Source organism: Erpetoichthys calabaricus, chromosome 1, assembly GCF_900747795.2.
Source record: "Erpetoichthys calabaricus chromosome 1, fErpCal1.3, whole genome shotgun sequence".
Taxonomy (NCBI): Eukaryota; Metazoa; Chordata; class Cladistia; order Polypteriformes; family Polypteridae; genus Erpetoichthys; species Erpetoichthys calabaricus.
This window is the reverse complement of record NC_041394.2, coordinates 354,122,655-354,176,076: the sequence shown is the minus strand read 5'-3', so window position 1 is coordinate 354,176,076 and position 53,422 is coordinate 354,122,655. Positions and strand designations below refer to the sequence as shown.

Below are 53,422 nucleotides of genomic sequence, written 5' to 3'. Positions count from 1 at the left end.
TATATATATATATATATATATATATATATATATATAGATAGATAGATAGATAGATAGATAGATAGATAGATAGATAGATAGATAGATAGATGTGTATGTATGTAGATATGTATATATGTGTATACAGTATATATGTAGATATGTAAATATGTATATGTATATATATGTGGCTGTATGTGTATATATATATATATATATATATATATATATATATATATATATATATATATATATATATATATGTGTGTGTGTATGTATGTATGTGTGTATATATATGTGTATATATATGTTGATATATGTATATATATGTGGATGTGTATATGTATATATATATGTATATATATGTGGATGTGTATATGTATATATATATGTATATATGTAGATATGTGTATATGTAGATATGTATATATAAGTATATATGTTTATGTATATATATATGTTTACATAACCTCTTTAACACACTACTTCTCCGCTGCGAAGCGCGGGTATTTTGCTAGTTTGTAATAAAATGCATTACATTTGTCATTCCAACAGATGGTGGATTGCAAACATTTGTTGTAATTGTAATTGCTCCAGTTTCTTCCCACAGTCCAAAGACATGCGGGTTAGGCGCATTGGCGATCCTAAATTGTCCCTGTTGTGTGCTTGGTGTGTGGGTGTGTGTGTGCCCTGTGGTCAGGATTTGTTCCTGCCTTGCGCCCTGTGTTGGCTGGGATTGGCTCCAACAGGCCTCCATGACCCTGTGTTAGGATATAGCAGGTTGGAAGATGACTGACTGACTGACTTGTCATTCCAATAGATGGTGCATCACAAACAATTATTGTAATGAAATGCATTGCATTTGTCATTCCAATAGATGTTGCATCACAAACATTTGTTATAATAAAATACACTTCAGATGGCTCATCACAAACATTTGTTGTAATAAAATGCATTGCATTTCTCATTCCAACAGATGGTACATAACAAACATTTGTAATTGGCTCAAAAATCATCATTATCCAAAGCCAATAATCTATCACTTGCTATTGATAACTCTGTTGTTTCCCCATCACCTCAAGTCAAGAGTCTGGGTGTCATCCTTGATAGTCCTTGATCTTTCTAATCTCACATTAATAACATCACACAGTCTGCTTACTTCCACCTACGTAATATTAATAATCTCCGCCCCTCCCTCACTCCCCATACCACTGCCATTCTTGTTCACAGTTTTGTTACTTCTCATCTGGACTCCTCTCTAATAAATCTCTCCATAAGCTTCAACTGGTCCAGAATTCTGCTGCCCTCATCATTACTCAAACCTCATCTATTCACCATATCACTCCGGTCTTGCAGCAGCTTCATTGGCTCCTGAATTAAGTTTCGAAATGATTTTAAAATTCTGCTATTAGCATTGAAGACCATTCATAACCTCGCCCCTCCATATCTGTCTGACCTTCTTCATGTTGCCATTCCCTCCCGTAATCTTAGATCCTCTTCCTCCATCCACCTGACCGTCCCTCCCGCCCGTCTAACCACCATGGGGTGCGGAGCTTTCAGCCGTTCTGGAACTCACTACCATCTGAGCTTAGGAATATCAAATCATTTCCAACCTTCAAATGCAAACTTAAAACCCATCGGTTTAAAATGGCTTTTTCTTTATGATTACAGTGGCTTTGTTTGGTTTTAATTTTTATATTTTCTGTATTTTCTGATGTTTTAAGTTGTTTATAATGTGCTTTTTGTTACTTATTTATTGTTTGTTCGGTGTCCTTGAGTTCTTAGAAAGGCGCCTTGTATAAATAAAATGTATTATTATTATTATTATTTTACTTGCTTATACATTTTCCAGCAAGTCTTTCTTACTTCTTACACAGACCAAACTATTTTAAATTCACTACAGAAACGTGTTGCGTGTGTTGTCAACTGACATTATAGTTCAGTGGTGCTCAGACGCTGCCAATAGAATGGTGTACATAAATATAAAAGCACCATAGAACGCCTTTCTCTGTTCATTTGTTTCCTTGTTTCCCGCTTGCAATTAAGACCTGGAAGCTCAATGTGCTTGTTCCTCACGCTCCCATTTGAACACCTTGTTCAAGTCTGTGACATGCAAAGGTGACGCATATATAATGCGGTGTCTTTTCTGCTTGACAGCACCCAAAGAAATCTCTGCCTTCAAGAATTTGCCTTCAGGATTTTATAAAGCATGTTGAGGTTTATGTTTGAGAAAATTCTGGTATTTGGTGTGCATTTAAGAAGAAGCTAACTGAGGACCTGTAAGACATTTGTTTCTCACACTTCACACTCAGATGTTCTCTTGCTTTTATGCAGTTGCCCCTCCTAACCTTCCTCTTCTTTTTCTGTCTTTTGACTCTTAGTTCTTGTTAACTGAATCTCCTGGCTCATGTGTCTTCTTTTCCTCTACCTGTAAAGAAGTCACTATAATAATAATAATAATAATAATAATTTAAAGCTAGCAATAGGTCACTAAATAAATAAATTAGAAAACAAATACGGGGTGGCACGATGGCGCAGTGGGTAGCGCTGCTGCCTCATAGTTAGGAGACTCCCTGAGTGGAGTTTGCATGTTCTCCCCGTGTCTGCGTGGGTTTCCTCCCACAGTCCAAAGACAGGCAGGTTAGGTACTTTGTCGATCCTAAATTGTCCCTAGTGTGTGCTTGGTGTGTGTATGTGTGTGTGTGTGTGTGCCCTGCGGTGGGCTGGCACCCTGCCTGGGGTTTGTTTCCTACCTTGCACCCTGTGTTGTCTGGGATTGGCTCCAGCAGACCCCCGTGACCCTGTAGTTAGGATATAGAGGTTTGGATAATGGATAGATGGATGGAAAACAAAAACATAAATGCACACATATTTGAAGTTGTTTGCAATCACATCAGCACTGTGTGAAATGACAGAGGCACTGTCGACCCCTTGAACCCTCAGACCAGACGTCAGACACCAGATAAAAGTCCAATATGACTTTATTTTATAATAATAATGTGCACCAAGCACTCTACACTCCACTATACTCATATAATAAACAAATCAATAATCAATCCTCCACTCCCAGACATGTTGCCACCCTTCCACCCAGCTCAGCTCAGCGTCTGGGCTTTCCCACAGTCCTTTTATATTCCCTGACCCGGAAGTGTTTCCCAACCTACAGGCCATGTGATTTCTTATCACTTCCGGGTCAGATAAAAAGTCCTTCTCTTCAACCCGGAAACACGTCGTTCCTTCTGGTCATATGATCATGACGTGCTTCCGGGTTATAGGGCGCGTATGAGTCCTTGAGCCTCCCTGCAGCGTCCTCTGGTGGGCCCCACGGTGTCCAGCAGGGTTGGGAATAAAAACTCCATTGTCCATAATTCCCTGCTGGTCTTCGGGGCACTTCCATGCTACAGGGAGGACTCCATCTAGCGGCCTGAGGGTATTGGCCGGGATGAACAGCCGGCCATCTCCCACAACTGGCATAGACCATTTAAATTGTACTGTACTGTATTGTGTTGCATTTGAGTTATGATACATTTCCACATGAAAGAATAAGAATATTGTTTCAAGCAACATTTAATTATGTATTTCGTGACACATTGCTTTTTTGTATTATAATTATTATTATTATTATTGACTGTTCTGTATGTTGAAGATGTGTCACATTGTTTTCTGTGCGTTTTTTAGAGAAAACTGAACATATTACATAGTGATTTATTATTCATTGTGGCTCATACCGTCACAGCTTCTTGCAGGTTTAATAACAAAAATGTTACAAATAATACACCACGTACATTAGATAATTGACTCTACATATCCTGTCGTGTTAACAATTTTAACATAACAATTGTGAAAATCGGGTGAGACAAAATAAAGTGATTTTAACATCAGAGCTCAGCAGCTCTTTATACCTGCCTATGAGTTTATAAGCGGATCTGACCGCTCCATCATGGCGGGCGCACAGACTTATCGCCTGTGATGGTGCGTCAGCTGGGAGTGGCTATATATGTTCACGTGGGCGTGTAGCTTTTTCAAGTGACGTCATTAAAAGCGACGGACACTAAAGCCCCACTTCAAGCCGTCACTAGGCAGTGAATGAGCGGAGAGGCAGTGGGAGAGTTTCGAAAGGATTATCGACATAAAGAAAGCAAGAAAGACTGACGGTAAGAGTTTGGGGACGACAGTTTATTGATGTAATTTTCTTTCGCTTCACTCACACCCGAACTTTAATAAAAGCAGAGCAGCGCGTTCGTGTTCATGAGCCCACCACCGGACTCCTCGCGTGAATTCTCTTGTGACTTTTTACTGGTTGTTGTTTGCGGTTCAATTCTCGTTATCGAGTCCCATTTCTATTTCACATTATCCAGGCGTCTCCTATTTTTCATTCCTTTCCGTGTATTCATTTGTGACCCCAAACCGCTGAACTCGAGGAGTCGCCTCCTCCGCACACACCGCATTTAGTCCGCGGTGTCCAGTTAGACCAGAACGGAGTCGATGACCGTACGAAATAAAAAAAACGGCAAGGAGTCGGTCGGGCCATTCACGTCAGAGTAGTAATAAGAAAAACGAACTGGAGAAGAGCCGGGAGCGGATAATGCAAATAAAAGTGTCGTGCCGCAGTGTTAATCATCTGTAAGCGGGTAGAGCTTTAAACTAAATGATAACAAACATGTTTGCTATTATGTGTACAAAGGTGCTTGAAAGTTCGTGAACCCTTCAGGATTTTCCATATTCCTGCCTAAATGTGACTTAAAACATCAGATTTTCACACAAGTCCTAAAAAGCAGATATGGAGAACATAGTAAATAAATGAGACAAAAGAATCATACTTGGTCATTTATTTATTGTGGAAAAAATATGTGAAGCTTACAGGTAATTTGAAGGTGAGGTGTGAATGGGCACCCTGTTTAGGGTTCGTTGAAGGGCTTCATCTTCAAACACCTCTGTGCAGTATCGGCATATCATGCCACAGATAAAAGACATTTCTGAGGATGGCAGAAAAAGAATTGTTGATACTCATCCTGCTGGGAAAGGCTACAAAATTGTCTCTAAAGAGTCTGGTCTGCACCAATCCACAGTCGGGCAGACTGTGTACAAATGGAGGAAGTTTAAGACTGTTGGTCAACCACTCATGGGGAGAAAAACAATAAAGTCCACTCCTAGGGCACACAATAATCAAGGGTAACTTGCAAGCAACTAAAAGCCTCTTTCACATTTAATGTTCATGAGTCCACCATCGGGATAAGACTGAACAACTGTGGTGTGCGTGTCAGGGTTGTGAGTAGAAAACCACTGCTTTCCACAAAAAACATGGCTTCCCATCTACAGTTTGTCGAAGAGCATGTGGACAAACCTGAAAGCCATTGGAGTAACATTTTATGGACAGATGAGACTAAACCAGAACATTTTGGTTCAAGTAAGAAAAACAAATGCTGCATGTGAGCCTCATCCCATCTGTGAAACATGCTGGGTGTAGTATCAAGCTTTGGGTCTGTTTGTACTGCGTCTGGGCCAGGACAGCTTGCCATTATGTGCCATTGTGGAAGGGAATGTGAATTTTAAATTATATCAGCAGATTCTAAAGGAATATGTCAAGACATCTGCCCATGGACTACATCTCAAGGCATGCAGCAACACCATGACCCCAAGCACACAAGTGCTTTTACCAAAGAGTGGTTGAAGAAAAACAGGTTTTGGAATGGCCAAGTCAAAGTGCTGACTTCAACCCAATAGAAATGTCATGGAAGGACCAGAAGTGTGCCATTCATTTGAGAAAACCCAGCAACATCCCTGAGTTGAGGGATAAAATCCCTCCAAACCGATGTGCAGGACTGATCAAGATCTGCAGGAAGCGTTTAGTTGCAGTTATTGCTGCAAAAAGGGGGTCACACCAAATGTTAAAAGGTTCACATTTTTGCCACTCCCAGATTTGTGACATTGGATCATTTCCCTCAAATAAATGACCCAAGTATGATATTTTTGTCTCATTTGTTCAATTGTGTTCCCTCCCTTCACCTACTTTTAAGTGTGTAAGTCTGATGATGTTCTAGGTCTCATTTATGAAGGAATATGGGAAATTCTCAAGGCTTCACTAGCTTTTAAGCACCACTGTATATTTGTGAAGTTCCACTGTCTAACGCAGTGGTTTCTTCAGGGGCCTCTTATCTCGAATCCCTCAGATTCGATTTAATCTCCGTGTAGGACTGGTGGCATAACATTTGTGGGGGGGGGGGGGGGGGTCGGTGGTTGTCTTAACTAAACACATTATCTGCTTAAGCTAACAACGCCCCTGGCCTAACATTCTTATACCTGCTTTTTCCAATGTAGACCGCATACACGTACATGCATTGTTTGAATGGAAAGTTTTTATTCTTTTAATCTGTGTCACATGGGGTCAATCTTAGATTTTAGTGCTAAAGTCCAAGCCGGTCATGCCTGTTGTGTATTAGAGAAGGGAGTAGAGTTTTGTGGTTAGTGTGACTGCCTCTGTGCTCCAGCAGACAGAACTTCAACCCCTACATCTCTATGGTCTGTGTGTTTGTTGTCATTCTCTCCTGGGTTGTGTTTCTCCTTTTTCTTAAGATGCACAGTTTTCGTGAACTGGCAAATGGAACTTGGCTTGCTGCTGTTGTGGACAAAAATGCGAGTGGCCCCTAGTTGGATCCTGCCCTGTACAGATACTCCGGTTTCTTTCAACGTCCCAATGAGTTGTGGTTGTGTTTTGTTTTGTCGTGGAGGTAGAAGCTTAGTCCTTTTATGGTGTTCTGTAATGGCCTGTGTGCCACTCTCAGATGAACACCACTTCCAGGCCTGGCACCCCCTCCTCTGTACAGACTCCTCTCTGATTTAATTAGGATGTTCCCGAGGGTCAGTTAGGGGATTTGTTTGTCTGGCCCCTCCCCTTAGGATTACCCACAGCAGATTGGTTAGTCAGGAGCACAAATCTCCAGACGGGGTTGGCTCTCAGAATAACTGAAGCACATAAGACCTCCACCATGCTGAGGTCACAATGCTGGCAGGAGCTGCCAGTTTTTATAGGAGCTTATTACTTGGGTTAAATATCAAATTATTTATGAGCCTGCGTGCAATGTTTCCTTCCAAAAGATTAAATAGTAAAGCTTTGTTTTTTGAGTTGTTGATAATGGCTGGAGTTCTGTTGTAGATATTGTAAAGTAGTCTACTAACGTTCATTAAGGCTTATCATTTAGCTGCTGTTCTTCATCACTTGGTGCCTTTGCTTATATTAGAAAAGAATTGGGTTAGTGGAGTCGGAGAGCGTTATGTTGGTAAGAGCCAAGTCCTTTACCTTAATGGAAAACCTTCTTTCATCTTCTAAGCTTTAATATAAAATGGCATATTTGATCACTCTTCATATATAATATACATACATACATACATTATAATATATATATAGTGTGTATGTGATAAGTCAACCACTCCTAAAGGTTTCGGGGTAGCCACCCGTATATTATAACCCGGCTGCAAAACTTTAAATATTTGAACAAAGGTGTTCACAAGATCGAGTCCAAATCAAAAATGTCAGACCAGAGGTAACTTGGTGGCTTTAATGGCCCGTAGAGGAAGTGACCTCATCGGGGCAGGAACTGGAAGTGATATCATCTCTGGTGCCGGAAGTAGGTGGGATATATATACAGTGGTGTGAAAAACTATTTGCCCCCTTCCTGATTTCTTATTCTTTTGCATGTTTGTCACACAAAATGTTTGATCATCAAACACATTTAACCATTAGTCAAATATAACACAAGTAAACACAAAATGCAGTTTGTAAATGGTGTTTTTTATTATTTAGGGAGAAAAAAAAATCCAAACCTACATGGCCCTGTGTGAAAAAGTAATTGCCCCCCTGAACCTAATAACTGGTTGGGCCACCCTTAGCAGCAATAACTGCAATCAAGCGTTTGCAATAACTTGCAATGAGTCTTTTACAGCGCTCTGGAGGAATTTTGGCCCACTCATCTTTGCAAAATTGTTGTAATTCAGCTTTATTTGAGGGTTTTCTAGCATGAACCGCCTTTTTAAGGTCATGCCATAGCATCTCAATTGGATTCAGGTCAGGACTTTGACTAGGCCACTGCAAAGTCTTCATTTTGTTTTTCTTCAGCCATTCAGAGGTGGATTTGCTGGTGTGTTTTGGGTCATTGTCCTGTTGCAGCACCCAAGATCGCTTCAGCTTGAGTTGACGAACAGATGGCCGGACATTCTCCTTCAGGATTTTTTGGTAGACAGTAGAATTCATGGTTCCATCTATCACAGCAAGCCTTCCAGGTCCTGAAGCAGCAAAACAACCCCAGACCATCACACTACCACCACCATATTTTACTGTTGGTATGATGTTCTTTTTCTGAAATGCTGTGTTCCTTTTACGCCAGATGTAACAGGACATTTGCCTTCCAAAAAGTTCAACTTTTGTCTCATCAGTCCACAAGGTATTTTCCCAAAAGTCTTGGCAATCATTGAGATGTTTCTTAGCAAAATTGAGACGAGCCCTAATGTTCTTTTTGCTTAACAGTGGTTTGCGTCTTGGAAATCTGCCATGCAGGCCGTTTTTGCCCAGTCTCTTTCTTATGGTGGAGTCGTGAACACTGACCTTAATTGAGGCAAGTGAGGCCTGCAGTTCTTTAGACGTTGTCCTGGGGTCTTTTGTGACCTCTCGGATGAGTCGTCTCTGCGCTCTTGGGGTAATTTTGGTCGGCCGGCCACTCCTGGGGTGGTTCACCACTGTTCCATGTTTTTGCCATTTGTGGATAATGGCTCTCACTGTGGTTCACTGGAGTCCCAAAGCTTTAGAAATGGCTTTATAACCTTTACCAGACTGATAGATCTCAATTACTTCTGTTCTCATTTGTTCCTGAATTTCTTTGGATCTTGGCATGATGTCTAGCTTTTGAGGTGCTTTTGGTCTACTTCTGTGTCAGGCAGCTCCTATTTAAGTGATTTCTTGATTGAAACAGGTGTGGCAGTAATCAGGCCTGGGGGTGGCTACGGAAATTGAACTCAGGTGTGATACACCACAGTTAGGTTATTTTTTAACAAGGGGGCAATTACTTTTTCACACAGGGCCATGTAGGTTTGGATTTTTTTTTCTCCCTAAATAATAAACACCATCATTTAAAAACTGCATTTTGTGTTTACTTGTGTTATATTTGACTAGTGGTTAAATGTGTTTGATGATCAGAAACATTTTGTGTGACAAACATGCAAAAGAATAAGAAATCAGGAAGGGGGCAAATAGTTTTTGACACCACTGTAGATGGATCTCTCTCTCTCGATAATGGGAGACTCGGTGTAACCCTCCTGTAAGTTATACAAAATGGAATGTTTATAATCTTAAGTGTGTGTGACCGCAGAAGAGCCCACAGATTGACCGCTCCTGTGTCTTTCTAGCTGTCTAACTTCAGATACACTGTATATTAAATGCACAGTTGTCTGATCATCTGCTTCATGGAACAATGCATAAAAATGTAACATAGATATTCAACAACAACAATGCCAACATTTATTTTTATAATATATTTTCATACAAGTGATGTAGCTCAAAGTGCTTTTACAAGATGAAGAGCAAATTTAAAAATTTAATATATGAGAACACTAATTAACATAGAATAAAAGTAAGGTCCGATGGCCAGGGAGGACAAAAAAAAAAAACTCCAGACGGCTGGAGAGAAAAAAAATAAAATCTGCAGGGGTTCAGAGGCCACGAGACCACCCAGCATCCTCTAGGCATTGAACCCTCATTATATTCAGGGTTCACATGGAAGAACTCGATGATGATGGTCATGTGGACATCTGGCCTTGATCAGGTGGTGATCGGAAGAGAGAGTAGGGGTTATAGTACGTACGGATTACGGAGTCATGATAAAAATAATTCAATGCATATACAGAGCATCAGGATTAACTAAGATGAAGCTCTGAGAAGGCCATGTTAAAGTAATGTGTTTTCAGCAGTTTTTTAATGTGCTCCACCATATCAGCCTGGCGAATTCCTATTGGCAGGCTATTCCAGATTTGAGGTGCATAACAGCAGAAGGCCGCCCGCCTCACCACTTCTTTTAAGTTTAACTCCTGGAATAATTAGACACTCATTTGAAGATACAAACCGAATGTCATAAGTTCCTCTGTTTTTTTCATTTTATTTTTTTCCGTGAACTGTTTGCTGTAAGTTTCACTAACATCTTTAAAAACAAAGACACTTGGACTGTGGAGTATTATTTTATTTATTTTTGAACAATGAGTCATACTAGTGGTAGAATTCCTGTCTGGTAGCTGCATTTGAACTGTTTTTGAACCATTTGGAAGCCTTTGTTAAATGCAGCTACACTATAACTAATTATGATTAATTAAAAGTGCACCCTGGGGATTTTACTACACGTTTTTTTGAGGTTGTGCCTTTTAGCTCCGTTTTACAATAGAGAGGGGAATCCATCCATCCATTATCCAACCCACTGAATTTGAACACAGGGTCACAGGGGGGTCTGCTGGAGCCAATCCCAGCCAACACAGGGCACAAGGCAGGAACCAATCCCGGGCAGGGTGCCAACCCACTACAGGAGAGGGGAATATTCCGAGATATATAGTTTGCATTATTATGAAGCAGTTTTAAAAATGGTTGCAGGTGGGCTGTGCAGTGAGGCCGGACCCCCACAGCCTTAACGTTTGTGCTGAACAGCTCCGTTAAGTGCAGGCTGCTGTTCGCTCACTGAAGCACATGTCTGATTACTCGTGGGGGGACATGGGGATCCATCACATCGACATCAAACCCCCGTGTAAATCCTAGGTGAGCAGCCATGCAAGTTGCTTATCGGCTTAAAGGAGTGCAAACCCTCGAGCAGTCAAGTTGCCCCCTGCTTATTTGATGTGTAAAACTCTTTGATGCCTCTTGTTTTAAGTCTGTGAGGTAGGATTCCAACTGCTACTGATGTCTGGCATTACTATTTTCTTTTTGCTGCTTTGATTGTATTATCGGTTTGTAGCAAATCCTGGCTTTTGAGAGTGTGCACTGCCACACAGACCTGACACAGACAGACGTGGGACACAAGTTCAGGGCCACACGCTTTTATTTATTTATTTATTTTTTCCTTTTTCCCCACACAGTCAAAGCACAAGTCGAAGACACAAAGCACACTTCCTTTCCTTTTTTTTCCTTCTCTTTTTCTTCACCTTCGTCTGGCAAGCTTCATCCTCTTCCACCCGATTCTGGCTTTCGGAGTAGTGGCTGCTGGCTCCTTTTTTACCAGTCATTTCTTGATCCTCACAGTCTACACCGCCCATCACACTATTGTAGTCGACCAGCGTATGAGGCTTCGTAACCTGCTTGTTGCCTTTTGCCTGTCCAGTGACTGTGGCTCCATTATGTACAGTGCTAAGCAGACCAACCTCTTTCTTGTCTTTCCATTTCAGCGTAAGCACTTTACCCTTTTTGAGAGAGAGTGAGCACCATGGGGGCAGTGTAGTAAAATCTGTTATTGCAATCAAACCTTATGATGGGCTCAGTGGGTAAAAGGGCAACTGGGTGGCATTTTTATGATTGTTTTACTGCGTTACCAGGCAGACCTAATGTTAAAAATTTGAACGCAAGCATCATCAGTTTAACCCGTCGGCCTAAGACCGCAAACCCAGTGCTTCACCTGCTTCTCGTCTTTGTCTCACCAGCTATGCAGTTCCTTTATCGTCTCCTCTTTGACGTGCATTTATTTCTTTAACACAATCGTGATGCTCTGCTTGTTTAATACATTCCACAACATAACTGAAAACACGATTTTGGGACCCCCCCAACAAACAAGGGACCTTCAAAAAGATTCCACACTTTTTTTTTTTTTAATATCGATTACTTTTACATCACTTTTCTACATAGTCTCCTTCCTTCGTGATGCAATTTTCCCAGCGTCATACCACCATGAAAGTACGGAAGTTTTGAATGTCCCTTGTATATGAGATGGTCTTCTGCCAGTCTCATGCACCTTCACTCCATTCCCAGGTTTGTTCTTCCATCTGATAATTTGGTACGAAGAGTAGTAAGTTGCAGTTATCCCCCTATGGCTTGACGTAAACCTAAGCAGGTGTTGTAAAATGCAACTGAAGTGTCTTTTGATCTAATGAAATCCTGTTCTTCCCCCCCAAACAGAGCTTCCATTTACTCTGTCTAGATGGATGTGAAAGAGGAGACGTGTGAGGCTGACATAGATTTCATAGAGCAGAGGATCATCAATATTAAGGAGGAGGACTGCGAATGGGAGCTTGTCCACCCTATGCAAGAGACTCCCTGCATTAAGGATGAGGAATGTGAACAGGGGTCAATGGACATTAAAGAGGAGGAGTCTGCCAGCATTGAGACTCTCATCTATAAAGATATGGAGAGTGTCAAGGAAGAAGACGACCTTCATTATGGGTGCCAAGATGGCATGATGACTGGGCTTGTCTCGTCTCAAAGCAGAAACCATTCATCTACGAAGCTTTCTGTCAATGTGAAGTCTGAATTGTTACAGTTGGACACAAGGAGGACCGAGGAAATTTTATCTGCTACAACTCTGGAAGATCAGCCACCACCTTTAAATACATCTGGAGAAAGTAAGTGTAAAATAAAAATGGGATGAGGTTTATGTCCTATATCATTTTGAGCATCTTGTGAGAAGCTTAGAAATGGGGCAAAATGGTGTGTACTTAATGTAGCTTGAGAGTTCATTTTTGTTTAATATATTGTAAGGTTTTTGGTTTGATCTTGCATTATACTCTTAATTCAGTCCTCGGTAAAGAATGTTGTACAAAAGTGTGTTGCAAGAAAAGGATTGTGAACCCTTCTGCAGATTTCTATATTGAGAATGTGGTCTGATCTTCAACTGTCAAAAACGGTCCAACACAAATGTTTTTTTAAACAGTAACAAGGAAAGAAATGACTTGTTGTCAGTCCTGAACACATCACTTGAACGTTCACAGTCTGCTCTGTGACCACCTGTTATTTTTTTTTCCTAACTGACTGACCCTCCTTCACCAAACGTTTCCTCCTGCTGCTGCTTTTTCTTCTCCTCCTCCAATGTAAACGGAGCATTACTGCCACCTGCTGAGCTGGAGTGTAAAACGGTTTGACCTTCACCAAACATTTCCTGTAGCTGCTTATCTGCCATGAATTTTAGCCTGTTTTCTTTCCGAAACCTGTCAATTTTCTTTACCTCTGTTTCCTTTGGTCAGCTGTCTGCATGTCAGGCCACAGCATTTTTTGTTGAGCTCTGACTCCGAGTGGCCATTCTGAAGCATTGCTTTCCTTCTGTTTAAGCCATTTCTGTTGTTGATTTGCCTCTTGTGTTTGTCACGCTTCATCACTCAAGTTCTGTTAACCTTCCGCTATATCCTGATGTTCTCCTGTCAAATTTCTTGATTCCCTTGATGGGTAGCCCTGAAGAAGCAGGGTGCACCCCTCACCATAAGGTTTTGGTACGGCCGTGCAAGCCTTCAAATACAGAGTTGCACACTCCTGGCAAAGAGTTCAACGTTTGCTTCATTTGTCCACGAAACGTTCTCCATTGCGGAGCGACCAGGTGGTCTATTTTTGCAAGATTGCGATGTGCAGTTTGTTTTTGTTGCCTTCCTTGAACACCATTCTTGTTCATTGGTCACTAGGAAGACAACACAAGTTCTAGAGACTTCTTCAAGAGTCCCTCCTCACCTCTGCACTGGGGCTGTGATCTTGGCAGGACACCCTCTGCAGCACTGAATTTCCTCCATTTGTAGACAGTTTGTCGCTTGCTGAATTGATTAACACCCCAGCATATTCAAAATACTTTGGTCACCTTTGCAACTCTCCGTATCTACACAGTCTGAGAACCTGGGATTATTTCATTGTCCATATGAATAATGACTTAGTCAGTACCCCAATCTTTTGTGCACTTCTTGCGGAGCAAGTGGCACTTAGTCTCAATCATTGGTTGGTACTCTAGACCAGGGGTAGGCAACGTCGGTCCTGGAGTGCCACAGTATGTGCAGGTTTTTGTTCCAACCCAGTTCCTTAACGAGAACTCAATTATTGCTGATGAAGCACATATTGCTTAAGTGACATTTTAATGCTTCACTTTAGTGGTTTCGCTTGTTAAGGTTCTCCAACCTTAATTGCTTATTTCAATCTTAAACTGCTGCATTCAGTGTTTTAATTGCTCCTTATTAGCAATAAGATGTAAAACAGGGGTAGGCAATGTCGGTCCTGGTGAGCCGCAGTGGCTACAGGTTTTCATTCAACCCAATTGCTTAATTAGAAACCAATCATTGCCAATCTCAGACCTTATTTAATTTCATGGCTTGTTAGTCTGTGCAATGTAAGGCTTTTATATCGTAGATTTTTTTCCTTTCCAAGGATATCATCCAAATGATTTGAAGCCTAAAACGGATCATTTTCAGTCTGTCACATTTTTCTATTAAGTGTTTTATTAAATCAAACAGTGCATGATGAACACACACAGATGTAATTGGAAAAAAGCTAGCTGGAGAACTGCTGGCTGCTTTGTCTTTTACATCTTATTGCTAATAAGGAGCAATTAAAACACTGAATGCAGCAGTTTAAGATTGAAATAAGCAATTAAGGTTGGAGAACCTTAACAAGCGAGACCACTAAAATGAAGCATTAAAATGTCACTTAAGCAATATGTACTTCATCAGCAATAATTGAGTTCTCGTTAAGGAACTGGGTTGGAACAAAAACCTGCACATACTGTGGCACTCCAGGGCCGACGTTGCCTACCCCTGCTCTAGACTACAATGATCTGTTGGCCAGACGGTGACTTTTGCAAAGATGTGTTCAACATTGACACTCCGTTTGTTTGTTATTGTGACTTAGTTGAAGATGAGGCCACATTGTCACCTCAGGAACTCGAACAAAGGGTTTTTTTTTTTTTTTTTTTTTTTTATTATTTTTTTATACATTAAACCTCCAAGGCGAAATTGTGTTTTCACATGACCTTTTGGGGTCACAGTGCTTCAGATTCTAATATATTCAAGTGTCCATCATTATTAATACACTAGTCATTTAGCCCGTTATAATAACAATATAACAGTATTGCATAAACATTAGCAGGAGCAGTCTATATTAAATGGCAAGGGACTTTGACCTCATTCTTTGTTGTTCATATTTTTCATTCTTTCAGCCTTTCTTTTCTTGATGTTTACTTGCTGAGCTGACCGTTCTTCGTGGGCTGCCGGCGTGTATTGTGTGTCTTTAATTTTCTGTGACAGTAATACTGTCTTGTACGGCTCTATTCAATAAGGGTGCGCACAAAAAGGCGAGCTTCAAAAGGGCGACCTCAATTGAGCGCGGCGAATAAAGGCGTTCATAGATAATTTAGTTCAAATTGCTCTGGAATAGGTGAAAAGCAACAAAGGTGCAGATCTTTATTTACGCACGCCTTTATTCGCTGCGCCCAATTGAGGTCGCCCTTTTGAAGCTCGCCTTTTTGTGCGCGCCCTTATTGAAGGATGCCTGTGCAAGCTCTTATTGAAGGATACCGTCTTGTACATCCGCTGGCTTGTACGTCCGTAATATACCTTTAATTTTCTCTAGTGGTAATACAGGCGTGCGCGTCGGTAATATGCCTTTAATCTCCTCTGACAGTAATACTGGCTTGTATGTGGCTGTAATATCCATCCATTTTCCAACCCGCTGAATCCGAACACAGGGTCACGGGGGGGGGGGGGGGGGGTCTGCTGGAGCCAATCCCAGCCAACAAAGGGCACAAGGCAGGAATCCATCCTGGGCAGGGTGCCAACCCACCACAGGACACACACAAACACACCCACACACCAAGCACACACTAGGGCCAATTTAGAATCGCCCATCGACCTAAACTGCATGTCTTTGGTCTGTGGGAGGAAACCGGAGCGCCCGGAGGAAACCCACGCAGACACGGGGAGAACATGCAAACTCCACGCAGGGTGGACCCAGGAAGCGAACCCGGGTCTCCTTACTGCGAGGCAGCAGTGCTACCACTGTGCCACCGTGCCGCCCGTAGCTGTAATATGAGTCACTGTATTGTGTACCTTTAATTTCCTCTCGCAGTAATACTGCTTTGTATTTCCGTAAAACGCCTCTAACTTTCTCTGACAGTAATATCACACCGTGCCCCGCGCATGCACACTTCACCAGAAGACACCCACACACAGACACCTGGACGCACACAGGGATTTTATTAAAGAGGATGCCACTTTAGGTAATAAAATCACAATGTTCTTCATAAGCTGGAGTATTTTAAATGTATAAAGTTGCACCTGCCACATTTAGCTGGAAGGTGGTGGCAGAGCAGAAAATCAACCTGATGTCCTGTCAGTGAAGGAATCAACACCACCAAGACCAGGAGATGAGATAAAACATGAAGACTTAAATAGGTCTGCGGTGGGCTGGCGCCCTGCCCGGGGATTTGTTCCTGCCTTGCGCCCGGTGTTGGCTGGGATTGGATCTAGCAGACCCCCGTGACCCTGTAGTTAGGATATAGCGGGCTGGGTACTGACTGACTTAAATAGGTCAGAGTCGGAACCAGAAGAACAAACTCAACCGGTTACCAGGGCCCAATATGCAAAGAAAGTGAATTGAAGAAAAATGCTGCAGAGTCCCCAATGAGAGTTGAAATAGTGAAAGCACATGCAGCTTTGATTTGTATCCAGAAACTTTGGCATCCCCATCTTGTATATGTTTGGTGTGACAACATCAAACTTCTCAGGCCTTTACCTGCAACAATACACTGGGAATGGCAATGCTTGTCATCTGAAACAATACAGCAATATGGTGGAAAATATGAAAGTAAGATTAGAAGAAAAAAAAAAAAAATTGTTTCTGACAGTGTTTACCATGAAAATGTGTGCTCACCTACCTAAATCTCAACATCAAAGCAGATGCTGTCGGTCAGGTTCAGTTCTGGGGGTCCACTGTGGCTGGCTGCAGGTGTTCATCCCACCTAACTCCTGAATTTTATTTTTGTTTAAACACGACTCCTGCCTTCATTAAGCTGGCTGATATTTTGTTCATTTTGGTTTCAATCCAGAAATTGCACAACTGGGTTTGTATTTTTTTTTTTCTTCTAATACTGGACTGTAGCCCTCATTTATGTATTTTACATGGGGGTTTATCCTCCTGATTTTAATTTACACTTCTTGTTTTCTGGTTGTTTAATCTATTCTTTACTAGTGGAATCGGCTGCACTCTTGGTATTTTTCAGTAGAGTCTGCCTCTCATGCCTCCTTCGCTTGTTAATTGTCATCGTTAGGATACAATTAAAGGAGTGAAGCCTACAAACGGTGAGTTATTAGGAAGACGACAAGATGGTTAAGTACCTGAAGCTAGGGCACAATACAGATACTGTATTACTAACTAATGTAAATTTTACACTGCAGTTACTCCTCCGGTTACCACAGTCACAACTTCTGGCTGTTCTGCAGATACAAAAGAGCACATAATGCCACAAAATCCTTCTTTATCAACTACATTTTGATTCACTGTTCATCTAGTGACTTTGTTTTAAAAGAAGCAAACTCATTTTGACACTGATGTATATGTACAGTAGCAACCGTACTGGGTACTAGTTGTTTTGTCTTGGTAGAGTGATATATTGCTCTACTTTCCCTTTTTTGTATTATTAATATGTAGCCTTTGTCAGAATGCCTTAAATCTCTCAGACCTACCACTACTGTACTGTACCATATAATGTCTCCCACCTTCCTTTCTACATTTATAACCTCAGGCAATTGGGTGTAGTAAACGACAAGCAGGAGTTTAGTTACACTTTAAACAATGTATAATTGATAATATTCATAAATAATACCAATATGCAAAGTACAAGTGAATACTGGCAACCATACAACCTGAGAAATGCTGATGTGTAGTTTCAGGCGGCACACAGACTTGTTAGTTACTTAAAATGTCTCTTATTCATTTGTGGTCCGCTTTCTATAGAACAGTCCGCATGCCTGTCTCAATATGGCTGCCGAGCTGTGCTCTTCATTGTGTTGTCCTTCTCCGTTCATGGTGCGTGAGATGTTCTTTCATCAGATATTTGTAAGAAAGAAGGGTTGGTGAGGTAAAGCAAGCAAATTTATTGGTTTTCTGTCCAACCCCTAGAGCCAATAGGACGTCGTGGTACTTAAAGGCTTCTGATACAAACAGCCATACTTCAGACCAATGGAGGGGGACAGAACATCTTCACACCTGCCCCCTAGTGCCGGGCGGTATACCGGTTCATACCAAAAACCATTTTTGTTATGATATGGATTTTTCTTACACCGCAGCACTGGTTTAAATTGCCTAAATAACATTCAGAATGTGGCACAGCAGGAAACTGTTTAAAGGGGGGACCTTTTCACGGTTGCACCGCTAAACATGCATACAACAGAGCACATGCATTAGTGGAGGTATTGAGCGGTGAAAATGGACAGAGAACATTCTGAAACTGAAGCTGTAGCAGATGATAAAGTTGAACATGATAACACAGAAGAACGTTTTGCCGAAAAAAGGTGCCGTGTCTGTTTGGAGATACTTTGGTTTTAAAAGGTCAGATGTGGACCATTATGTTCAAATGTGTGAATACTGATTCTATACTACTGGATAATACTGCAAGTCAAGTTGTACTTGTTTTTAATTATTTTTTTTTCTTGATACTGTGTCCCTGGGTACTGTGTAATAGTGTGACGACATGTTGAATTTATTCTCGACATTTCCACTTTAATCTTGACACTTATGACGAGAATAAGGTCGACATGTTGACTTTATTCACGTAATTTGTCATTAAAGTAGAACATTGTAAACTAAACTTCATCTTAAAATGAATTTAATTTCCTAGATTTTCTCAAACTCCGTCATAAGTTATGTAGCACATTTTAAATGCTTTGTGTTAAGTGTTCCCAGAGCCATGTTAAATCACTGCATGCTTCTTAAACTGACTTCCTCTGCACTAAGAGGAGGCGCAGGCAGCGATCACCACACAGAATACATTCACTTCATGGTGTTCCTGTTCTCTGAACATTTAGAATGCTAAGATAAATACTTGATATCATTTTCATGTTGAAATGCATTAATGCGGGTATTAAACATGTGGGGGCACAGTGGCGTGGAGGTTGTACTGCTGCCTCGCAGCAAGGGGGTCCCAGGTGTTCCCTGCCTTGAATTTGCATGTTTTTCTGGTGGGTTTACTCGCGTGCTTCAGTTTCCTTTCAAAGTCATGTAGGATGTGAGGTTTTGTTCTGCTATATTGACCCTGCTAGTGTATGTTTTGCTCGTATTCACCCTGCGATGTGCTGGCGCCACGTTCAGGATTTGCTCCTGCCTCACACACACTGCTTGCTGGGATGGGCGCAACCCTGAATGGATGGCATAATTAAACATGTATAATGAAGATTTTTTTTTTAAAGTTCTGAACACTCCATGGTCTGAGTTTATAACTAGTTTTAATTTCACAGAGATGTTTATCGTGTGGTGATTGATGTGGAGAAAGAAAAAAGGAAGGATAGGAACTGGGGTTATGGTACATCAGATAGAGACAGCATGTGTGCAATAAAGAAAGCCCGCTCAGAAGAATATCCATTGAATTCTGTGTTCGTGTCTCTGACCACCAGATCACAAACCCAACATTTACACAATATTTAAGTTAAACCTGTGCGATACCCAGTCATACATCCAGTTTTTTGGAGCCTCGTCACACCTGCCATAAAGTTCTCTACACTGAACATACACCTGGGGACCCCTTACTGCGAGGGAGCAGCACTACTGCCTCACTACAGTGCATGTGTAATACCTGCTTTAATGCATTTCATCATGAAAAATTATCTTGGCATTCTACATTTTCAGAAAGCAGGAATATCATGAAGTGAATGTATTCTGTGCAGATCGCTGCCTGCGCCTCCTCTTAGTGCGGAGGAAGTCAGTTTAAGAAGCGGGTAGCGATTAACAACTGGGTCGGGGAACACTTAACACAAAGCATTTAATGTGCTACATTAGTTATGATGGGGTTTGAGAAAATCTAGTAAATTAAACTGATTTTAGGATGAAGTTTAGTTTACAACATTCTACTTTAATTACAAATAAACTATGAGAATAAAGTGGAATGTAGATTTTAATCTCGACATGTTTTTTTTTTTTTTTTTTTTTCTTCACCGTGGCCCTAATGCACTTCCATAGGGCTATACCACAAATAGCATTATAAATGGAAGTTGCAGTTTTATTATTTATGCATATGGCTTAGTTAGCAAGGTCCATATTAATGCAGTTTGCCTTAATGATGGTTCAGTTGGTAAAGATGCCATCACCAAGTTGCACTTGTTTTATTTTAATTTGGTGAATACTGTGTAATGCACCTGGGCTTGAACACTTGGAAGTAATAGTGCAACTTCCAGTAATACTATTTATTTTATTATTTATTAATTTACCATCATTAAACTGCATAATATTTAAAGTTGTTTAAAAAGTCACTTTAACTTGTCAGTGGACAGAGATTCTTAACATTAACAGAAAGTGTAGTTGGTTTACAAAAAGTATTTACTATTTATTCCTTTACTAAGACATGTTCAGTGCAATACAACTTTTGACAAACACCTCTGGATGTTTTACTAAGTCTAAATGCCTCTTTGTTCTTTATTTCGTCTTTAACAAATTTCTAATACGAGAAATCGTATGTTTTCGCATACCCCAGGGTCAGCCATTGTACAGCGCCCCTGGAGCAATTACAGGTTAAGGGTCTTGCTCAAGGGCCCAGCAGAGTAGGATCTCTTTTGGCAGTGACGGGGATTCGAACCGGCAACCTTCAGGATACCAGCGCAGATCCTTAGCTTCAGAGCCACCACTCCACCCTTTGGATGATTGAATATATGTTCGTTAAAATTATAGTTTAAGTTGTTTGCAAACTTTGTTCAATAAAAAGGTTCTTTTATTTTATTTTGACTGCAACTGTCATGCAATGCAATTCCTTCTCTTCGTTACTGCCACCCCCCTTGAAAACTATCAATTTATGGGTCCATGCAAACCTGTATTAATACTTGTGTGCATTGTACAAAAAAAACATTTTAATGTGCACAATTCTCATGACAGTGGAATAGGTTATTCTTAGCCAGTAATTGCAGAGGTTAACATCCACTCATGCATGGGAGGAAAAAATATACCGTCCAATACCGTGAAACTGGTATAATTTTGAAAAGTACCGTGATATAGAATTTTGGTCATACCGCCCAGCACACCTGCCCCCCAAAACATATGTTAAGGTAAAGTTAGGCAGCCTGGCTTTGTGTGGGGGTTGACTGAGAGACTTAAGCAGAGAAGCATTTACCAAACTTGTTTTCGGCACTTCCCTCAACCCTGTCGTAAAATGACCCTAAAAGAGGGGAAGGGGTCCTTAAACCATTGCTGTTTTTATCAATAATGTAACACTAATATTGCATTGCTTTGTCTAAGTTACAAATAAAGACACACAAAATATTTATCAACTTGTATGCAAAGTTTCACAAAACTAGTAATACATTGTATTGCTATAGTGCCTTCCCCATGTTCAATGTGGTTACAGACCTGGCCACCATTTTCAATCATTTTGTGCTTCCCATTCGGCGACACATGCATCAGAAGCTTCCAGATCGTAAGCCCAGTCCCGGATGACAGCTGGCAGGTTTCTCTGGAACAGCAGAGCCAACTGCTTGTAATCCTCAGCGTCCTAAGTATGCATATTTGCTGCGGGGGGGGGGGGGAGGGGTGATGCTGTGTAATCCCTCCACAAAGACCCTCTCACATTAATGAATGCTCACAGATAAATAGCCCCGTGAGCAGCTGGTGGTTTTGCTGGACTGCTAGGATACTGTGAAATAAAAGCCGCGGGTTCCAAGTATGCCTCAGCTGTGCCATCTTAGGGAGTAAAACTGTGTGAGGCCACAATCTGTGATGGCACAAGTTAAAGAATGCAACAGTCAGTCATTGCCTAACCCGCAATATCCTGTCACAGGGGTCTGCTGGAGCCAATCCCAGCCAGCACAGTGTGCAAGGCAGGAACAAACCATCGCAGAGCACACGCACCAAGCACACACATTAGGGACAGTTTAGGACTGCCAATGCACCTAACCTGCATGTCCTTGGACTGTGGGAGGAAACCCACACAGACACGGGGAGAACATGCAAACTTCACGCAGGTAGAACCCGGGAAGGGAACCCAGGTCTCCTTCTGCTAGGCAACAGCGCTACCACTGCGCCACCATGCCACCCTTGAATGTAACTGGCAACTCGCAAAGTAAATGCTCAGAGTCACGGGTAAGCAGCTGGAGTGCTGAATCCTGCTGTTTGTTTGTAATCCCCTTCGTTTCCAAGTACACAGTCGGGCTGTGTCTGTGAGTAGGAGGTGACACTCAAAGACCGCTCAGCAGTGGCAGTCACTGATTGTAACCAGCAGCACACACACCATAAGCTCTGTCACAGGTAAGCCGCTCGTCTGGCGGGTGTCCATTCAATTAACAGGAAGAACCTGCTGCTTGTTTGTAATCCCAATCAGTACGCGTCCCAGCCATGCCATCTCAATGAGTGTTTCCCCACTGAGTAGGGACGGTGACTCTCTGTGGTCCCTCATCAAAGATGACCCACCTCTGCAGATCAAGGGGTCGGCCATCAAGTAGTGGTGGACTTTCATGGCAGTAGATTTGCCTTTTACAACTCTGAGGTTCTGTGTGACTATGGAAAACTGTAGAGTGTTTAAGCACTCGTTCAGCTTATTGTACACAGTTACATAATTTCTAGTAAAGTAATAGTTCATACATTTGAAACAATTTTCAATAAAATTAGTACATGTGTAAGCATTTTTTTGCCACTTATTTCCAATTATGGACATGTTCATTGCAAATTCCAGAGTTGCATACACAAACAGATTACAGACATCGTCAGTGAAAATCACTCGTTTGTAAATGGGAGGCTGGCTGTACCGTAACCCACCAAGTGCAGAAAAAGACTTGAGGACGAGCTGATTTAAAGAATGGGATCGGATCATTTGGGGTTAAACGCTTGTGAAACTTGAAGTAAAAACCGGCAGGCACAGTGGGCCACCATGACTGAACTTTGAGGATCACTGGTGTAGGGTGACGCATGATAAACATGGGGGACCGAATTGTTCAAGGTTCGAAAATGGGAACCCTGCTGTAAAATGAAAAATCTTAAAGTGAGTCCGGCCGGTCGAAGGACTATCTTGTCGGAGATTTTGGAGGATCACGGTGTCCCCTTCCATACAATGTAGTATAATACTACAAAACTGGAACTTGGCCAGCAGCCGTGTGCTTGTAGTGATGCCACATTTTCATTATTATTTTGTGTAGATTGTAATGTCTACTTATTATACAGAGTCCTCCATATTAAAGACCTTTCTCCCCCCCCCCCCCCCCCTCTGCTCCACAGTTTCAAACTTACACGTCACACAGTTCAGACATTGTGATTGAAGTGCACGTTCCAGACTTTCATTTAAGGGGATTTGCAGACATTTCAGTCACACTTTTTATACACGGCAATGGCAGGTCTATTAAAGCCGTTGTCATAATTGGTGCTTTGTTGCAAAGCCCCTCGCATGCAATGGCTGCTTGACGTCTGTGATTCATTGACATCACCAATATTTCTGCATAGAAAACTAAACCGATAAACACAGGAGATGCAATGTATTCAATCAAATAGTAGACAATAAATACTAAATTTAACACTAAAAGAAAGCCTAGCAAATAAAACACAATTTATGATATCACACAGACAAATTTATCCTGCGCATCTGGACAGAGAGGAAAACTGACAGATGGGTCAGAATGTCAGGTTAAGTTAGACGCCTTCCTGATCAGAGGAGTTTTCAGTTGTCTTTAAGAATGAATGGAGTCGGCTGATGTCATTCATTTCAGGAGGTCATTCCAAAGTCTGAGTGCTATATACAGCTGAAAGCCCTGCCGTCACCCATAGTGTGTAGGTTAGGGTGGAGCACAAGAAGATGGCCAGAAACAGAGGACCTTAGTGGGCAAAGAGGAGCAGAGTAAAGGAAAAGGTCACTGATGTAGTCCACTGTGAGGACATTTTAAGCTTTGTAGGTTAATAATAGATTATATTTAATTGTGTGAGACACAGCGAGCCAGTGGAGACCAAGCAGGATGGGTGTGATGTGCTCGCTGCTACTGGTTTGTGTCAGGACTCTTGCAGCAGAGTTTTGAATCAACTGGAGCTGTGATAGAAAACCTGAATGGGGCACCTGCCAGTAGGGAGTTACAATAATCTGTGCAGGATGTGATAAAAGCAAGAGAGAAGTTTCTCAGCATTAGAAAAGGAGAGGAACGAGCGAACATGGGATACATGATGGAGGTGAAAGTTGAAAAGTTTCTTAATGTGGTTTATGTGGGTGGAATAAGAAAGGGAGGAATCAAAGATGACCCCAAGATTCCTTACATTAGAAGGAGATCACCGTCCATAGCAGGGGTCGCCAACTCCAGTCCTGAAGGCCCACCGTGGCTACAGGTTTTCATTCTAACCCCTTTATTAATTAGTGACCTGTTTTTGCTGCTAATTAACATCTTTTGAATTCATTTTAACACTAGAATTACCAGAGCCAACGAAAAAGCTCGTAAATCCGGCCCACCTTAAATCCCTTCGCACCTCTCCGTCAGCATCTTTTGTGTTGTAAATGTGTCGATAAACAGCAAGCAGCCTGCTATTCCATCCACCCCACCGCCTCAGAACGGGTAAGAAGTTCTCCCAGTTCCTGCCTTGATTGATTATCTGGGAGTGAGCTACCCAGGATTTTAAGGGGAAATAATTTTGATATGTGTTTTGTGTCTACAACAATCTATGTAAACACATCGTTAAAACAAACGTTTTTCATCTTTTAGTAATAAATGACAAAGTGTAGACATGAACTGTACAATGTGTGAAGTCTGACGGCCAAATATCAAACACTTTCTCAAAAGGTGCAAGTACAATACGACAGCTTCTGTGGTGCTGCGGTTAGAACTGCTGACTTATAATCTGGAGGTCATGAGTTCGAAACCAGCTCCTTGGCAAATTCACCATTTTGAGTAGTGAGCTGCTCTTATTGTGTCCGTGTCTTCTGGTGAAGTGAGCATGCGTGGGGCACAGAGCGATGTTTCAAAGCAGATGTTTCAAAGGCCGCCTGACACATCGCACAAGACAGAGAGGGCGGGACCTATAAAATATCGTGCGGCAGATCCAATCAAATTTCGGTAAATGAGGTAAGACCTAAAACAAAAAACACGAAAAATCCAATTGGGTACTGAGACGCGGAGACCAGCTTCCCCATTGTTGTGCAAGTGTTCACTCTGAGGATGTCAGATTTGCGATTAACACTAGAATTACCAGAGTCTACGAAAAAACTCGTAGATCTGGCCCACCTTAAAACCGTTCTCACCTCTCTTTTGTCTTCTAAATGTGCCGATTAAGATGAGCAGCAAGCAGCCGGCTATTTCATCCCCCACTGTCACAGAACATTCACTAAGTTTTCACTAAGTTGTTTATCTGGCAGTGACTGAACTGCTGGAGTTTTAGAATGGAAATAATAGATCGCTATTTGGAATACATGCATTTCATGCGTGTTCCGTTTCTACAGTAATCTGTGTAAACACATTGCTAAAACAGAAACTTTTTCATATTTTAGTAATAAATGTTACGAAATGTAGGCATAAACTATAGAATCTGTGAAGCCTGAAGTCCAAACATCAAATAAACACTTTTACAAAAGGTTCAAGGATGATACAACAGCTTCCGTGGCTTAACGCTACGGTTTGCTGACTTGGAGCACCACTGCCTTACTGTGCCACAGAGACGCGAGTTCGATTCCCAGCTTTGAAGAAAGTGTTCTTTTTTTTCCTCAAACGGACATTGAATTTATAAATTGGTATGCACTGTAAATCGTTAACTTTAAAATGTCAATCGCGGTTATTTCTGTTGATTAATTCATGCTTTTTTACTTAGAGTCAGAACAGGAGCTTTTTCAGCTTATTCAGCTTCTGATCTGACTCAAACAGTGCCAGTATAACTTCACACCCGATGTGACGCTGTTCGTTTTCAAATAATATTGCATTACTTCAACGATGTCTTCTGATTGGTACTATTCGCGTCATAAAATGATTTCTTCAAAACGTCACATATATTTGTCTCTTTCTTTTTTTTAAATGTGCGTTGTAGCACTCAGCAACTGGCCACCTGCATGTTCTTGCACACACTGAATAAGACAGCGCTATATGCAATCATCAGATTCAAATGTTAAGTTATATAGCACGGGATGGAAATCAGCAGTTCTTAGCATTCCACCACGCAAGCTGTCATATCAACCGCCTACTGTAACTTGCTTTCTTTTTTCTTCGGTTATAGTCTTGAATAAAAATGCACTTGTTTTGTTATACTTTTACATCAACATATGTTCCTGTGTTTGAGCTACATGGGCATGCTCAAAAAATACACGTGTAATGCCACGAAAAGTGCATGCAGACGCTTCAGTTCGCAAGCATTGGTACGACAATGCAGTCACAAGTACACTGCAGAGCTTTAGCGCGTCTTTATGTGAAAACAGCAGTATCAGATGGGGAGTGTCTGATGATTGCATATAGCGCTGAAGTTACTGCTCTTTACTATGCTTTCCTCTGCATGTCCTGGAGTACAAAAGAAACAGCATACAGCAACACGTGGGGACTGGCAATATTGGGGGAAAATAACACGCGGTCGTATGTATCGTGATACACTGCAGAACTATAGCGCGTCTTTATGTGAAAACAGCAGTGTCAGGTGGGGTGGGGGTGGTAGGGATGGATCCTGAACGCGACTGAGACAATGAAAAGTGAATTTAAAAAAAAAAAAAATAAAGCTAACCTTTACAAATATCATAAATTACACCGGCTGTTACAGAATGAAATCAAATGTATCTTTTTATTCTAAAATAGTGAAAATAAGAACACTTCTCAAATGGGAGTTGTGCAGGATCGAACTCATGACCTTCTGATTCCCAGTTAGCGACTGATACTGTTGCGCCACAGAAACAGTGCTAGTTCATCAGTGTCAATGTCACACACTAAGGCGGGCTTTTTTGGCGGTGGCTTTTTTTTTTTTTTTTTTGTACCTTTTGTGAAAGTGTTTCTTTGATATTTGGACTTCAGGCTTCATACATTATATAGTTTATACCTACATTTTGTCATTTGCTACTAGAATATATAAAACGTTTCTGTTTTAACAATGTGTTTACACAGATTACTGTAGAAATGCAACACATGAAATGCGTGTGTTTCAAGTAACAATCTTATTATTTCTACTCTAAAACTCCACTTCACTCCCAGATAATCAATCAAGGCATGAGCTGGGAAAAGCCTGTTTACGTTCTAAGTCGTTGGCGGGGATGGAATAGCCGGCTGCTGGCAGCTTGTCTTTATCAGTACATTTAGATGACAAAAGACGCTGGCGGAGAGGTGAGAACGGTTTTAAGAAGCGATTTAAGGTGGGCCGGATCTACAAGTTTTTTCATAGGCTCTGGTAATTCTAGTATTAAGAAAGCTTGGCCCGGTAAAGTGTAAAGTAAAAGTAGATTTATTTTCACGCACATTACATCAGTTGCTGGGTAGAATCTGCTGATTGCCCACTGTTGTGACAGAAAATTAAACGCATATTACGGACAGCAAAGCCAGTATTACTGTCAGAGAAAATTGCAGGCATTTTATGGAAAAAATTTAATGAGGTAAAAGGTCCCTTGCCATTTAATACAGACTGTTTGTACTAATGTTTATGGACTATTGTTCTAGCGCCCGTTATTGTAATGGGCTTAATGTCTAGTTATACAATAAAAACATACATTTGATTTGTGTCTAACAGCCGGTGTACATTTATAGTTCTTGTAAAAGTTAGTGTTTTTCACTTTTCTCTCAGTCACAATTACGATACATACTACCACCCCCCACCCCCCAGGGATCTGATGCTATTACTTTTTATTTGAAACTGGGAATAACTGTAGGTGTGAGTGGTGTTTTGAGACAATCAAACTGGAGGGATAAAAGCTGACATAAAAGGTGACACACAAACACTGGTGAATCAGCCTGCTTCGTGTCTCACCGTCACTTAATTTTTTTTTTTTTTATTCAGTTTTATTGAGTGTTCCTGCTCACGCAGAATTTAGTATGCACCTTATAGTCCATGATGTCAAAGCCACACTGACAAAAAAAAGAGAGACATAGGTATGTATATTTGGAATTATTCATTTTATGAGCTGTATGGTACATTTTGGAAAACATTGTGGCACTGATGCAACATTATTCATATTCATTCGCACACCTTCTTGCGCTTGTAATCAGTTACCACATTTTTTTTTTTTTTTTCCTCCCCCAATCTTGTCAGTCTCCATGTTTCCGTTTCTATTGTACTCCAGGACCTGCAGAGGAAAGAATAGTACAGAGAGGTCAGTTCAGTGCTATATGCAATCATCAAATTCAAATGTTAACAGTTCCCACACACCCAAGGACCGTCCTTACTGCATTTACGCGTGTACCTGTTGCAACGCGCACACTTCTCTATGCTGTGGTTCCTATTACACTGAAGAGGCACCTGACACTGACTCAGTTTACCTTCCTGGTGAAGCGGCTGTCTGTGAACAGAAGCTTGGCGATACTACGTCCTCTTTTCTTTTACCATCGCCTTTTCTTGTAAGAAGCCACGATGAAGGCCACACGTTCTGTAGATTTGGATTTAAAGAGGTGCTAAGTGGACTCGGGCGGGTCACTAAAATGGTGTTCATCTCCAAGGGAGCTTCTCCTTCACCACAGCAGGCATTGGTGGTGACGAATCTGAACAGACAGCGTGTAAGATCTCTGTTGTGGATATGGGGGGGGGGGGGGGGGGTGTTTGTAAACATGAATGCTTCTCACTAATGCAACACTAATATTACATTGCTTTGCCTAAGTTACAAATAAAGACATGCAAGATATTTAACAACTTGTATGCAAAATCTCACAACATGTGGTTAGTAGTTAATTATCATGTTGAGTGTCTTTCCATGTGCAGCTTAAGCCTTATGATTGCATAGGCTTTTAAATGTTCATAATTTTAAGCAGCCTTTATTGAATTTTGTGACTTAATACAAATCGTACGACAGCCAATTAAAAACGACCTTTACCTTTTTAATTTTTGTACAGGAGACAAGCCTCACTGCTGTCCTGAATGTGGCAAACAATTCTTTCACAGGAGGAATCTAAAGAGACACATACAAATTCACACCGGAGAGAAGCCATATGGCTGTTCTGAGTGTGGTAAACAATTCTCGCGAATGACCAGTCTACAGCGACACACAAAAGTTCACACAGAAGAGAAGCCATATTGCTGTTCAGAGTGTGGGAGACAGTTTTCAGAAAAAGCCACTCTTTCCAGCCACCAAAGGCTTCATACGGAAGAGAAGCCATATTGCTGTTTTGAATGTGGCAAACAATTTTGTGACAAGAGTACTCTCCGGAAACATGCTAAAATTCACACTGGAGAGAAACCATATTGCTGTCTGGAATGTGGAAAAGGATTCTTACGAACCAACAGTCTTAAGGTCCACATAAGAATTCACACCGGAGAGAAGCCATATTTCTGCACGGAATGTGGCCGACAATTCTGTGATAAGAGGAATCTTCAGAGCCACATAAGGGTTCACAGTGGAGAGAAGCCTCATTGCTGTTCTGAATGTGGCAAACAATTCTTGCGACTGTCCAATCTACAGACACACGCCCAAATTCACACTAGAGAGAGGATGTATTGCTGTTCTGAGTGTGGGAAACCGTTTAAACAAAGAAGCGCTCTCTTGAGTCACAAAAAAAATCATACAGGAGAGAAGCCATATTCCTGTTCTGAATGTGGAAGAGGATTTTCCCGTATGGTCCATCTGAAACGCCACATGAGAATTCACACTGGTGAGAAGCCATATTATTGTTCTGAATGTGGGAAAGGATTTTCTCAGATGAGCCATCTCCAAACCCACATACGAGTTCACACTGGAGAAGAATACTCCAAATGGAAAGGCAAAAAAATAACCAAGTATCAAGAATTGCAATCCGAGATGAGCCAGATGGGAAAGTAAACAAGATTGTGCCAGTGGTGCTGGGATCAAAAGGTCTTATCAGGGGGAAAAAAAAAAAAAATCCAGGTGTATCTGGAAATCCTACTAATTACTGTAAATCCATGTGACCGGCAAATGAAGCATTATTAGGAACAATGCAGGAGCTATGCCAAACTTGAGGGAGCAAGAAATAAACAGTGCAGACAAACTATCCAGGGTAAAATATACGGTTCATTCCTGTCTTGGCAGCTGCCAAACCAAAAAATTTAGAGAAATTTACCCCGAGAGAAACCATATTGATTTTTGGAATGTAGCATTGGATTCTCCTGAACCAACGGTGCTCAGTGCCACCTAAGAATTCACGTGGGAGAAAAACCATATTGCTGTTCAGAATGTAATCGCCAATTCACAAAAATGAAATTCACAATTCAGAAAAACAGCATGGCTGTTCTTAATGTGGAAAACGTTTATCAGAAAACTGCAATTGTCAGAACCACTAGAGGCTCATGTGGTAAAGAAGCCATATTGCCATTCTGAATGTGGCAGAACATTATTGAAAGTGAGTAGTATTGACACAAACACAAATAATTCAGAAGGGAGAGAATCCTTATTGCTGTTCTTGTGTAGGAAACAATTTTCACGTATGCATTAGGCTAGACTTCACAAGGGAGAAAGAGGGGATACAAGAAAAAAAACTGAAGGTCCTGCATGGAGAGGTTGCACTAATTTAAAGCTTTCATAGGAGTAAGAACACAGTCCTAGAGAACATGTAAAGGTTGAAATGGTAGTATTGCATATTAACATCTGAGGACCTCGCCTTCAAGATGGCAAACAATAAACTCAGAATTCTGTCGAGGGCACAAAAACTTTAAGAAGATAAACAGAACCGCAAAGAAATGGCACAAAACAGGCAATTTAAGGATCATCCAAAAGGGTCCAATAGAATCTGAAGTGGGGTGACCCAGAAAGTTACTCTACCAACAGACTATTAGGAGCACTCGCAGGTACTCGAGTGTCGAGTGAGCAAGAGGACCGGGAGATGAGAAGATCACTGGAACCTAATGTAGTCAAGAGAGGTAAATATCGTAACCGGAAAGTCAAAATAATAATGGGGGCCAAGCTAAGTGGAGAAATGAAATTGTGTCTTGAAGTCGAACCCAAAACGAACTGATCTACTTGTTATATATACTTAAGCTAAGCTACTGCTAAACCATAAAAGATGCAATTCTTTATCCACTTAGGGATAACTCGATGTGTTGATACCACCATATTTCTACCTTAGCAGTTGATGTAACAGGTCACATGACACCATTATTAATCTTTGGGTCATTGTAAAGAGTGTTAATTTTTAACAAAATCAAATTCTCAGCACCCCCTTCATGCCACAGTACTTGCAGTGCCTTAAAGTATTCTTTCACATCTTGGTATATTTCAGCTTTGTGCCAAAGTCATTTAAATTCCTTTTTGTTTAAACTCATCAAGCAACACTCGATACCCCAGAATGGCAATGGGAGAACAGGATTTTATTTTATTTTTCCCCCATATCTGTTTAAAGTAAAGAAACGTATTATCCCATTGCCACCAGTATTCAGACCTTTGACTCAGTATTTCAATGAAGCCAGGAGTCATCTTGGGTTTGACACAGCAAGTTTCACACGTGATTTTCTTCTGCTATTGTCTGCAGATCTGCTCACGTTCTGTCAAGTTGGATAGAGACCCTCAATTGACAGTTATTTTCAGGTTTCTTCTGCGATGTTCAAGTCTGGGTTCTTGCTGAGCCACCTCTCTTCCACAATCCCCATTACTCTGCATTGTTGATCCCAAGTATTTAAACTCCTCCACCTTCACCAACTCTACTCCCTGCATCCTCACCATTCCACTGACCTCCCTCTCATTCACACACGTATGCTGTCTTGTTCCTACTGACCTTCATTCCTCTCCTCTCTAGAGCATATCTCCACCTCTCCAGGGTCTCCTCAACCTGCTCCCTACTGTCGCTACAGATCACAATGTCATCAGCAAACATCATAGTCCACGGGGACTTCTGTCTAATCTCATCTGTCAACCTGTCCATCACCATTGCAAATAAGAAATGGCTCCGAGCCGATCCCTGATGTAATCCCACCTCTGTCGCTCCTACCTCAGACCTCATCACTGTCACACTTCCCTCGTACATATCCTGTACAACTCTTATGTACTTCTCTGCCACTCCTGACCTCCTCATACAATACCACAGCTCCTCTCAAGGCACCCTGTCATATGCTTTCTCCAGGTCCACAACGATGCAATGCAACTCCTTCTGGCTTCTCTATACTTCTCCATCAACACCCTCAGAAACATTCATTTATATTTATTTCTATGTTCATATTTATTTATTATTTATTTGATGTTTATAAACATTTCATGTTTATTCCTGGCTGCCGGGTCAACAGAAACATAAACGCAATTGGGCATCACTTTCGGATTCATCGGAATCGCTTTTGGTTTCACTGTCTGTTTCAGTTTCACTGCTTGAAGTCCTGTTTACTTTGTCATCACTTCTTATCAGAGGCTCCTCAACATCACTGTTCATATCCTTGACAAAGCATCTTACGACTGGAGTGCTGAAAATCGTTTCTTACGAGACGCTTTCATGAGGCTAGGAGAAATGCGTCTGCACTGTAGCCCGGGTAACGCTCAGGCCTGACGCTTATGTAAGACATGCCTACACCGTTGCCCGGGTAACACTTGTCACTAACGCTGTTAGCACTTGCACAGTTCGAGTAATCCTCCGGTCTAAGGCTTACGGTTGCCAGAGGGACTCTTGAGACTAACGCACAGCCCAAGTCACGTTTGGGTCTAACGCTAAGGAGGGGACAAGAAGGGGCACAATCACTAACTTATCTTTTCTTTTGCACACAGTTCCGAGATGATGTCCAAGGATGATCCCTAACCCTGCCCACAATGCCCAGCGTATGTGCCCTAAGAGCAGACTGCGGCCAGGAGGTGGTCTCTCATTCTGACCAGACATTCACCGAGGACTGAGCTCCTACATGATTTAAACCTTTGGCTCCAGATGGCAAACCTTTTCATGTTCTGCTGTTGTCACCCAGCATTTTTATTTTGCCACAGCACACTTTGTTTCTGATTTCTTATTCAATAGTCTATGGCTCCTTTATACCAATGGCAACACACCTGCGTCATTGCCCAGTGTGACTGGGGCGGCCGGGTCAGAAGTTTTCTTTCTTTTTAGTCATTTTGGTGTATATTTATTTGCTTATGGATTTATTGAGCTTCTGGCAACAACTAAATTCCCCAGGGGGGAAATAAAGTTCTATCTGTCTATATTTATAATATATCTATATGTACAAGTACATATAATGCAAATTTGACACAGTTTTTCCTGCTTATGTAAAAAAAAAAAAATGTGGCTGGATTGAACATCTACAGTAGGTCACTATGAATCTAATAAAGAAAATCATTTTGATATATCAATATTTAGGGTTTACAATAGAAAATGTAAATACTCCGACATCTCAGAAAATACTTTGGATTTGACTGAAGTAGGTGACGTTATAGAAAAAAGAAAATTAGCCAGACCATATTCTATTTAGAGGTTTTATTAATAATATACTACCTTACATGCTCTGCTCTGCTGAGTGTGTTTTATGTAAATGAAGGAGGCAGCAGAAGTGATTGACATGCCAGGGGGCTCTGCCCCCTACTTGCTTTGCTGGATTTGGTTATCCAGATATACAATTTAAAGAGATTATTTTCTTTTCATTCATTTTTTATTTCTTGATATTTGCCAGTAATAAAGCTGTAGTGAATGAGTTATTCCCCCTCCCGTCCCCACCAGGGGGCTGCTAGTGCCGTGCTGCATGATCTGCATGTTGCGCTGTGCAACGATCATGTAATAGCCTGTACAGCAGCTGTCCTTTTATCTCCTATCTTTGTCTCGCGGGCCTTCTTTGGGAGGGAGACGAAATGTGATCTTTTTTTTTTTTTTTTATAATAGAAATATATAGTGTGTGTGTGTGTGTGTATTGGATGAGGATATACTTTACTAATCCCCAACAGGAAATCATCTTTTTGCATGATCTGTGAGGGTCAGGGTGCTGGATCCGTCATCACACAGCCCCACTGGAGCAATTTTCAGATTAAGGACCTTGTTCAAGGGCTGAACGGAGTAGGATCCCTTCTGCTGGTAAAAGGGAATTGAACCGGTAACCTTCCAGCTACCAGTGCTGATCCATAGCCATAGAACCATAACTCTGCCCTGCATTTGTATGTATGTGTGTGTGTGTGTATATATATATATATATATATATATATGTATATATATATATATATATGTATGTACTGTATATATATGTGTGTGTGTGTGTGTATATATATATATATATATATATACACACACGCACTAGGGGGTTTGCCCCCTGCTCGCTTCACTCGCCAACCCCCCTGCCCAACGCTATGCACCAGCCACTTCGCGTCTCTGCTGCTCCTTTTGTGAAAAGAGGGGCTGATCACACCCTAAGGAACCATGGTCGCTCCTCTGACACCCCCTCTTAAACGGTGATACAATGGGGGAAAACTTTTTTTTTTTTTTTAACCTCCTCTTTGCTTGATCAGCTGCTGGCTTGCTGCTGTGCCATGTGATCTGCATCTCACACGGCGCTTCAAATATTTAAAAGCCTGTACAGCAGGTGTCCTACTCTTAAGTCTTTTATTTCCAGCCCCGGGTGTAGATAGATAGATAGATAGATAGATACTTTATTAATCCCAATGGGAAATTCACAATTCCTTACATTTTTCACCAGCGCAGCCAGTTCGTCGATCTTATTTGAGATTGAGTTTACATTCCCCAGAATCACAGAAGGCACCGAAGGCTTGAAACGCCACTTTCTCGCAAGCCGCTTCTTTTTTAGCTTAGTGCCGGCTCTGCTGCCACGATACCGCCTTCTTACCTCGTCAGGTAAATAGGGAACCACACCGGCACTGGCATTTGTTCTCAGCGCCCGAAGTTGAGTACTTGAATAGGCGAGTCTCGGCGTGTTAAAATCCATGCCCACGTTGTAAAAGTAAGTGTGTCCAGGGAAGGAATCCACATAAAATAAAGTGGTAGGAGTGATCAATAAATAAAAATAGAAAAATAAAAGTAGAAAAGTACACATACATATACAGTCATACACGGAGCTGCTGAAAAGGCTGCCACTCACGGCGGCGCCGGGTGTAGTTAAATCTCTTGGCACAAAGTATCATCTCGTGGGATGTGAGTTCTTGATATTCCATTTTTAATTTTAAAACTAAAAAATAAGAATCTGAAAATCTAACAGCATCACATTACAGTTCGATAAATTTGGAAAAGAATGATACCAAACATATATATATATGTAGGTTTTAAAATAAGCCCGATTTAAAGCGTGACAAAAAAGTCACATAAAATCATTGCACTTTTAGGCTTAGGGTTTTATATTTAGAGAGCAGATGTATATAAAATATGCAAAAAAAACCAATGATAATTCCACTTGGAATGAATGGATCAAACAGCTAACTGCACACCTGTAGGCAGTGACCAAAAAATAATAATAAAGAGGTGGGTGATCTTGGGGAGTTCTAAGGTGTTTGCCATTTAAAGTTAATATCAAGCAAATAATTTTATTAATAGCAAGCTGCATCTCCAGTATTCAGCCTTTTGCATTTGTTTCTCCACATCCCCCACGGTAGTGTCGTAACGCAGGCCATGTTCTTCTTGTAGTTTTATCTGCCGAGTTTATTTGATCAGATCTTGTCTGCTGCTTTTATTGAGCACCATCTGGCCACTCGGTGTCCCTCTAATGCAGTTGTCAAACATTTTCACAGATGGAATCTTTTGTTTTTCCCTGAATCCCTCATTTCTTTTGTTTCCATCCCTCAACGCCCCATTCTTGCCATCACATCTTCCACTGCGAACGCATGACTTTTGAAATGCTCTTCTTAACCTGAGCAAACCGTCCCATGTGCCAGCGATGAACAAGTAGATATCCATATTACTAACCGAGAATAAACCGGATATGGATGCAGGTACATGGCAATGGGACCATGAGACGTACTGCGCAGGCGCGCGTCTCGTACACCGCAAGCGAAGTCTTATCCACCGTGAACGAAGGAGTCACAGCCCAAGAACGAAAGAGCTCAACTAACGTGAATGAGAAATGAAGCAACAATGCGCCCATAGCTAACGCCTAACAACACAGCCACACACAAAAGAGGATTCTGCGCTGCACCCCAGAGTCAACCATGAGAGGCTACGGAGGCCCCACAGGTCCACAAAGCGCAGGCATCACCGCCATATCGTGAGTGGCATTACTGCGGAGTGAAGTTAGGAATAATGTGCAGCTTGGGATTGTACAAACCGCTGAACGCTTTACACCAAATTCAAACACAATACAGCTCAACGATACAAACATGAGCCTGCCTGGATAAGATCAATGAACGCAGGCGCCTACAACGCGCGTCTGACACAGCGGAAGCAAAGCAGGCACGGGTTCAAAACGAACAACCTCAACTGACGCATATACAAACATGAGCCCACCTGGATAAAATCAATGAACGCAGGCGCCTACAACGCGTGTCTGAAATGCCGTGGGCAAAGCGGGCACGGCTCCAAAACGAACGAGCTCGACTAATGTATTTCAGGATACCCAACACCGGGGGTAGGCGAGCAGGGGGCAGAGCCCCCTTGTTGTTACAGATGACAGAAAAATGGGGGTGATGGATGAACAGGAGCATCTGTCCATCATTTTTGACTTTGGCCAGTCATGTATTAGGTTTTTGTATGTCGATCACTTCTTTGGCCAATCACAGATCTTTTGTGTCAATCACTTTTTAATTCAGCAAAATCACCAGCCAGGGTTAGTTGTCAGTCATATTCTACTTCCACCAAATACCTCACAGATATTTGAAAAGGAAGGCGGAGTCACGGAGCAGGCACACAAACACAGGCAGTAATGCAGGAGACGGAGTGCAATTGCAGCCTACAGGCGCCCATATCTTACAGCACAGCAGTCCGCCAAGTGGATTATTGTGATTATACCACCGCTGTGTCATTTATGATTAGCAGTTGAGGAAAAAAATTAAGTTTGAAAATGCGTCTGTTTATTGTTGTGAACCAACATCTGATGTTGATTAGGACATCAATAAGCAGTTTGCGTAGACTTATGTGTGGGCTTTGCTTGCTTAAATCAGCCAAATGAATACAGATACTTGGCTGTTGTTGTTTATGTGAAAGCCCAAATGAAACAGTAATGTCATTTAACAAGCCCACTAAAGAGGGGCTGTAAAGTAAACTCTGAATAAATTAGCAAAGTAAAATCTTCACTTGTAGGATACACCACGGTGAGAATTTGTTCCCTTATTACTTTGATTACTATTCATGGACTATCCCTAATATTCTGTCGCACCCCCTTCTGCCTGCAGAGTAGCAGCTGTCCCTTGTTTCTGTCCTACATGGATGCAGGTCTGTTCTCAGTATGGCTGCAGTTTGCTGGCTGTGGATCTCATATTCCAGTTTTTTGTTAGATGTACTGGGATTACAGATTAGATACCTGACATGCTCAAGTACCAGGGAATGGATAAAATGAAGAAAGCTGGCAGTAAAATTAAGGCATCCTTTTATCGCCTCCACAGGTTAGTGATATTAAATATGATAAACATGGATGCCACAGTGCTAATAGTCACCGTTCAATCATGAACTACTTTTGTAATGTATTAGACACTCTGTCAAGGTAAATTGTTTAGCCTTGAATACGGGACTTGAAAACTTTGCCGTATTGCAGTTTACTTCTGTAACGAATCCGACTTCTCTGCTTTATTTTGCAATGACTCGCGGCTAAAGATGGGGCCGCTGTCTGCCCGCAATTGTTAGATCTAAAATGAGCTTCACGAGAGCAGCCAGGGAGTGATGATGTTTGTAAAACTGAGAACACAATCTGGTGTGATTGAACGACTAGTTCAGTTCAGTTCTTACACCGTAATTTACAGAATACACTGTTATACTGTGGGTATAGAAAAGATCCCCCCCCCCTTCGAAATATTCCTTTTTTTTTTTTTTTTTGCTTAAATGAAAACACACACACACAGTATTTCTTCCCAGCTTTACTTACTCAATGCACCCTCTAACATCCAAGTGAAAGAAATCACAGCTACAGTTCAGAAGAATTATAAAAAATCAAAAACAAGACCTACTGAGATTAATAAAAGATCACCCCCAATGTCAATGTCATTTTGTTGAACCCCTTTTTGCTTTAATGACAGCCTTGAGTCTGTTGATTCTTCTCTATCAGCTTTGCACATCTAGATTGAGCCCACTCAATATTTGCCCCCCACTCCTCTTTACAGTTTAACTGTAAGTTCTGTCACATTGGATGGTGACCGTTGGTGGTCTGCTATCTTCAGATCTTTCCACAGATTTTCACTGTGATTTAGGTCTGGGCTCTGACTGGCCAAACCAGGACATTCACTTTTGTCTCCTTCAGCCACTGGGTGGTCCATTTTGCTGTGTGCTTCGGGTTGTTGTCGTGTTGAAAGGTGAACATTCTGCCCATCTTCAACTTTCTGGCAGAGGGTAGCAGGTTTTCCTCAAGAATGTGACAGGATTTTGCCCGATCCATTTCTTCTTTTACCCTAACGAGAGCCCCAGGCCCCCCCACAACAGGATGCTGCCCCCTCCATGCTTTACTGTAGGTATGATGTGTTGTGGATGGTGAGCTCCATTGGTGGACCATTTGGTATTGAGGCCAAATAGTTTGATTTTGGTCTCCTCTGACCATAAGACCTTTTTTCACTTGACATCAGAATCTGCAAGGAGCATTCTGGGAAAGCTCAGACGAGACTTATTGTGGCCTTTCTTGAGAAGTGTGACCCTCCCGAACAAGCCACCATTGTGGAGCTCTTGTGAAATTGTTGTCACATGCACACCATTAATGATCTCTCTTTGCCATCAAATCCTGTAACTCCTTCAAGTGGCCATTGACCTCTTGGTAGCCTCTCTTACCAGTTTCCTCCTTGCTCTTCAATCCACTTTGGAGGGCTGGCCAGATCCAGGGAGAGTCCTAGTAATACCAAACACTCGCCACTTCTTTATGATGGACTTTACTGGGCTCCTTAGGATTGATAAAGCCTTTGAGATTGTTTTGTCTCCATCTCCTGCCTTATGTCTGTCCACAACTCTATCCCTGAGATCTTTTGAAAGTGTCTTGCCACCCACAGTCGGTTGTTTGCTGTCAGTTGCACTACCAAGTAAGGGAATAAATGGACCAGGAACAGTTTCACTAATCACACTCATTACAACTGATCACAGGTGGAAGGAAGCCAGGAACCGCAATGGAAATGGTGGGCACTGACATCTGATTGAGTTTAGGAGGGGGGCTGATCCTTTATTCATCTCAGTAGGTCTTGTTTTTTATTTTTTATAATTCTTCTGAACTGTAGCTGTGATGTCTTTCACTTGGATGTTAGAGATTGCATTGAGTAAGTAAAGCTGGAAAAAATATTAGTTTGTGTGTTTTCATTTAAGTCTGTAAAGCAAAAAAAAAAAAGGGAATATTTCAAAGGGGGGGGGGGGCACTCTTCTCTATCCCCACTATATGTTGATGGTTTCCTTTTAGCACTTTGTAATGTTATTTTTGCTTGTGTTTTCATAGTCTAATTAAAAACTTTGTTTCATGTGTTAATCTATCATTTGGTGTTTAACTTTTGATAATAGTTTGTATCCTGATATTGATTTGATCCTTTTCTGAGTTTTTATTCCTTTTGTACCCTTTGAATATTTGTGAGGTGCTTTGATAACAGGAAAGGTGCTATATAATTATTCACCATAATAAAAAGATGTGTGTCTGTGTGTTCGTCTGCCTGCCTGTTGTATGCTGTGCTACCTGTCTAATTCAGGTTGAAATCTAATTAATCAAAGTAGGCCTCGGCGTTAACATTTGCAGCGCACCATGTGATTGGTATTATTTTGTAATGCGTGTAGGAATAAAATGCAAAGCATCTGTCATTCCAACAGATGGCACTTCAAACATTTTTAGTAATTCCATCCATCCATCCATTTTCCAACCCGCTGAATCCGAACACAGGGTCACGGGGGTCTGCTGGAGCCAATCCCAGCCAACACAGGGCACAAGGCAGGGAACCAATCCCGGGCAGGGTGCCAACCCACCGCAGATTTTTAGTAATTGTACAATGCATTACAACAACTACTACAAATATTTATGTGCAATGTGTTGGAATGACAAATGCAAGGCAAATGTCTCTGTTATATGCCAATTTATATAATATTCGTAAAAGCAGTGTTAATGTTTGTGATGTGCCATCTGTTGGAGTGACAAAGACATAGCAACTGCATGGATGCACACTGAAACCTACAGATCAGAGAAGAAAAGAACCGTAGCTGAGAGCTCTTTGATTTGGGTTTGTATTTTATTATTAGTTTGTACTTTCTGTTGCTAACATTACCTAGTTAAATTATGCTGCAGATGTTCTATCAGATGGTTGTGGCGAGCGCCCTCTTCTACATGGTGGTGTGCTGGGGAAGCAGCATAAAGAAGAGGGACGCCTCACGCCTGGACAAACTGGTGAGGAAGACAGGCTCTATTGTAGGCACGGAGCTGGACAGTTTAACATCTGTGGCAGAGCGACGGGCGCTCAAAAGGCTCCTATCAATTATGGAGAATCCACTGAACAGGATCATCTCCAGACAGAAGAGCAGCTTCAGCGACAGACTGCTGTCACCGTCCTGCTCCACTGACAGACTGAGGAGATCATTCCTCCCCCAAACTATGCGACTCTTCAATTCCATCCGGGGGGTAAACGTTAACATTATACAAAATTATTGTCTGTTATAGCTACATTTTTAACACTCTTTAATTTAATATTGTTTTTAACAGTATGCTGCTGCTGGAGTATGTGAATTTCCCCTTGGGATTAATAAAGTATCTGTCTAAGCCCAGGGCAGGGTGCCAACCCACCGCAGGGCACATGCACACACCAGGGACAATTTAGGATCACCAATGCACCTAACCTGCATGTCTTTGGACTGTGGGAGGAAACCCACGCAGACACGGGGAGAACATGCAAACTCCACGCAGGGAGGACCCGGGAAGCGAACCCAGGTCTCCTAACTGCGAGGCAGCAGTTCTACCACTGCGCCACCGTGCCATCTAATACTCCGCTTTTCAATAAAAGAAAATGACTTATTTCAATTTGTGAGCAGGTCTTTTATGCTATTATGATATTTTAATGCCTAGGTACAGACTGTATTTGTATTTATTTATTGGACACAAAGCACAGATAAGATGTGTCCTATTTATTTGATACTGTCTCATGGAATTTGAGATGAGCGCATCTGAGGCTCACTGTCTTCAAAGTATAAACTAGAGCAGGTCGAAAAACAGCATGGGGGGGGGGGGGGTCTCTTCAGATATTTGGGATCCTCAAAGAAAATACAAAGCTAGAATTAATTTATTAAATCCTTCATTTCATAAAAATTTAAAAATCAGTACAGTATGTGCAAAATAGAGCATCATCCTTGTATTGCATGCTGTTGCATTTAAATTAAGGATATTTTCCACATGGAGAAATCTGAATATTATTTCAAGCAAAGTTTAATTTATGTATTTTGTGACCTGCCTCTATTATTATTATTATTATTATTATTATTATTTTATTATGTGTACTCTTTATTAGATTTCCCTGTTCTGTATGTTGAAGAGATAACACATTATCTGTACCATTTTTTTTTTTTTTTTGAGAGAGAACTGATTAGATATTTATTACTAAGCAAGCTATCTTTTGAAAAAAATAGCAAATATTTTAAAATTATTATATCTCTTTCCCTACATGCACTTTTAGTGCCTTTCCTCCGTATGCGTGCGTGACTTAATGCCTCCTAACTGGCGCTCCATCTGGTGTTTGCACATGTTCCCATGAAGTTGCTTTGCAGATTAGTTTCGAGGTTTTATACCTTCCATCTTTGAAGGTGACTCTCTCAACATGCCTCCCGTGCCTTTACTAACGTCTCTTCACCATTAACTCGAGCGATTTCCTGTCAATTCAGGGCAGGATTAACCATTAAGTAAAATAAGCAGGTGCTTAGGGCAGCAAGGGAAGGGTGGGTTGGTGGCATTGTACCACATAAGTGTTCCGTTACTGGATTTTTCATGTACCATATGGTGCAAAATTGCAAGTGGTACAGCTAAACCGGGTTCCACAAAAAGGGGCTCCCATAGTATATACATATACAGTATAATGATAAAAAATACTAGTTTAATGAATTTGAGGAGGTCGGGAGCATGCGCAACATGACAAACAACCAGGATTGGGACCCGAGTGTACCGGTTGAAACCTCAGCACCACACTGTAACAGCGGGAGGTGAGGAGGAATGTGAAGGTAGCCTGTCCATGTCTTTTTAGGGGTATTCCCAGGGGCGTCTGTATTCTCTGGGGGTGCAATCAGCTCCGTAGCTCACAATATATATATATATATATATATATATACAGTGGAACCTCGGTTTGTGAGTAACTTGGTTTACGAGTGTTTTGCAAGAAGACCAAAATTTTTAATAAATTTTCACTTGATAAACGAGTGAGGTCTTGCAGTACGAGTAGTATGTACTGTATACACTTTGTGTGCTGAGCGTCATGTGATCACAACTGAGCTGATGGTTCTTCTCTCTCTCACTGCGGGATTGTGGGCAATCGTCTCCTATTCTCTATCTGAGTCACGTGCCTCACTCATAGTAAACATCCGTACGAACGTATACCATTTACTGCAGCATTAGCATTGTGACTGTGTGTGTGTGTGCGCGTGTATGTATGTATGTATGTGTGTGCGTGTGCTCGCTCGCTCGCGCGTGCGTGCGTGTGTGCTGTGACGTGCGAGTCCCCGTCTTGCACCCTAAAACACGAAGCTGAGTGTCAGTACTTTAGCAACACCAGCTTTATTCAGCTTGAAACAGCAACAGCGTGGTTATTTATACACAGACACACAGTGCAGGATTTAAGTATAAGCTACACAAGCTATAGCTTAGGGCCCCCGCCTTCTTGGGAGCCCCCAAAACAAATTGTCCGAGTGAGCAATTATCATATATACTTAAATATACTACAGCATTATTTGTCCCAATCAGGCCAGGCCTTAGGCATAGGCGAAGTAGGCGACTGCCTAGGGCCCCGGCGTCCGGGGGGCCCCGAATCGACTCCTTGGTCTAATTTTCACGCATTTCACAGAGCTTCCAGGGGGGCCCCTGGACCCCCCTTTTGCCTAGGGCCCCATAATACCTAAGACCGGGCCTGCAGACACAGCAGTCAGGCAGGGCCCTGCACATTTATAACGTTCCTTGTATCACCCATTGACGGCAGGTGCTTATAGCATGTCCGCGATCTTTTCAGATTCGCTTTTACAGCAAACTGCTACAGCGCTGGGAGACTGCGATTGCTTTGGGACGCTCTTCTGTGTGTCGTCCCGTTGGGTGCAATACCACAAGTGTTTAGAAACTCACTCCCACCAGCCATGATTCTTTTCAAAGGTAAAGTGCAAGTTAATTTGTTTTATGTATTTTTACTTTATATTTTGTCTTAAGCATTTTTATGTGAATAGTTTTGGGTTGTGGAACAAATTATCTGAGTTTCCATTATTTCTTATGGGGAAATTCACTCTGATATATGAGTGCTTTGGACTACAAGCACGTTTCCGGAACGAATTATGCTCGCAAACCAAGGTTCAACTGTATATATAAAGCACTTCCTTTTTCGATCACTCACCAAAGCCATGCACTCCAATCATATTGCTCTAGAGCAGTGTTTCCCAACCTCAGTCCTGGAACCCCCCCCCCCATCGACTGCAGGTTTTTGTTCTAACACAATTCCTAATCAGTGACCTGAGACACCTGGGAGGTATTTTCCGTACGTCGCTTAAGTCTTCCGAGATCAGATGCCTCATCTTAGATGAGTTAATGCCAGCGACACTCATCCAGATAAGTCAGTTTTTCAAACGCAGCCGTGTAGTACATTAGTCGAGCTGGATCTAATCATCCGAGATGAATGCGCGCGTCCGCGCTGAGTGAAAAGCCCATATACATCGAGTCTAGAAAACATCAGCAGCAAGTCTTTGACAGGCTGTAACAAAATGATGAAAGAACGGGCGCATTCCCCCAACCCCCAAGCGGAGCAAGACCTTCTATTCGAAGGACATGAAGAATTTCAAGTTTTAATATGCACAAGGGGTAACACTGCAAAAGCAAAGACGGCTGGCAAAAAGTGGCCGACAAATTAAACGCTAAGTAGTGTGCATTGTACTTACTGAAAGCAGCGTTTCATTTCTTATGTGTTAGATTATTATTTAATATGTCATAATTCCAGATCAAACATGAGCACAAGGAGAACATGGGAACAGGTTAAAGTGAAGTACAAGAATATACTTCAAACTGGTAAATATTGGTATATAACTATTTAAAGAATTGATGACATAAAGAATCATACATAATGTAAAGAACATTAATTTTAAAGCTAATAAGAAGGCAGACAAGCAAAAAACAGGTGGAGGTCCACGCGGTCCAGACCTAACCCCTGCAGAAGAGTTGGCTCTCCAGCAAAATGCCCATCGCCCTGTTTCTGAGGGCATTCCAGGGGGAAGCTCCTCCTCAGAACCAGTGGCAGGATGCAGTGGTCACTTCATTTCAGGTAAAGGATGGTCATTGCATACATTTGTCCTCAATGTGTGCCATAGGTATGTTCCATATAGCCCTCTTTTATTTGTTGGGTCAGTTACAGGGAATCCCTAGAACCTGTGTCTGACCAACGAGATATTGACGAAGGTCAAATACTTGATGAGACACACTGTGTCTGATTATTCAGCAGGAGGAGAGGTACATTTTTCAAATAATGTTTGATCAAACTCCACTCTGATCAGTCCCATGTGCCCCAATCACATTTGGAAACCCTGAGTAATGAGAAGGTTAGGCTGATTGTGAGATTCTTTTTGGAACTGTTGGTGTTTTTACCTGTGTATTACCTACCTGCAATGGCATGAAACGCCTTTTTTATTGTCTGCACACGCAGGTGTCCAGGAAACACAATGAAAACCTGAAGGAAATATTTCAGAGCCAAACAGACTTTACGAATTGCCTGGCAAACTGCACTTTTAGTTAGATTTTCCGCATCACCTACTTCATATAAAAAAGTTCCGCTTGCAAAAAACCTCAAAGCAATGCCTACTGTCTGTGCGGTTGTGAGAGCCTGACTTCTCCTAGTTTGACTTCGAATATAAGGTGCTAATAAATCTTTGAGGTACAATATTCTCCCTCAGCTAAAGCGGTATCTTTCGAAAAGAATTTCCTCCGGGAGCAATAAAGGATCTTGCCGATCACGCAAACCCTTCTCTATATGAAATTCTCTTCTTATAATTTGCATACTGATATCAATTGGTCGCTCATTCATGAATGGCGAAGTCATCACTGAATGAATTCCACGCATGGACACTGATTAAGTGTGTGAGCTAATCCTTGTTTACGTAGAACAAGGAGCAGGTTTGAGGATTATGACAACACGTCCAGCAAGAGTTTCGAAAAACCGACAGATCCAGGATCAGGCCAAATCGTCAACAATTAAATCCAGCGAAACGAGTAATCCACGTACGAAAAATACCCTCAGTTTTTAAGCGGATCTGACCGCTCCAATACGGCGGACACACAGACGTATTGCCGCTAACAGGAACCTCAATGGCCAATTTCGGCTGCTGTTAGTGGATCGTTATGTGATGGACAACTGCAGACCGTTGATAACTGGACAGTGAATGTGTGGTTGATTTGCGCTTTGCACAATCTGATTCGCTTATGTTGAATTTGATTGACAGTTATCCTGCCCCTAGACTTGCCCAGAATGCCTTCGGTCTGCGGCACAGCCAGTCTCCGTCGTGTGACGTCATCCACAGCGACTGACACTGAGCGGGGCACGAGAGAAGTGGCGAGGTTTTGGTGAAGTGGGAAGACGTTCGGATAACTTTATACAGAATCTGAAAGCGAGGGTAAGTGCTCGGGGTCTGGGGTCGTCACTTTATAGATACGTGTGAGTTTTCTTTCGCTTCACTGGTCACTGCACACGACTTGAATGAGAGGCGAGTATTGCGTTCATGTCCGTCAGCCCACCGCCGGACTTAACTCGAATGAAACCTCCTGTGGCCCCTCGAGCGTCTTTGGTTTTCTGCGGTTCAATTCACATTGTGCCATACACACCGCCTCATCCTCTTCATGACTTCCCGTTTACTCATTCAGTCGTGTCCTTCTCGAAACGCCGACACCGCAGGATTCGCCTCTTCCCCACGCACCCTGCGCTTTGATTTCAGCCTTCTTTCTGCATTCAGTTCGCGGAGTTCGATTTAAAGACCAGCGCGGAGCTGGCGATCGGACGACAGTTAAAAGAGCAGCGAGGAGTCAGTCGGGCTTTACGTTTCAGGGGTGCTTTTCCCGAAAGTTTAATAACGCTAAGTATTTCGTTAGCTACCGGGCGTTTCCCGAAACCCTTCTTCTTTCGACTGCTCTCGTTAGGGGTCGCAACAGCAGATCCTCTTCTTCCATATCTTTCTGTCCTCGTCATCTTGTTCTGTTACCCCCTTCACCTGCATGTCCTCTCTCACCACATCCATAAACCTTCTCTAAGGCCTTCCTCTTTTCCTCTTGCCTGGCAACTCTACCCTTAGCATCCTTCTCCCAATATACCCAGCATCTCTCCTCTGCACATGTCCAAAGCAACCCAATCTCGCCTCTCTGACTTTGTCTCCCAACCGTCCAACCTGAGCTGACCCTCTAATGTCCTCATTTCTAATCCTGTCCATCCTCGTCATACCCAATGCAAATCTTAACATCTTTAACTCTGCCACCTCCAGCTCTGTCTCCTGTTTCTGGTCAGTGCCACCATCTCCAACCCATATAACACAGCAGGTCTCACTACCATCCTGTAGACCTTCCCTTTCACTCTTGCTGATACCCGTCTGTCACAAATCACTCCTGACACTCTTCTCCACCCATTCCACCCTGCCTGCACTCTCTTCTTCACCTCTCTTCCACAATCCTTATTACTCTTTACTGTTGATCCCAAGTATTTAAACTCATCCACCTTTGCCAGCTCTACTCCCTGCATCCTCACCATTCCACTGACCTCCCTCTCATTACACACATGTATTCTGTCTTGGTGGTCCTACTGACCTTCATTCCTCTCCTCTCTAGAGCATATCTCCACCTCTCCAGGGTCTCCTCAACCTGCTCCCTACTCTTACTACAGATCACAATGTCATCAGCAAACATCATAGTCTACAAGGACTCCTGTCTAATCTTGTCTGTCAGCCTGTCCATCACCATTGGAGATAAGAAAGGGCTCAGGTCCAATCCCTGATGTAATCCCACCTCCAACTTGAATGCATCTTTCACTCCTACCTCAGACCTCACCACTGTCACACTTCCCTCGTACATATCCTGTAGAACTCTTACGTACTTCTCTGCCACTCCCGATTTCCTCATAGAATACCACAGCACCTCTCGAGGCACCCTGTCATATGCTTTCTCCAGGTCCACAAAGACACAATGCAACTCCCTTCTGGCCTTCTCCATCAACATCCTCAGAGCAAACATCACATCTGCCATGCTCTTTCTTGGCATGAAACCATACTGCTGCTCACTAATCATCACCTCACTTCTTGACTGAGCTTTCACTTCTCTTTCCCATAACTTCATGCTGTGGCTCATCTTTTTTTATTCCCCACCGGTCCTTTTCTCCCTCCTTAGTGTCCAACCTCTCATACAACTCATCATACGCCTTTTCTTTAGCCTTTGCCACCTCTCCTATCATCTTGTGCCTTATCTCCTTGTACTCTTGTCTACTTTCTGCATCTCTCTGACTATCCCACTTCTTCATTGCCATCCTCTTCCTCTGTATACTCTTGTATTTCCTCATTCCACCACTAGGTTTCCTTTTCCTCCTTCCAGATGTCACGCCAAGCACCCTTCTTGCTGTCACCCTTACTACTTGTGCTGTAGTTTCCCAGCTGTCTGGTAACACTTCACTGCCACCCACTGCCTGTCTCACCTTCTCCCTAAACTCAACCTTGCAGTCTTCCTTTTTCAACTTCCTCCATTTGATCCTTGGCTCTGCCCTCACTCTCTTCCTCTTCTTGACCTCCAATGTCATTCTACAGACCACCATCCTATGCTGCTTAACTACATGTTCTTCTGCCACCACTTTGCTGTCTTCAATCTCCTTCAGATCAACTCTTCTGCATAGGATGTTATCTACCTGTGTGTATCTTCATCCACTCTTGTATGTCACCCTATGTTCCTCCCTCTTCTGAAAATACGTATTCACCACAGCCATGTCCATCCTTTTAGCAAAATCCACCATCCTCTGACCTTCTTCATTCCTCTACTTGACACCATACCTACCCATCACCTCCTCGTCTCCACTGTTCCCTTCACCAACATGTCCATTGAAATCCGCTCCAATCAGCACTTTATGTCCCTTGGGTACACTGTTCATCACTTCATCCAACACACTCCAAAAATCTTCTTTCTCATCCATCGCACACCCAACTTGTGGTGCATATGCACTAACAACATTCATCATCATACCTTCAATTTCCAGCTTCATAATCATTACTCTGCCTGACACTCTGTTCACCTCCTAAACACTCTTGACATACTGTTCCTTCAGAATAACTCCTACCCAATTTCTCCTCCCATCCACACCATGATAGAACAATTTGAATCCTCCTCCAGTCCTCCTGGCCTTACTCCCCTTCCACTGAGTCTCTTGCACGCACAATATATCAACCTTCCTTCTCTCCATCATATCTGCTAACTCTCTCCCCTTACCAGTCATACTGCCAACATTCAAAGTTCCTACCCTCAGTTCCACTCTCTTTACTTTCCTCCTCTCCTCCGGACACATCTCCCCCCTCTTCTTCTCCTCCTTCTTCTTCATTGGCCAACAGTAGCCCAATTTCTGCCAGCACCCTGTTGGCTAACAGTACTGGCGGTGGTCATTGTTAACCTGGGGCTCAACCGATCCGGTATGGAAATTTGTATTGTTGTCCGCATATTGATTTTGGCAAAATTATTTCACCGGATGCCCTTCCCCATTTATCCGGGCTTCGACTGGCATGATGAGACACACTGGTTTGTGAATCCCCTGTGGCTGGGTTTTTACAGATATTTGACTAATGGGTTTAATTAAGTTTATCTATAGTTGAAATTTTTATTTTGTTTGTGCTTTTTTGCATGTTTGAGTTTTTTATTAATTTTTTTTTTGTTGTTGTTTTTACATTTGCACATGACTGGTATGACAATATAACTTTGACAGCTAAAATACATGGGATCGATGTTCCTGTTATCGATGGTCTGATTTTTCTGAGGTGAATGCTGGGGAGGAGCCCAATAAAAGACTTTCTAGTCGTTAGTTAAACGTCGTATAACGAGGGTTTTCGGGAAGCCCTCGTAAGAGTCCCTCATTCTTCACCTGCGTCGTTCATTATCTCGTCTTGTTCTTCACTAAAATCTGCCTGTTCTTGAAAAATGCACTAAAAGAGAAAAATGAATTGAAGGGACTGGAGAACAGTCGGAGTGGACACAAGCGAGAACAAATAGAAATTTAAAAGGAGTGAAAAATGTTCTGTCACAGAGTTAGTCATCCTTTAACTTGAATGTTAACTGATAGTTTGGCCATCATCAGTATGGGTGGATTTATAAAGTAACACGGTCTGACATTCCCAGACCTTCTTAATTAAATGTAGACATCAGACATTTCCTTTCATTTCTGTGAACTGTTGAAAAATCTAATGCTTCCATACTAAAGCCCAAACCAGCAGTGCCTGTGAATGAGTATTGGAGAAGTGAATGGAGATTTGTGGTCAGCGTTACAACCTCACACCTCCAGTAGACTGACTCTGAACTTCTGCCAGTTTGTGGGTGTCGTGTGCCCTGTCAAGTGTTTTTCCCCCAAGTTTTTTAAATGAACAGATTTAGTCAACTGGCAGATCTAGCTTGGCTTGCTGTGGTCACAGACATGAATGCCAGTGAGCCTCTGATGGCCCATAGTTGCGGTTCTCTGGTTTTCTTCCCATATCCCTACAGCTTCTGTTTGTGTTTGATTTGTAGTGGACTGTAATGGGGAGGTGGAAGCTCAGTGACATTTTGGTAAGAAATACATTAAAAGAACTTCTTTGAGTCAGAAAACAGACAGGAAGAAAGCTTGTTCACACATCTTTTATTTCCCTTCCTAAGGGGGAAGCACCGTCCTCCGGCAGTCTACGAAGGGAAGACGGTACTCGTGTGTTATAACCCTGCCACTAACGGCGATGGCGCTTTCGATGTTATACTTAACAACATTAGAAACTTCAACGGAAATAATGTTTCAAAAGTAATAAAAAAAATCTAATTTTATATGTTCTTGTTTTTGTTCTGTAAATAAGCGAATGTAAAAAATGAAGTTATTCTCTTGCTTGTGCCTGTGGTGGGGTTGTGACGCCCGAGTACCAGGAAAATTTGGTTGACACCGAATGGAGGTCGCAACAAGATGGTCGCAGAGCAATGGCAGAAGCTCATATTAATAGATAACAATGTACATAGCAGGGCTGAATTAATACTTACACAACGTCTGAGATTTACTCTGATTGGTTCATTAGCGTGGGGTGTTTGAAATTTGCTTACATGCCCAAATAACATACTCCAATATAAGTCTCATTTCTACTTGCCCTTCAGTATCTCTTAAGTTCGGTTCTTATTCTTTTATGTAAAATTGTGTACGCGACAGCTGACAAGTCTGACTGGCTACATGAAAGAACAGGGCATCAGCTAATTTCTTAAACCTCTACCGGGCACATTCTGTTTCCTTCCTTAACCCTCTCGGCAATCTCTTCATGCTATTTCTAAGACAAATGCTATACATTTCTTTAATAATGTGCACTGCGTATCCGAGTACATAATACCCTGTGACGTTCCCTTTATCCTTTCGCACATTTAGCGATTGTGCTGTGTACTACCAGGCCATTTGCCCCCAAAAGTGCCTCCACACACTTTTAGATGATCACCACCTGCAGGCCTGGCATCCGTCTTCTGTACAAGGTGCACTTTGATTTAATTAGAATATTCATGAGGGTCAGGTATTGGTTGTTGTTTCTCTGGCCCCTCCCCTTAGGGTTACCTTTGTAAAACTGGTCAGTCAGGAGCACAAATCTCCAGACTATGGAGCCCTAAGGATGACTGAGGCACATGAGACCTCCACCACACTAAAGTCACAGTACATGTTAGCAGATGTTTATTACTGTGTTAAATTTTACATTGTTTACATCTTTGTGTGCAGTGTTTGTGTAATATTCAGTTCTATGAAATCCGTTAACTACTTCTTTTGGCTGCACCTGTTAGGGGTGGCCACAGCATACCATCTTCTTCCATAACTTTCTGTCCTCTCCATCTTGTTCTGTTACACCCATCACCTGCATGTCCTCTCTCACCACATCCATAAACCTCCTCCTAGGCCTTCCTCTTCCTTGACAGCTCTATCCTTATCATCCTTCTCCCAATATACCCAGCATCTCTCCTCTGCACATGTCCAAACCAACGCAATCTCACCTCTCTGACTTTGTCTCCCAACCGTCCAACTTGGTCCGACCCTCTAATGTCGTCATTTCTAATCCTGTCCATCCTCGTCACACCCAATGCAAATCTTAGCATCTTTCACTCTGCCACCTCCAGCTCTGTCTCCTGCTTTCTGGTCAGTGCCACCGTCTCCAACCCAAATAACATAGCTGGTCTCACTACCGTCCTGTAGACCTTCCCTTTCACTCTCACCTTTCACCTCTTGTGAATTTCCCCTTGGGATTAGTCTGTCTGTCTCTGTCTGTCTGTCTGTCTGTCTGTCTATCTATCTATCTATCTATCTATCTATCTATCTATCTAAAAATGAAAAATTAGCAGTTTTGGAAATTTCTACTGTGACAGAATGAGAGCAGCAACAAGCCATGGAATTAAATAACGAGTTTAAATAACAGCAAGAATCGTCTTCTCCATCCATCCATGTTCCAACCCACTGAATTCAAACACAGGGTCACGGGGGTCTGCTGGAGCCAATCCCAGCCAACACAGGGCACAAGGCAGGAACCAATCCCGGGCAGGGTGCCAACCCACCACAGGAATCGGCTTCTCATTAAGAAGAATTAATTATTATGAGAATTAATAATTCTCATTATTCTCATTCTCATTAATTATTTGTTGGCGTTTGAAGCCCCAATTTAGCCGGTCATCTCATTTCACGTCTCATTTCTGTTTGGCTGTCATTTTAATGAAGAAAGAAATCAATTCACGGGACTGAATCCTTAAAAACAGGGCTATGAAAATGAAGGGAAAAGAAGTTCATTAGCATTGAAACCTGGTCACTGATTACGAAAAGGGTTAGAATGAAAACCTGCTGCCACTGTGGCCCTCCAAGCCTGGAGTTCAACACCCCTGCATTAGTGTTTTTTGTGGAAATGTCTCCTTCAAACATACTTCCTTTTTTTTATCAAATGCACAAACTCATTTTAATGTGGACCCACAGTAGGTAGATAGACTTTATTTGTTCCCGGGACAAATTTGGCTTTTTACAGAAGTCCAAAAAATAAATAATTCTACATATAACTAAGTTTAGAACATCAGACACACAAAACAGAAAACACACGCTGAAAAGTTTAAAAAAAAAAAGAAACTTTTGCCTTGGTAGTCCCAGTCCCCGTGAGGCGCTATACAGGCGTATTGCTGTTGGTATAAAGGACCCCCCAGTAGCGTTTCTTGACACACTTCTACTGAAAAGAAAACCGAGCTCCTTATTTTTTGGTTCTACCACATTGACAGTTGAAATTGGCACTCGGGCACCTTGTCTGAAATGATTCCTAATGATGTCATGAACCTGGGGCATCATCTTTGAGCCGTCACTAAGCTTTGATAAATGAATTTCTGTGGTAGTAAATTCCAGAGATAAAGAGGATTATCAGTGAAGGACTAGAGCAGAAAGTTTCTCAACTTTTAAGTATTTACGACCCGAGTTTTCATCGCGCCCCCGTTTTTTTTTTAAAGGAGCCCACTAATACCAATTTGTTCTTTTTTTAATTAATGACATATTACAGATGCATATTTTATTATACTTACTTAACTTTTATCAACATTTATCTAACCCTATATTTATTTTTCTAGTATCAGAATGTAGTTTGAGTTAATTTGTTTTGGTTTCAATAGATGGATTTTTCATATCTTCGATTCTTGTTTTCTTTTTTTTTTCCACATCTTTGCGCCCCCCCCCCCAGTTTGAGACCCACTGCTCTATACGCAGATGATGTGGTACTGTATTTCCTGTAGGGGGCGATAGCTTCC

The 53,422-nt window shown here is 42.0% G+C and overlaps 1 protein-coding gene across 2 annotated transcripts; it reads left to right on the top strand.

Annotated features, from left to right (window-relative positions):
• The first annotated feature begins 4,004 nt into the window (after positions 1 to 4,004).
• Positions 4,005 to 33,294, top strand: LOC114668877 (zinc finger protein 501-like). Of its 2 annotated transcripts, none has more exons than XM_051926465.1 (4): positions 4,005 to 4,139; positions 12,113 to 12,555; positions 29,119 to 31,096; positions 32,922 to 33,294. In XM_051926465.1, the coding sequence occupies exons 2-3, from the start codon at positions 12,135 to 12,137 to the stop codon at positions 30,039 to 30,041; spliced, it is 1,344 nt and encodes a 447-aa protein (XP_051782425.1). In that variant the 5' UTR covers positions 4,005 to 4,139; positions 12,113 to 12,134; the 3' UTR covers positions 30,042 to 31,096; positions 32,922 to 33,294. The 2 variants fall into 2 exon arrangements, with proteins under 2 accessions (XP_051782425.1, XP_028680708.1); XM_028824875.2 differs by having other exon boundaries at positions 4,012 to 4,133.
• The last annotated feature ends 20,128 nt before the right edge of the window (positions 33,295 to 53,422 follow it).

What these genes read in the sequence shown, in the direction of transcription:
- LOC114668877 (XM_051926465.1), top strand. Translation starts at nt 12,135, where the DNA reads ATGGATGTGAAAGAGGAGACGTGTGAGGCTGACATAGATTTCATAGAG. An exon ending in TTTAAATACATCTGGAGAAA is followed by an intron (nt 12,556 to 29,118) that starts GTAAGTGTAAAA and finishes ATTTTTGTACAG; the next exon opens with GAGACAAGCCTCACTGCTGT.